Source organism: Chlorocebus sabaeus, chromosome 23 (assembly GCF_047675955.1).
Source record: "Chlorocebus sabaeus isolate Y175 chromosome 23, mChlSab1.0.hap1, whole genome shotgun sequence".
Taxonomy (NCBI): domain Eukaryota; kingdom Metazoa; phylum Chordata; class Mammalia; order Primates; family Cercopithecidae; genus Chlorocebus; species Chlorocebus sabaeus.
In genome coordinates, this window is record NC_132926.1 from 49,803,353 (window position 1) to 49,874,315 (window position 70,963).

General features: G+C 45.3%; 1 protein-coding gene across 5 annotated transcripts; it reads left to right on the plus strand.

The window, feature by feature from the left end:
- Positions 1-11,230: 11,230 nt before the first annotated feature.
- Positions 11,231-46,494, plus strand: P4HA2 (prolyl 4-hydroxylase subunit alpha 2). 5 transcript variants are annotated; one of them, XM_008014356.3, is made up of 16 exons: positions 11,257-11,341; positions 11,944-12,079; positions 20,470-20,569; positions 21,266-21,362; positions 21,767-21,918; positions 25,073-25,210; positions 28,594-28,833; positions 29,785-29,978; positions 31,119-31,295; positions 34,820-34,890; positions 35,125-35,224; positions 40,064-40,117; positions 40,620-40,679; positions 43,626-43,694; positions 44,084-44,180; positions 46,017-46,494. In XM_008014356.3, exons 3-16 carry the CDS (start codon positions 20,488-20,490, stop codon positions 46,085-46,087), a joined length of 1,602 nt encoding a protein of 533 aa, XP_008012547.1. In that variant the 5' UTR covers positions 11,257-11,341; positions 11,944-12,079; positions 20,470-20,487; the 3' UTR covers positions 46,088-46,494. The 5 variants fall into 5 exon arrangements, with proteins under 5 accessions (XP_008012544.2, XP_008012543.2, XP_008012547.1 ...); XM_008014354.3 differs by lacking the exon at positions 40,620-40,679 and adding an exon at positions 40,729-40,794; XM_038008208.2 differs by lacking the exon at positions 40,620-40,679 and adding an exon at positions 40,729-40,794 and having other exon boundaries at positions 11,301-11,341; positions 11,907-12,079.
- Positions 46,495-70,963: the final 24,469 nt, after the last annotated feature.

A 70,963-nucleotide genomic window follows, 5' to 3' on the forward strand; every position in this document is an offset into this window, starting at 1 on the left:
GGTGTACCCGTTGATGCTATCCATACAGGTCAGCAGCCAGGACACAGAGCAGGAGGAAGAGGAGACAGGAGAAGAGATCTGGAAGGGTAAGCAGATGACATCTGTCAAGTGTTAGGTAGCACTTGGTACAGGGAGAGTGCTCCATAAATTAGTTGTCCAATCCCAGAAGCATCCTAAAGCATCATAGAAACCCAGATGAGGACTGCCCCTCCTGCTTCTCTGGCTCTTCTCCTCCAGGGGCTCCTCTCCACAGAGCCAGGATATTCTGGGTATGTTCAGAGTTCAAGGTCTCCCCATCTCCTTTCCTAACTTCACTGCATTACTAGTCCTTGGTGTTTCCTTAGGGTTACTGGCTTCTACGGCTCGAGGCTTCTACAGCCTGAGGCTTCCTAAGGCTACAAGTCAACTTAGCTGACCACGAAGGGCCCTGATCACTATGGGCCGAGGAAAGGATTTGGTAGTTCCCCAATATCCTCCCTGCCTCTTTAGCCAGTGGAGGTCCCAGCATTGGAGTCACTCCCCAGGGCCTGGAAAACCTCTCTCTCTTCCCAGTTGCTCATGATTATGCAGCCCTAGACACAGGTCTCAGCTAAACCTTGGCAGGTTGGAGGGATGGGGCACCAAGTGGAACCCCAAGTGGAGGGGCTTTTTGAGCAAGGCTGGAGCTGCTCCTTTGAGTGTCCCTGGTGGGCTCCATGCACCCTCTGGTGGCCAACCTCATTTTTGCAACTACAGCTCTGGACAAGAAGGAAGCAGCTCCCCTAAAAGATTGTCCCACAAGGCCTCACACATTTGCCCTGGGACAAAAATAGCTGTTGGTGCCCCAGGAGAGAGTGCAGAGAAAATTCCAGATCTTGATGTGGGCAGGGTGTCAGCCTGGCCTATAGCTGTTGGGTGACCACTGGGGTGAGAGGGCAGTACTTGCCCCCAAAACTGCATCCACCAATGACAGCGTCTAACGGCCCAGCCAGTTTGAGAAAGCCATCTCTCCACCTTTACCACCTGGATCATTCACTCTTCAGCCAAGAAGATGTACTGTCCAAGCCATCCCTTCTCCCTTGGGCTCTGATTTCTACAGATGATAGAGGTAGACATCTTCCTGATTCCAAGCCTGCAACTAGCTGGTTCAGGGTGTGGAACAAGGCTAGAGTCTGGTTCAAAGTCAATATCAGGCTCTGGTTCAGAGTCAAGATTAAGGGCAGAGCCAGAGGACAAAGGACAGAACCTCCTCCTTCTCATGTGAAAGGCCAGATCCACACGCTTGCATATGCATGTGAATCCCTCTGTGCATAAGCATACAAATGTGTGTGTGTGTGTGTGTTGGTGGGTGAGAGCCCTCTTACTAGAGGCTATGGATAAGTCTTTCAGGCACTAGAGGGTCAGGGATTATCAAGCTTCTCACAGGTTTATGCAAATGTTTGAAACATGAAAAAATATAGAAAGCTATAAAAAATATAAATACTAAATATAGCAAATGTTAACAGTATGTCATAGTCATAGTCAACTGAAGTTCAGCCATGCTCTTGTGTGGTTAAGTTTAAAATGTATTTATGTGGGATGTGGGTGTGTGGAACAGGTTTCATGTGGAATGAGGTAGTCAGGACCTTTGGAGGAATTAGTGCCCTGGCCTCCTTGTGGTGGGTAAGAGTCCCAGGGCAGTGTCCTGCAGGGGCACAAGGCAGGGCTGACTAGCAAGTTCAAATGCTGGTGTCTACTGAAGGGAAGGGGAGATCAGAGCTGCAACTGAAGCTGATACTAGCGGGGAAGTTGAGAGCAGGAAAGAGGCCACAGGAGGGTTTAGGGTCCTTGAGGCAGGAGTGAGTAGGCCTTAGCCACACCAGTGATTCAGGGTTTTGTGATTACGTGGTGGCAGATTGGGATTAGGGCTAGCCACTGACAGCTCATGTGGTGATTTTTTTTTTTTTTTAATTAGCGAAACATACTCGCTTTTCGGTTCACTTTATTTCCATCTACTGAAAACTTGTTGTAATGACTTTGCACATCTATGATGTCTGCCATGTAAATGAAGCCCCAGGCTTCACTGTGCAGTGCACCAATTGAGCAATGTTTGATTGGGCTAGGATCACTCATAGATAAATTTACGGACACCAATCTTGCTCCATAAAGGATATAAGGTGCCTTACAAATATGTTTCATTATAGCAAAGTGAAGTACATTCATTTAAAAATAGAGACAGGCAGCCTGGGCAACATGGCGAGACCCCGTCTCTACAAAAATAAATTAGCCATGTGTGGTAGCACGCACCTGTGGTCCCACCAGGGAGGCTGAGGAAGATTGCTTAAGCCTGGGAGGCTGAGGCTGCAGTGAGCCTCTGAACTCCAGGCTGTGTTCACACTCTGCACTTCAGCCTGGAGAGAGTGACACCCTGTCTCAAAAAAAAAAAAAAAAAAAAAAAAGAAAAGAAAGAAAAAAAAGGAGAGGAAGGGTGGCACCAGGAGAGTTTGTGCTGAAACCATCATTAAATGGGTGGTTACCTTGCAATGAAAGGAGTCTCACATTTGAGGAAGCCAGACACTGTGATTAGGATTCCATGTCAGCCTGAAACCCAGAAGAGTGCTGGCATGTTCTCTGGAGGCAGCCAATTTTCATTCTGTTCTTGTACTGTCTGGGGGCTGCCACTAATTTCCTTTAGCAAAGGCTGCTCTAGGGTAACAGGGCTGAGGGGGCCTGGATGACAAATAGGACCTCATTCCTAAAAGGGAGCTCAGAAAGTTGGGGGCAGAGCATTCAACAAATATTTCTTGAATAAACGAATGAGCAAAGGAACATAGCCCTTCCTACTTTACTTCACCAATTCTTTATTCTATCTACTTTTCTCTCTATTCATTGGCAGTTCCCAGTTCAAGTCACTGTTAGCTGTCACCCTGCCTCAGCCAAGCTCTGCTCCTCCTTCTCCTCCTCTCACCCACAGTAGAAAGGGTATTTTTCCTAAATCCCAAATCTGATCCTTCCACTCCCCTGCCTTTGCTCTGGGGTGTTTGCTCCTTGTCTTCAGCCTCACATCTAAATCCTTTTTTGTGGCCCATGAGGCCTCAGGTGATCTGTCCCTGGGATCTCTGCAGCTTTACCTCTTATTATTTCCCTACTCTCTGTTCCACCGTTGTTCCCCAAATCAAAGAAGGCTTCCAGGGTTTGGGCTTTGAGGCTGTGACAATAAACTGGGGAGATGTATTAGCATGCTAAGGCTGCCATAACAAAATATCACAGCCTGAGTGGCTTAAACAATAGAAATTCATTTTCTCTTAGTTCTGGAGGCCAGAAGTCCAAGATGATTGAGGTGTCATCAGGGCAGGTTCCTGGTGAGGCCTCTCTTCCTGGCTTGTAGATGTCACCTTCTTGCTGTGTCCTCACATGGCCTCGTTTTTGTGCAAATGTGGAGATACAAATCTCTTGTCTCTCCTCTTCTTATAAGGACACCAGTTGTATTCAAGTAAGGCTTTAGCTCTATGACCTCACTTAACCTTTATTAGCTTTATTAACCTTTTTATAGGTCTTATCTCTACTGGCTTCCTGACATTTTAACAAGGCCTGAAAAAACCATTAAAAACACTGAACTTTCAGCCTTTTAGATAGTAGTACATCAGATGCCCAATAGCTATCCTCAACCCTCACCTCATCTTCACCTATCCCTAATCCCCACCCAGCCCCAATATAGGCTCAGGGCTGGGGAAGGAACGATGGGTGACTGCTGGACTGTAATAATAATTTCTAAAAGTGTCTTTACAGTATATACCTCAAAATATCAGATTTCAAGCACCGTGCCTAGCCAAGTGCTGCCCTCTGGACATTTGCACTAGTCCAGAGCCTCTTGCACAGGATGGAGGTGAAGTGAGGAGGAAAGCTGTAGTGTAAGCTCACTCTTTACACCATGGGGGGCCTGCCCTGGACTTGCTGGGTAACTGCAGTTCCTGAAGGTCTTGGCATGCCTGTAATGACAGCTCAGCGTGGGCTGACTCTGCTTGTCTTGGGCTGCAGGGGTCCATAGGGGAGGCAACTGGTAGGAAAGTTGTAGCCTGCTTTGGTTTTTGCACCCACCAGATGGGCTCGGGGATTAGGGGGGCACTCTCTAGGTACCCACTTGGTCCTGCCCAGCATGTTCCCATAGGCTTCTGGGGATTCTGCCAGATTATCTTTCCCTTTTCCAGGATCAACCACCAGGCTATAAGACCAGACTACTGGACAGGCCCTATTTCAGAAGCAATAGGGCCACCACTAGGTAGCCCCACTCAAGCCGCACCTCTTGCTGTCTGTGTTTGGTCTTGAGTCAAAACAATGGCCAATTGAGACACACCCGGTCCTTCCTCAGTCTCTAAGGGGAGAAACCTAGGGTGGGTTGAGGATTGTTTCCAGGCTCCAGTGGACAGCTGCATGCACAATGTGCTGAAGAATACAGATGTGTATCCACATATACAATGCCCTCTGTGTGGCATTGGTTGAACCTGAGGGCCTTGTTCTGGGAAATTCCATGGAAGGCCAGATAGTCATAAACCCTGACCAGACCTCCAGCTGCTGCAGTGGTTCCAGGGCCTGCAAGAGTCATCAGCATTCAGGAAGGCTTCAGTGCCAAGCAGTGGAGCTTGGCCCACTCCCCTTCCCCAAAACAGGGATCACAGATGAGTAGGAGGGGAGGAGGCTGTGGCAGGGCAGGCTGAGGAGGCCCCTGTTTAGAGTTAAGGGCTATGCCCCACCCACCCTCCTATTCATCCAATTTCCTGTCCGCCCAGCACAGATGTTTTTACTATCCCTTCTGGGGAAACACGAGGTTCTTCCTTCTGGGTGGGGATGGCAGGCAGACAAGTCCAGACTGCTTCAAGGAACCACTGGCCAGGGATATTGCCTAGGGACAGCATGGAGGTAGAGCCTCATTTGGCAATGCCCTGGCTATGCTGGGGTGAAAGGTCATAGGCCTTGCCTGATCTTGAGCCTGGGAAGGGTCTCTAAGACTGGGTCTAGGTAGGCAGTACCTCCTACTAGTAGCCTTTCCCTCCCTAGACAAAGTTGCTGGGTGGGCCTCTGCTTATCTACTAGTTTTTTATACTAGACAGAGCCCCTTTGACATGTGTGGTCCCTGAATCCCCTGCCTCGACCTCAACTGGTGATCAGCAAATGTTTGTTGAGTGAATGCATAAATGAACACCATAGAGCTGTTCCAGAAGTGAGGTATGGCTTTGTTCATACAATGTATTTGGGGAGAAGGGATGCGAATCTCTATAACACGCTGTCATGTGTGACTGTTAAAGATGGTTGTGGATTCATTAAGTGACACACACTGGGTGTACTCAATGAGGTCTGCTAGAGGCCACAATAGTGGGAATGTCCACTCATTCATTTATGTATTTTTGTTCACCACTTCCTGTGTAGGCTCTGGGTGCCAGACCCTGTGCTAGAGCTGGAGACGCAGTGATGAATAGGTTAGAGGCAGTCCCCAGGAGGGCCAAATGGTAAATGAAGTAGACATTGAATGAGGTCAGGTAGCATGTATGAAACTCATCCATGAGGAGCTTTGGGGCCTATGACTCCAAAGCCATAGGCCCCAAAAGGATCTGGCTCAGGCTAGGCCCAGAAAGGCTTTTGAAAGAAACAACCTTGGCAGGGCACTGTGGCTCACGCCTGTAATCCCAGCACTTTGGGAGGCTGAGGCAGGAGGATCACGAGGTCAGGAGATCAAGACCATCCTGGGTAACATGGTGAAACCCCATTTCTACTAAAAATACAAAAAATTAGCTGGGCATGGTGGCGGGCACCTGTAGTCCCAGCTACTCAAGAGGCTGAGGCAGGAGAATGGTGTGAACTGGGAGGCGGAGCTTGCAGTGAGCCGAGATCACGTCACTGCACTCCAGCCTGGGCAACAGAGCGAGACTACGTCTCATAAAAACAGAACAAAAAAAGACACAACCTTTTGGGAAGCGAGTGTTCTAGGCAGGAGGAATAACACATTCAAAGGCCAGGGAACTAAAAAGTGCCTGGAGTGGCTGCAGCATCAAGTTTAAGGCTGCACATAAGAAGAGAGACCATCAGGGCTGGATAAAGGGGATTGGCAGCATTGGCAGGATTTGTGTCTATCCTTCAGTCCATGGAATACCTTTGAGAGGTTCTGTATGGAAATAACATGATGGAAATCACATAGTTACAATGTCATTCTGCCTGTGGAATGGAGTAAGGATAGAAGGAGCTGAGTAGAAGAGTGGGCTAGGATGGTTTGTCCAAGTGAGAGATGGTGGTATCCTGAATTTGGTCTGCCACAGCAGGGTTGAGGAAAAGTAAGTGAACTGAGAGAGATCCACCGAGTAAGATCTCCAGGGGGGGCATGCAGTGGGAAAGAAAAGGGAAGTCACTGGGAGATGGTGATATTTGCTGAGATGTAGGAAATGTTGGAGCAGAACAGTTTAGGTGGTATGGGGTGTGGTATGGGGGGACGTGTTTCATCCTGGCTGAATCTGCAACTGGAGATGCCCTGAAAGCAGTGGCAGGGGAGTCCCCACACAGGACTACCCCAGACGATCCTGAAATGGTTGGGATTCTGAAGAAAGTAGCACTAAATGCCAGGGTGATCAGTAAAAAGCATTTATTAGGGACATTTCTCAGTCTCTGAGGGGGCTGCAGTACATCCTCCAGGCAGACAGCGAGACAGGGATGTTCTATCTAGGTATGCCTGCTGCAAGGGGAGTCTGGATATGGAATTTATATGAGATTTTAAGGAATTTGGCTCGGAGTCGGGGCTAGTTTCTTTCGGTGTTTTGGGCAACAATCTAAACACCTTTATTAGTGCCTGGGAATGTTTAAGGCCCCAGCTTGGGCTCAAGCCTACAGGAAAAATCCTTCGGCTGTCTGGGTTGTAGAGTGGTCAAGGCATTTGGTATTTGTCAGGAGAGAGAAAAATGTGGGGGAACCTGGGGGACCCCACATGAGATAATGAGTTCACTTATCAAGAGGCTACAAAAAAAAAGGCTGTGACGACGTGGGTCTGGAGGAGACCCGGGCTGGAGATTCAAAACTGAGTGACAGATTTACATGGGTCCAGAAGCCTTTAAGGGTGTGGGGGAATGTCAAATGTAGTGGATTAAATGGCGCCCCCCAACCCCACCAAATTGCATTCATGTCCTACTACCTGGATCCTGTGAATGTGACCTTATTTGGAAAAAGGGACCTTACAGATATTATTAAGTTACAGATTAGGGGAGCTATTGTGGTGGTTCCAGGGCCTGCAAGAGTCATCAGCATTCAGGGAGGCTTCAGTGCCAAGCCTCCTTGGATTACCTGGGTAGACCTCCCAATCTGCCCTGGATTACCTGGGTAGACCCTACAGCCAATGACAGTTGTTTTGATAAGAAACAGAAGGGCAGATACCAAGGAGAAGGGCAGGTGAAGATGCAGGCAGAGATTCGTGTGATACAGCCACAAGCCAAGGAACTTCTGAGCCACCAGAAGCTGGAAGAGGCAAGGAGGGGTTTGCCCCTAGAGGCTTCAGAGGGAGCACACCCTGGTAACATTTTGATTTTGGATTTCTGGCCTCCAGAACTGTGAGAGCATAAACTTCTATTGACTTAAGCCACCCAATTCGTGGTAATTTGTTGTGGCATCCCCAGGAAATGAATAGATCAGGAGCCCAGATGGAGTCTGAGGGCCTTATGTTAAGTGCTGGGTGAAGTGAGGCCACAAAGGCAGAGGTCAGAAATGGTTTCTTCTGGGTGGAGGCAGGTAGAGGAAAAGGAATGTAAAGACAAATGAATAGTCACTTCCTGCAAGGCAGGAAGACCAACGAGACATGATCCTCAGAAGTCCTGCCCCTTCTCAAGGCCTCAGATTTTTAGGAGGATGCTTGACCAATGCTGTGGTCCTGAACTGCCTGGACTCCGTGGAAGTCTTACTCATGCCCTTGGAGACTAAATCCTACAGTGTGGAGCAAGGTATTGAGGAGATATCCATCATTCAAGGAGTTAGCAAATACTTATTGAGCCCAGTTCTGTGGTGGGAAAATGGCAATGGACAAATGCGTGCATAGTTTATGTACTCCCAGAGCTCCCAGTCCGGGAGGGGGGAAGATGTTACCCAAGTGATGATTCAATTTTATCAACTGTGGCAAGTGTTATGAAGCACATAGAGACATGAGAAGCTGTTATGGGAGGTTTTTTGTTGTTTCTTTTTTGAGACAGAGTCTTGCTCTTGTCACCCAGGCTGGAGTGCAATGGCGCCATCTTGGCTCACTGTAACCTCTGCCTCCTGGGTTCAAGCGATTCTCCCATCTCAGCCTCCCCAGCAGCTGGGATTAAAGGTACCCACCATCATGCGCGGCTAATTTTTTTTTTTTTTTTTTTTTTTTTTTGAGACGGAGTCTCATTCTGTTGCCCAGGCTGGAGTACGGTGGCGCGATCTCGACTCACTGCAAGCTCCGCCTCCCAGGTTCATGCCATTCTCCTGCCTCAGCCTCTCGAGTAGCTGGGACTACAGGCGCCCACCACCACGCCCGGCTAATTTTTTGTATTTTTAGTAGAAATGGGGTTTCACCATGTTACCCAGGATGGTCTTGATCTCCTGACCTCGTGATGCGCCTGCCTCAGCCTCCCAAAGTGCTGGGATTACAGGCGTGAGACACTGTGCCCGGCCATGACCAGCTGATTTTTGTATTGTTATAGAGACAGGGTTTTGCCATGTCGGCCATGCTGGTCTCGAACTCCTGACCTCAGGTGATCCGTCCGCCTCAGGCTTCCAAAGTGCTGGGATTACAAGTGTGAGCCACTGTGCCTGGTCTGTTGCGGGAGGTTTTGACCTACTCAGGGAAGTAAGGAAAATCTCTCTGCCTCTGAGGGAATCTGAAGGATTTTGAAGGTTTTAATCAGGAGGGGAAAAATTTTTTCTAGACAGAAGGAACAGCATGTACAAAGGTCTGGGGTGGGGAGGGGGAATGGCCAATTAGGGGGACTGGAAGAAGTTCGATGTGGTTACAGAAGTGAGCAGAGGCCAAACCACGTGGAACCTTATAAACCACTTTTCGATGTTTCTCAAGATCAGTGCAATTTCCCATCTGCAAGTAATGGGCTCAGATCTGCATTTTGAGATCATCATGGTTGTAGTGAAGGAGAGATGAGAGGGAACAAAAATGGAGGAGCAGCCAGTTAGGAAAGTGTTGCCATCACTCACGTGAAAAAGATGGAGAGAAGTGGGTGGATTAGAGGGAGATTTAGGGGTAAAATTGAACAGACTTGGGATAAAGGTGAAGAGTCTGGAGACGAGGGAGAGGGAGCTGCCAAGTATGACTCCTAGGCTTCTGGTTAGGTAACTGATGGGAAGTACTTCCTTCAGTACAGCAGTGAAGACAGTATGTGTGGAGGTGGGAGATGTCAGGGAGAACAAGAACTCTGTGTTGGACATGTTGCCATTGAGGTGCTGTGGACACTCAAGTGGGGATGTACACTGAACAATGAGTTATATGAATCTGGGGTTCAGCAGTAAGGATAGGGTAAAGAGAGAAATTTGTGTCACCTGTGTGTAAAGAGAAGAGGGAAATGGAAAGCCTAGACTTGAGCCTTGAGGAACCCCCAAACTTTACTAATAGGGAGAGGACAATGAAGAAGCTTGAGCAGAGGTGGCCAGAGAGGATGAGGGGAAATCAAGGAAAATCAGTGTTCCAGGGGGGCAGTGGCCATCGCTGGGTGTCAAACACTGCTCGGGGCCCTGGCAGATGAGGTCTGAAGAACAGCCGTTGAATTTAGAGATTGGAGGCTATAGTTTATCGAGACCTGGTTTGGTGCTGTTAGGGAGCTAGAAGGCTGACGGCAGGGCCTGAAGAGTGGGAGGGACAGCTCTTTTAGGGCCTGAAGAGTGGGAGAGACGTGAGGATGAGAAGACAGCTCTTTCAAGGAATTTTGCTGTGGTTGAGAACAGAGATACTCAGTGGGGTCGAATGAAGGTTTTGTTCCCATAGCAGAGACTTGAACACATTTATAGGCCAATGGGAAAGATCTAGTTGAGAGCGGATGGTTGAGCCTTCAGGAGAGAAAAGGGATGATCCATGGGACAAGCTCCTGAGAAGGGGGAGGAGATGGAAGGAAGCTTCTGTGGATGTAGCAGATGCAGAAGGGTTTCTGTGTGGTTTTAGCTGGGCTCGGGCCGGTGGCTGAGGCAGGCAGGAACAGTGGCTCACCCATGTTTTATGTGTATTTCCGTGTGCGTGCTCTTGCTTTCCCCAGGTCTGGGCCGCCTGCCTGGCCCGTGTGCCATAGGGAATATCCACACTGGGGCCGGGCGGAGGCTGGGCATCTCCCGCTCTGGGCTTGCTCCCTGATGAGATTCTCAGACCGTGTTTCCCCTCATTCATGAGAGGAAGGTTCACAGAGCAGGCGTGGGAACTTGCCTGGCCGCCAGGGCCTCCTCCCGCTCAGGCTGAGGTTTACTGCATCTCTGTCCTTATTGCCTTCTAGACTGGATTGGCTCAACCAGGTGTCCACTCTTTTTGGCCCATGGCATAAAGAAGGGTTTGGGCAACCCAGTGTGCCCCAGGTTGTTACCGCCCCCCCCCCCGACCCCCCAGCCTCTGATGGGTCCCCTTCTCATGAATCCATCACCCCTGCACATGCCACCAGGACTGCCTAAACTAGAGCCTGGAACTCTCTGAACCCCTCTGGGAGCTTGGTCCTGGGAATGGGCCTCCCAATCTTGGTCTCCAGGGGGTGGGCCCCAGGTCTCTAGTCTTCCTCAGGGTCTTCTCCACTGGTCTGCCTCCTCTCCTGATACCCAGTTCCTAACCCGAGTGACCCCAGCCTCCTGTAACAGCCTCCCTGTGGTAGTGCTGGGAAGAAGGGGCCCGTGTACCCAGCAGGGTCCCCCAGGCAATGGGCATGAGCGCAGACAGGGAAATCCGTCAGACTCCAGGGACGCTCTCCCTACAGCCCCAGCGCGGGGATCGGGTCGTGGCGACCTCTCCAGGCGCCCAGGGGCTGGGGAGGAGGGCGGGCCAAGGCCCGCAGGTGGGGGGCGCCAAAGCCAGGCGGGCGCGGAGTACGTGCGGCGGGCTGCGGGCGGCATGAAGGGCGCGGGCCGCCAGCTCCGGCTCCAGCTTCACGCTCCAGCTCCCGCTCCGGCGAGGTCGGGTAGCCTGGGCGTTCCCAGGGGTCGCAGAGGTCTGCGAACCCCGCCGGAGCCCCGGGAGCTCGGAGCCTGGACGCAGGAAGGCGTGTGGAGCGTGAGGTGGGGACGTGGCGGCGGCTCAAGTGGGCGGAGCCCCAGCCGCTGCCGGAGGCGGAGTCGCCAAGGGAGGAGGCGCCAAGCGGACCGGGCGACGCCGCGGGAGGTTCTGGAAACGCCGGGAGCTGCGAGTGTCCAGGTGAGCGCCCCACCCGCTCAGCAGCCAGATCAACCCCAGGGCTGGGGCGCGGGCTGGAGTCGCCAGGCGGTGCGTTCTGCCCGCGCGGGGCTGAGAGGGGCCGGGGCCAGGGGTCGCGCCGCTAGCCGCCCGCAAAGCAGTCCGGGCCGCAACACTGCGCCCTCCGCCCTGTTTCTGCACCCGTCTGGGTTCTTTTTTTTTTTTTTTTTTTTTGAGACGGAGTCTCGCTCTGTCGCCCAGGCTGGATCTCGCCGCCTGCAAGCCTTCCCGAGCTCAGGGTGGTGAGGTCAGCGGCGCCCTTCGTGCAGTCCCCTCGGCGGTCGGGCGGGCCTGGGAACTTGGCCGCCCTTCCCTGTCAGGCTCCCGGGAAGTGGCGGCCTGACCCCGGGCTGCTGACTGTTGGGAGCAGGGGTGCGGCGTCCGCCTGGCCCTGAGGGCCGCTTCATATTTGCTAGGCCCGATTTGCACCCTCCCAAGGGCTGGGAGTCCGAGGTCTTGTCCTGGCAGGGTCCAGCTTGGAGCCCATTAGATGGGCCATTGGATCAGAAAGTCTTTTCTCCCCCAGACATCCTTGTGGAACCTGCGTTATTTTTCCTTGGCAGCTGCGGAGACCCGTGATAATTCGTTAACTAATTCAACAAACGGGACCCTTCTGTGTGCCAGAAACCGCAAGCAGTTGCTAACCCAGTGGGACAGGCGGATTGGAAGAGCGGGAAGGTCCTGGCCCAGAGCGGTGTGGTGAGCGCTGTGCTGGAAGGGAATGCGGGCTGTGGGTACTTGCTGAAGGACTGGCTGCCTCTGGCCAGGGGACTTTCCGGAGGAGGTGACCCATGAGCTGGAGTGGTCAGAGGAAGGCTGGCAAAAGGGCACTGTGGACAGAGGAACAGCCTATATGAGTGGGAGCAGAGACCTTGGCCAATGCCATTCCTTATGGCATTGTAGTGGAAGCAAGGTGATGGGGAAGGAACACTGTAGGGGATAGCTGTCCACGGACGCTGTCCACAAGACCCTGGAGTGAGACGACGTGCCTGGTACTGTGCCGTGCATGTGTAAGATGCCCAGTTGGCCCTCGCAGCATGAGCCTGGATCAGGGCACTTGCTGCCTCAGGTATTGCTGGGCAGCCCACGTGGGCCCCTGGCCTTTGTGTTCTATTTGACCCTTTAAGATGGTGCAGGAGGATACAAAAAATTGAGTGTGGTGGCGTGCGCCTGTAGTCCCAGCTACTCGGGAGGCTGAGGCAGGAGAATCACTTGAGCCTGGGAGGCAGAGGTTGCAGTGAGCCGAGATCGCGCCACTGCACTCCAGCCTGGGCGACAGAGCGAGACTCCATCTCAAAAAAAAAAAAAAGAAAAGAAAAAACAGATGATGCAGGAGAGCATTGGGATCCCTCCCAAGACTGAAACTGTTGTCTTTTGCTGTAGAGTGACACCCGAGATTTGTGCTTCTTGATCTAGACTACCTGGGGCCTCACAGCCTCAGCCCTCTTATAGGAGATCCTGTCCTAAGAGCAAGGGCTGGGGTTCATCACTTTGTGACTTGGGGCATTCTTAAGTATCCCAGACTTTGCAGAGATCCATTGTCCACCTAAGAATTTATAGGATGTTTTTGGGATCTGCTGCTTGTTCTCAGCCTATATCTCATCTGACATTAATCGGTTTCATAATTTAGTCTCTGTTAAATGAACTCGGATTTCCTTTGGCTTGTACTTAAACTGCCCCTGAAGTGTCCAAGGTGCAGCCTCTCACTGTGGTTCTGGGCCTCAGGGCCCAGTCTCTCTGTTTGCTTCTCCCCACTCACAGAATGTTTGATCTTTGAATTCTTTTCTTTTAGAGCTTCCTTGTTCTTATACAGCAGAGTGTCCACTGTGTGGCCCAGCCAATGAAGCCACGTAGCAAGGATGGAGTGAGTTGGCTGGGGGCCTCATCCCAAAGATGCTGTCATACTGGATCACCCTAGTTCTTTGAGAGCTTAGCAGGCTGACTTGGTGATAGCTTAGCTGAGACATTGTCTGTGGCGTGTGATAGGCCCTTGTATCCTGTCGAAAGCTCTGCATTGGGGTACTCTAGACAGTGCTTACTTAGTCACTGGTTTAGATTGGCCGCAGCTGATCTCAGTTCATCCCTTGAGTGCCTCCTGCCTGTTTGGCTTCTGACTAGAGCGTGCCTGGGGCTGGAATGAGGGAGGAGAGAGAAGAGGTGGCTGAGGCACTATTCTTGCCTGTGGGTAGCTCGTACTCTGAGATTGCTGCTTCATATTGGCAGCTGGCCATGTGCCAGGGGAGGAGCCCAGCTGTGAGTGCTCATCAAAGGAAGAGACTATGTGGGTGCAGCTCTGAGGAATGAGTCGGTTGAGGGAATCTAGGGTCTCCTCAATTCCTAAGAAGGCCTCCCTTTTTCACTCTGCCCTCCCACATCCTGGGGAGGGTCTGAGACTGTAAGCAAGGCCTTGGCTGATTTGTGGCCACGCTGGCTGATAGTGTGCAGAGTAGGGCTAGGAGGTGTGTCCCTGGCTCCTGGGGTCTGTCAAGAGTTTACTATTAGGCAGATGAAGTTGGCAGGAAAAGCTGTGATGCAAGTACGTGCAAGCCCAGCAGAGTGCTGGAGTGAGAGTTAAACTTTGGGAAAGTTGCTCACATCTAACAATTTGGAAGTTCCTTAGGGTAAGACATCAGCCTGTCCTGGAGCAAAGAGGGCTGGAAGGTCCTGTGGTCTGTGTGCTTTGTGCTAGGGACATGGAATGAAGGATAGAAAGACAGTTGTTTTTTTTTCCTCAGAGCAGAGGGGAATGAAAAGTCTGGATGATTTACTGGAGCCCTAGAAGAGAGTTCTTGTTCAGTTGGTGTCATTGCAGGGCAGAGGATTAAGTGTTTGGGTAGAATGCTCTCCAGCTCAGATGGAATCTGTCTGAACCTGGTAAGAGGCCAGCATCTGCTCTGGACCTCTTGGGAAGTGCTTGCTTAGAGTGTGGCCTGTTTTGTACCTGGCACTCTGAGGGCCAGGGTGTAGTGGAGATCCTCAGGCCTGGGTACTTGTAGGAGCCTGGAATGAGCAGGTCAGAGGCATGTAAGTGTGTGAGATCCTAGAGTATTGGTCCAGTCCTCCGCCTTTTGCTAGAGAACATTGCTTGATGAGCTTTAGAACCAGTGATTGACCAGTTCCAAGGTTATCCCCTGATGATCAATGTACTACATTATACCTGATTCCAGTCTCTCCTGAATTAAATGTTTCAGCTCTTGTGGCGCTCCTGGGACGTGGAGATTGCCCAATTTCTGCCTTGTTTGCATCTTCACTGTCCCCTAGTCTGGACCTTCTTTCTCACCTGGGAATCAGCTGACTTGGGCTGAGCAGCTGGCTGCCTCAGGTCCACTGATGTTTCTCTGCTGCCCTTGGTACTAATGATTGACATAAATTATGCCTAGTGTGGGGCTGCCTTCTAACATCTGTCATCACATTCAGTCCTCCAATAGCCCTACGAGATATAGGTCCTAGTATTGTCTCTATTATATACATGGGGAAACTGAGGAATCCTATAACTTGTCCAAAGTCACAAAGCTGGGAAGTGGTATAGAACTGGGGTTTAACTTTTAGTATGTCTGACCCTAGGGCAGGTGTGCCTATCCATTCGACTGTACTGCCTTGCCCTGAGCTGGACTGGCTGGTTATTTGTGAGTGCTGTCTTGTCTAAGGTAGGAGTGACTGCCCATCTGAACTTAAGACACCATGGTGCTGTTTTCTGGGTCCATGTTGCGTTCCTCCCTCTGGTGAGATTCAGCCAGGGATGTCATGGACCTGCTTTATGAACCTTTGGTGTAACCCATGATAAAGTCCTTAACCTGGGCAGGCATGCTCTTCCTGGGCAAAGTGTGGCTCCCCTGTTTGGGTAACAGATTACTGAGTAGGACTGGATGGCTGCAATATCCAGCAGAGTGTGTTTTGTGTTTGACTCTGGGTTCTGTCATTGATTTGTTGTCAGATGTCAGGTATGCAGGAAACCCTCTCTCAGCCTCAGCTGTTTGTCATTTGTATCTATCTTATATCTGAAATGGAGGTAGTTATCTAGCTTAGAAGGTTTGGGTGAGAATTAGATAATAGAAATGAAAGATTTTTGGAAACAAATAGTGGTTATCTCAGACTAGGTTCCCAGGAAATAGCCTGAGACAGAGCTTAAGTACTTAATGCTTTATTGCAAGGTGTAATTGCAGGGCAGCCAAGGTGAGGGAAAAGTGAGGTGCAGGCCCGTGTGATGGCTCAGGCCGTGCGATGGCTCGCGCCTGTAATCCCAGCACTTTGGGAGGCCGAGGCGGGTGGATTGCCTGAGGTCAGGAGTTTGAGACCAGCCTGGCCAATATGGTGAAACCCCATCTCTACTAAAAATACAAAAATTAGCTGGGCATGGTGGCACACGCCTGTAGTCCAAGCTACTGGGGAGACTGAGGCACGAGAATCCCTTGAACCTGGGAGGTGGAGGTTGCATTGAGCCAAGATTGCGCCACTGTACTCCAGCCTGGGCGACAGAGCGAGACTGTCTCAAAAAAATAAAAGAAAAAAAAGTGAGCTATAAAGGAGGATGGGAGGTGGTGTTTTAGCAAGCTGGCTACCCTGCACAGAGATGTACTCGGTTACCCTATGAGGGCCCTTTGGTAGCCACTGGGGAGACCAGTCTGGTACTTCAACAGTCTGGAGATAGTGATGAGGAGCCAGAGATTCTAGCTTGGGCCTGGATAGTCTACGCCACTGAGCTAAGGCAAAGTAAATACCCTGGGACCTGGGAGATGGGTGAGACCAAGAGTTTGCAAGGTGGGACATAAGAGGCATCCAATATAGTGGTATGTGGATTTTATCCTCGAGTGTAGTTCCCTTTTATGAGTTAGTCTCATCCAGACTGCCAAGTCTCTGCCGAGACTGTGACTGAAAACCCAACTTGGGTTTTGCGTGTCAGTTTTAACAGCCTTCTCTGCTACTTCATTGTCTAGTTACTGAAGCAAGACTTTGTGGTGGTGTTGATGGTACCCAGGTGGGAAAGTGGAAGTCAGTCGCTGTTCATGTACCAGATAGAGAATGTATGTGGATAGATACAGATAAACATCTTGGCTTTATTAGGTTCTTGGTGAAGGAGAATATTTTTCACATAAAGTAGTTGTTGAAGATATGAAACCTGGCGTGGTGAGATGAGGCTGGAGAGGGCAGCAGGGCCTGGTCACACAGTCAAAAGGACCCTTTGGGCTAAAGAGTTTGGACTTTATCCTGATGGCAGTAGAGAGCCAAAGGAGGGCTTTGATAAACCATGCTGGTTACTTTGTAGAGCAGAGGTGGGAGGAAGGCCGGATGAGATGTGGAGAGGCCAGTGTAGTGGGGGCCAGCATAGCTGTAGGGGAAGTTAGGGGTGGCTCAGATCAGGGTGATGACTGAGGCTCAGGAGAGTAGGGTGCCCCCCATACTTGCCTAGGGTGCCGTGACAGCAGCTTATGGGCCTGAATGGACATCCACATGCTTTAGTGGCAGGGTCTCCTGGAGCCTCTGGAGCCTCTTAGGCTGAACACACAGGTCCTTTCAGCTCTGTTATCCTAGAGTTGGGGGTGGTGGGGAGCCATGTCCAGTTAGGTTTTCCCCCTTCATAGAAGGCAGGCAGCTTCTTGTTCAGTGCCAAGCAAGACCAGTTTGTTCTCAGCAAGCTCATGTTCTGTCTCTAGGCTGTTAAATACATTGTTAAAACTCAAGCTGTTGCATTTGGGTTGCAGCTGGGAGCTTGGCAGAGGGTCTGCCTGATGAGGTAAGGAGAGAAGCTAAGGACACTGCTGGCTTGCAGCTGGAAACATCTTTTCATGGCCATTTGGCCAGATTGTCAATGTCTTTTCCAAAGATCAGGCTTGGTGGGACCTCTGGTGTATGTCTTGGAATTGCCCTGTGTTTAGAAACAGTGCCAATCGCCTGATGGGTGACTCACTGTTGCTGGGATGTTGGCAGGTTTTGCAGGACCTCCCTGTGGGGGTCCAAACACTGGGGCTGGCAGGGCCCCTTTGGAGTCTATTTGAGAAGGACCTGCTTTGTTTTCTTTACATTTTAAGCATATGATAAAATAATTTTAAAAATTGCTATAGAATTTCTTGTAGAAAGAGTAGAGAAATAAGCATAAAAATAAAAAGAAATTATTTCACCAAGATAGAGCCAGACGTATAACTCTTTTCTTGCATCTCTCTGTATACACACATACATTAATTTTTCCGTACCAAAATGGAATTATAGAGTGCATATTATTTGGGGCCCACTTTTCTCACTTAACAGTATGCTTTGATCTCTCCATGTTGGTATATAGTATTCAATCTTAATATACTCCATAAAAACTCATTGTATAGAAGAAATGTAAAATCTTCTATTGTTGTAGTTTCCTAATTTGAACAAGTCTGAGGTGAAGTATTTTTCATTGTGTTCCTGGTATGAGACAGGCATTGTTCTAAACTCTGGGCATGCAGCACAGATAAAACTCAGTATTGGTTTTCTGCTCAAGGCTGGTGTCACTTTGTTTTTCATAAAAGAGAGTTTGACATGGTTCACCTCCAGACATATTCCACTTGGATTTTGAGGGTTTCTGGCAGGGCTTTTGGCAGCACTGGACACTTTGTAGGGGCACTCAGCAGGTACATATACTTTCACCTACTCTGTCTTAAGCTGTGGGCATAGTTATAAGATGGGATGGGGATTGGCCTTTCCCACATTGTGGGGCACAGTCCCTCTTGGATGCTGCCTCTTCCCAATCTAACCCTAATTAGAGGACTTTTTGTACAGAGCCTTTTGAGTTAAGGGGCCCAGGCTTGGGAGAAATGGGGTAGGGCTCCAGAGTACCCCTGCCTGAGATGTCAGTGTTGATGTGGTAGTCTGGGAGCTGCTACTTGGAGGTGCCCAGCTCTCCAGGCTAGCAGAGTTAGTTATCCACTTTTCCCACCAGAGCAAGACTTTGCAGGCTCTTGGTAGGCAAGTCATCTGTGATTACCTGTGATTCTTTGAGGCTCTGCCCAAACCCCATCTGTAATTCTTTGAGGCTCTGCCTCCAGGCTGAGATTCAAGAATGGGCTCAGTCTAAGCCAGATCGCACATTCCAGAGAAATGACAGCTGGTATTCATGTAATGAAGAAACCTGGCTTTTCCCTGAGTGCTGTGAGGTATGAACCATAGATGATAGGAGCAGAATGGTTTGAAAGGAATGGACAGACTTCCTCCCTGGAATTTATCTGGCCTCTAAAAAGGTATGCAACTGTAGCTGGAGAGACACCTGGGGAAAGATGCTGGGTTCCCCACTTCCAACCATATCTGGTTTGGAATCCTGCCTGGGCTCTGTTCTCCCACCACCCCAGCTCTGAGGAGCAGTCAGCTGGTCCCTTTCTGTTCATAGATACATCCTCCCAGCTCTATGTTTACACTGCCCCCTCCCTACATACATACAGAAGGAGCTGAGCCTGAGCCAGTCAAGTGTTTTGAGGAACAAGGAACAGACACCCAATCCCTTAGGTGTAAGGGGCTTGTGCAAGCCAGAGAGAGGCCTTCTGAAATCCTGGGATAGAGAAGACAGTATAGTAAGGCCTTGAGGCAGACCTGTGGCTAGAACCAGGAGGGCCTGGACTCTGCCTCAGGGCCAGCCCAGGCCTACTCACTTTCTCTGGAGGACTAGCTGCTCTGACTCCCTAATGGACTGCTCAGCACAATACTCCCTACCCTGCAGCAGGTTCCAGGTTGAAAGATAATTGTCCTGTGTGTCTTGGGACCCCTACACCTAGACTATGACAGGAAGACTGTCAGCTCTGCAGACATTTGGCATAGGCATGAACACATGGGGCCATTCACTTATTCTTTCCTTGTGATAGAAGATCCCATTTGCAGATGGGAGTTGTGGTTGGCCTTCTCTGAGCCTAACCTGGAATCTCAATGGATTAGGATTTCTTCTGAAAGAGTAAGATGAGGAATGGTGGATGTGCTGTGTGTCTAATCAAGTATGGCAGGCAAAAAATGGATGAACTGGCTTAGCTTAGACTTAGAATTCTGTCAGATAAGGCTTATGTTTTTTGGGGAAGCATTTGTATTTCCTTTGTTTTGCTTGTTTTCTCTTAGTAAATTTCCACTTGAGCACTCCAGTAGGGTGCTCAAAAGCAGGGCAGGAAGAAGACTGGCAGAGCTGGGGTACAGATGGGTGCTAATCCTCCAGCACAGTTTAGGCTGCATGGCTGAGCTGGGAAGATGATATCTGAAGCTTCTGTTGTGGACTGAGGGTTACTGCTAGTGGGGCTTGTCTCAGGTTGTGCCTAACTATTTCTGGGCTGATGAGAAGACAGTAGCTGGCCCCTTTCCCCTGTCAGCAGCCCAGCCTGAGGTTTTGGCCATGTGTAGCATATTCATTTTTGTATCCTGAGTGCCTAGATCAGTGCCTGGCATCGGCAGGTCTTCAGTAAATATTTGTGAATGAATGGTGACGGGCCAATGAGGACAGTGTCTGCCAAGGAGCCTTACTACGGGAAGAACACTGTCTGCCCAGGAGACTGTCTCCCCTGACTGCTTTTTCTCTGGCAGGTGCAGACTGGGAGGGGTTAGTTTTATTCCTCTTCTGGCTGGCCGTCTGTTGTACACCTTAGTTTGGGTGTTGGTACCCTGGAGGATATTGTGTCAAATTATCTTTCTGTTATTGTCTCTCGTGTACTGTTACCTCCTTGTGGGCAGGGACTTGTTCCCTAGAACCTGACGCTGTCCTGGCATATGTCTTGGAAGATGAGACAGAAACAAACAGTCTGAGAAATAAGAAGGAGTGGGCCAGAATCTTGGACTGATAGAGCAATGGAACCAGAGCTGACTATACCCCCCTGTGATTCCACCTTCCCATGGTACAGGTGGTTGCTGGGAGTAGAGAGGATGGGCTCTCTCCCTAGAGCATATGGCTTCCCAGAGCAGCGACCAGAATTGAGCACACATCACTAGCTGCACACGCTTTGTTCTTTCTGCTGTTTATCCTTTTTAGCTTCTGTGTGCTAGGCCAGGATTTTGGTATGTTTGATTATCTGCATATGTGTTCACGTGCCTATGTGTCTCCTCACCTAAATTACTTTTTCATTTTGTTGATCCAGTGATTGTCATTGAATGCCTTTCAGACACTTCCCTTTGTGACCATGAAACTCTGGGTGTCTGCATTGCTGATGGCCTGGTTTGGTGTCCTGAGCTGTGTGCAGGCCGAATTCTTCACCTCTATTGGTACGTGCCAACAGGACTGTCGTCTCCCTGACACCGTGGCTCACATGCCACGGATATCTCTGGCTGCAGCCTGTTCTCATTTAGAGTGGGATAGCCTTAATAACTGGTTTTGACCAGTTCTGAGAAGAGTGAAACTAGCAGAGTTGCTATTTTCCCCTATACGATCCCAGTGATCTGATTGTTCAGGAAGCCAACTGTCTGAATTGGGTCTTTCTCCCTGGGAAGTGCAGGCTGCACTTGGGCTCTCTGGTCTTTTTGACCACCTTGCCCGTGGACCAGAGAGCGGTTCTGAGCAGCAAATCCTTTGTATCCTGAGGATCAAGCTTTTCCTATCCTTCTGACCTAAAGTTCAGAGCTTTTTATCCTGTGATGTGCCCTCAGGATATCCATGCCCGTGTGTCATGACCAGCTATGTAACAGTTTCAGAATGAGATTTAGGTCTACTTCTTGAGTGACATCCAGTGCATTTATCTCAAATGTCCCACTAGTGCCTCTGCCTCTTTCTCTCTGAAGTTGGGAGATAGGACCCCATGAGTGCCTAGGCCCCCTTTAACTCCAAGTCCCCATAATCCCCAGAGAGCTTGCATGTTCTTGTCCCAGGGGACTTGATTCTGTGCTGGTATTCTGTGCTCCAAGGAAGGAGGCTGGACATCCCTCTTCTGTTTCTCACTGGTGCCTTTCTTCTCTCTCTTGCAGGGCACATGACTGACCTGATTTATGCAGAAAAAGAGCTGGTGCAGTCTCTGAAGGAGTACATCCTTGTGGAGGAAGCCAAGCTTTCCAAGATTAAGAGGTGTCCTAAGTCCCCATACCATCCTTAGTTGGCCCTCCTTCCCTTCTGCCCCTCAAGGAACAAGGAAGCCACTCAGGGTACCTATTAGAGGAAGCCCTTGAGAGGGTGACGTGGGGCTGGCCTGGTTACTTCATGTCAGTCCTTGAGAGGAGCTAAGTGCATGGGCTACGGAGTCACTGTTTATTTTGTATTTAAGACCTTTTCCCTTAAATTGGGGGTCCCAGCTCTTATCTAGATTAAGGGGCTAGAAGTATCTGTGGGGAGTTACTGTATTCATTTTTCATTGCCTCTTGATGAGAAGGGCCCCAGCACCTGGCACCAGGGAATTCTCACCAGAGAAATTATCACAGGTCAAGACCTATGTGGGTGGACGCATTACTCTTCCTTTTCCTCTGGTTCCACAGCTGGGCCAACAAAATGGAAGCCTTGACTAGCAAGTCAGCTGCTGACGCTGAGGGCTACCTGGCCCACCCTGTGAATGCCTACAAACTGGTGAAGCGGCTAAACACAGACTGGCCTGCGCTGGAGGACCTTGTCCTGCAGGACTCAGCTGCAGGTGAGGGACGGTGAGCAGGTGCTTGAGTGAGCCCATATGTTCGTGTGCTCATGCCTGGGCTGTTGTGTCTGAGCCTGTCTTGGGTCTGGGTGTTGGTGGGCAAGTGCGTTATATAAACAGGATCCTGCTGGTCTCATGGCTCTCTCCCTTCTCTGTGGGGACCTGGAAGTTGGCTGTCCTTGGTTTTTAACGTCTAATGATGGTTAGTTCTTTTTTTAGTGTCCTTTTCTTAGTGTCTGTCTTTTTTTATTTTTTGCTAATGACATTTTTCCGATTATACAATTATACTTTAGTGATACATGTTTATAGAAAAGTTGGAAAACACAAAAACAAGAGAATTATAATTCTTAATCCAATTGCCCAGTGGTGAGCATTATTAAAATTATAGTTTTTCTACCTATGCATATACATTAAAAAAAGGGAACTATACATACATACCATGGCATGCAAACTCAGTTGCTTGGAGGGACAAATGAATTTACAAGTGTCAAGTGGGCTGGATGGTGGGACCAGGGCAAATTGGGGAGCATAGGTCTCATCTAAATTCATTTCTATTCATATCTTTTACAAACAAAGTGTATCTGTTGGTAGATTTGTGACAGAAGAAAAAATTCTTTCTGAATTTCACCATGTTGGCCAGGTGAGCTTCTTTATATGCTATTCAGTGTTCTTCTGCAACGTGGTTTTAATGTCTGGATGGTGATTACCTATCAGATGGTGATAATCTGTCATAGTACTGTCAAATGGGTCAAGTAATTGGATATGGGATTTTTTCTGAATTATCAGCACCTTTTTACATATTTCTTGGTGTATACTTCTGTTTTTTTAAAGGGTAAAGTCTTAGAAGTCATATTTATAGGTCAGAGTGTGAACTTTTTAAAAACTTTAAACTATACTTGATGCTTTTATTGTGATAATACTTTTTATGCCCTAATACTTTCCTGTCCATAAGAAGAGATGGTAGGGTGGGCCTGGAGGTGGGCTCTCCTAACTCCTAGCCCTGGATTTAGTCCTCCAGACTCACTGCCTTTTTTTTTTTTGAGACAGAGTCTCACTCTGTCACCAGGTTGGAGTGCAGTGGCGTGATCTCGGCTCACTGCAACCTCCGCCTCCGGGTTCAAGCAATTCTCCTGCCTCAGCCTCCTGAGTAGCTGGGACTACAGGCACGTGCCACCACGCCCAGCTAATTTTTTTTTGGTATTTTTAGTAGAGACAGGGTTTCACCATGAGTTGGCCAGGATGTTCTCGATCTCTTGACCTCGTGATCCACCCATCTCAGCCTCCCAAAGTGCTGGGATTACAGGCGTGAGCCACCACACCCAGCTGCCTTTTTTTTTTTTTTTAAAGGGACAGAGTCTCACTGTATTAGCTCAGACTGGAGTGCAGTGGCTATTCACAGGTGTGATTGTAGCACACTACAGCCTTGAACTCCTGGCCTCACATGATCCTCCTGCCTCAGCCTCTTGAGTAGCTGGGACTATAGGCACAGAGCCACTGTACCCAGCTCTTCACTGCCTCTTTGTCTCTTTTCCCTGAGTTGTGAGTGCTGATTAACTTCAGACTAGCTGTCTCTCTGGCTGAGACATTTTAGCCCATGTGGCCAGACTGGGTTGGGCTTGGGGGCAGGGTGGCCTCTGGAGAGGGATTGGTGAGCTCAGCCAGGCTGGAGCTGTGCCCAGTGAGCTCACTGCCTCCAGAAACCACGTCTGCCTTTCCCAGACTCCCGCCTCTCTGCCTGGGCCTGCAGCTTGGGACAGGCTGTTCTGCCTGCACGGCAGGAGACTAAGCCTACCCAGATGACCTCCCCTCTCCAATCTTGTTCTCCACACCCTACACTCACACCATCATCTGGTTCCTTTGGAAAACCTTATGATTACCTAGAAGGAGTTAGGTCAGGCCCAGAGAATAATTGGTTGTTTTCATCTCTGACTTTGAGTTTTTGCCCCTGAAATGAATGGGGCATGCTGACAGTGTGGCTTTTCCTGGCAGCATGTTCCCCTACCCCCATCCCACCAGATTCTAAACTCTTTAGAGTCCCTGACCATGTAGCTATGAAGACAAGGAAGGCAGGGTTACGGCTTCTTGGTCCCTGTCCCCAGTTATGGCTGGAAGTGGATGTTTAGGTCTGAAGTCATAGGTGGCAGTGGATATCGCTGCTCTTGGGGAGAGGTTGGGGAAGGAATGGCCTTGTTCCCCTCTCATTTCTCAGCTTAGAGGCAGAATTGAAGGCCCTAAGTCACCCTGGGAAGGCTTGGCTCCCACCTGGAGCCCTGGGATTGTGGGAGGTATACATCTTACTTTACAGCTAGGGCTTGGAGTCCCAGAAAAGCCTCCTTGGAGTACTTCTGTGGTCAAAAGCTTTCCCAGGCTTCAGGCTGTGGTCTTGAGCACCATAACTGGAGAGCCCATGCCCTGAACTCATTGCAGGTCTGAGTGGTGGGAGTACAGAGGAGAATAGGCCCACCATGGTCTCTCAGGGGACTGACCTTGCTGGGCTGGTGCAGCCCCACCTTGGTCCTTGGCCTGTCTAGGTGGCCCCTCAGCTGTCAACCTAGGGGGAGGGGGATGACCTCCAGGACTTTCATCATCACCATTCTGGATGATAAGTGCCAGTGGTCAGTAATGAGTGGCCAGCGCGGCTTCATTAGTTAACTGTCATTGTCCTTTGGACTCCTCAACTTGAAATGTGGGCTGGAAGTCTGTGTTTACCTGACTGGCCCAATTACTCTGGATCAAGGTTTTCGATGGGATTCATTTTCCACTGAGTGGTTGACAGTTCTTCCCTGAGTCCTCTCCCGTGCTCTTCTCAGTTACCCTCTCTATCCTCTGTTTCTTCTGTCTCCACCAGCTCTGACTGAATGCTTTGGAGCCAAGACTTCTAGGCTCCTAAATATTAACTAATATGGGGGGCTGTTTCTACTTAGTTCCAAAGAGCAGCACGGGCAGTAGGTACAGTGAGGACTAAGAAAGGAAAAGTCCCCATAGACTGGAGTAATCAGGGACAACTTCCTGGTGGAAGGGGCAACAGCCTTTGAGGGAAGGGGCGGGGAAATTTCACTAGCCAGAGACCCTCTTTGTGGCTGCCTCTCTGGTCCCAAGTGGAATTCTGCCCCTGGATCAAGGGTAATCTCTTGTTCTGACTCTCATTTGGAAGGTTTTATCGCCAACCTCTCTGTGCAGCGGCAGTTCTTCCCCACTGATGAGGATGAGATAGGAGCTGCCAAAGCCCTGATGAGACTTCAGGACACATACAGGCTGGACCCAGACACAATTTCCAGAGGGGAACTTCCAGGTAACTCACCACTCCAGGCATTGCCTGTCCTGCATGTGTCTGTTTAGTGGCGGGACAGGTTGGAGCCACCACCGACTTGTGGCCTCTACCCTCAGGTGCACCTCTGATGTACCTCTTGGCTCACCATTTTGTGTTGGACTCCCTCTCCCATGACAGGTTTCTCCCTCAGCCACTGCCCTGCCACCTCCTTCCATGTATTAGCCAAGGCCCTCTCCTCTTGTGTCTCAGAGAAAGCCAGAGTTGCTGTTCAGGAACCCCCTCTGCCTCTGTCTCCAGAGCACCGCACAGATCTGCATTCAGACCTGCTTCCTGTCTCCCACCCTCCAATGTCTTTTCATCTAAGACTGATCTGGGCTTAGTGTCCCCCTGTCCTGAGTCCTCTTAGTTACAGTCTCTGCTCCTATACATTCTGTCTCCACCTCTCCGGGTTCTACCCTTGAGCTCACATATAGGCTGTATTCTTGCTCATCTTACACTTGCCTCCCTCAGTATCTGAGACTCTTTTGAGTCTTTGCTGCTGATCCATCTCTTCTTCCCTCCTGGTTAGGCTACTGGATAGAGTAATCTACACTCTATCCACTTTCCTGGTTCCCGTATACTCCTGAACTCACAGTATCTGGCCTTTTTCCCCCCTGTTCACTGATCCTGTTCTTGCAAGGTCATCAGTGGCCACTTGGCTGATAAACGCAGATAACAAGGTTCACACATAATGTTCTTTAACTTCACAGCAGCATTTGACAGATGGATTGCCTCATTCTTCGTGATATTCTCTCCTCCTTTGAATTCTGGGATACTGATATCTGCTTCCCTTTTAGCCTCTCTGGTCATTTTCTCTCAAGTGGCCCATCTCCCACTGACTTCCCAGTGTTAGTGTTTATAAGAAGATGTTTTGAGGGCTACTGGAGACCAGTAAACCCAGCGATTCACTGTGTGAGGCCCATGTAGACCCAGCTTATTCCAGCTCCAGAGCCCCAGCTGCCCACTTTAGACTCCATTAGAGAGAGGGCAGTTCAGGGCACCTGCAAGGTCTGTTCACCCTGTAGCTTTGAGATTGGTTGCTTGGAGAAGGGAACCACACCCTGGCATTGACCTCTCACATTCACTCAGCAAACCTGTGAGTGTCCTGAATAGGGATATGGAGCAGAAGGGAATTACTCCCTAGGACTCCATCCTTACCTCATCTTCTCCCTGAACACCTTCCCCAGGTGAGCCCCGCCATTTCCATCATGTGAGGTGGATGACATCCAGATCTGTGTTTCCTGCCAAGGTTTGTCTCCTGAGCTTCTAACCAGCGTAGACAGATGCCTTTGGGACATCTCTACTTGAATGTTCCATGGACTTCTCGAACTTCATGTGTCCTGAACTGAAATCCTCATCTCCTTGTGAACACTTTACCTTCCCCCTCATCCTTCTATCTCAGCAAAAAGGACCTCCATCCTCTGGCTGCCTAAGCCAGAATCCTAAGGCCTATGGATTCTACCTCCTTCTCTCATGTCTTCTGTACTTATCCCCTGACTCCAGCCACTTTTTTCTCAATTTGATTATCAAAATACCATCCTGACTCGTCTCCTACTTCCAGCTCACTGCTTAAGACCATCTTCCATATGGTCTTAAGCACACATTTGTTCACATGAGTTCCTGATTACTATGCTTAATTTCCAAGGCTAAACCCAAACTCCTCCTGTGTGTGATCTTTGGGGTCCTGCATGACTCCATTTTCCTGGCTTCCTTGCCCATTGTACTCAGCTTTGCCTATCACTCAGCTCTTTTGTCTCACCCCTCTATAGGAATACCTTTACCCATGTCAGCTGGGCTACTCCATGTCTGATTGCCTGTCAGCACTTAGCTCAGCTGTCACTCTCCCAAGTGCTCTCCAGGGAGCAGACATTCGAATTGGCTTCTGGGGAGGATGCTGAGTGCCAGGGAGCCATTCTTAGCATTTTTGGCATCTGGGAGACATGTTGATAATAGCTACTGGTCATTAGCATCCTGGGGATCATAGGAGACATCTTCATATGTCATCTCATTGAATTCTTGGAAGAAGCTCTTTAAAATTGATGATATTATCTTTATTTAGAGATAAGGGGACTGAGACTTAGAGAGATATGGTACCTTGTCTATAGTCACACATTGGTGGGCACCCTAGTGAGGCCAACACAGACCTAGCTTAGTCCGGCTCCAGAGCCCCAGCTCAGTCAGCTATGTTACTCTGCCCCATCAATGCAGGTTCCTGGGCCTGCAGAGCCAGAGGAGACCTGTGGAGAGGGACAAGGGGCTCCAGGAGCCCCCTAATCCCTGGCCTACCTATGGACTTCATCTTGTGTTTACTCTCCCCAACTTCCTGTTCCTCATTATTGATTCCTGAGCCACCGGGGTGAGCAGACCCTGGTCTCTGAAGCATTTAGCCTACTGTGTAGGGGTTTCATTCCAGGCAGAAAGAGCCTTCTCTGAGTTCTTTTGTGTCAGCCATGCCCCAGTTGCTGTTAATGGGGCTGTGGGGAGTCTTCCTTGCTTTCCAGGGAGAGTCACAGCCCCTACTTCCCCTCCATGGTATCTGCTTTCTCATTATTCTCTGAGGAACCGCACACATAGTCTTTCCCATCTTGAGCCCACCCTAAATCCTGCATCTTCCTGTAGCTGCTTCTTCATATTGGCTTGAAACTATCTTCATGGTCACTTTCCAGCACTCCCCCTACAGCAGATGACCTTTGGTCATAAGACCCACTGAGCTGATACTCAGCAAGGTCCCTGCCACTTAACAGCCAAAGCTGGCACTGCAACCTTGGCTCTTGGCCTCCCTTGATGTCTCTCACACCACTCCCGCTCCCTCTGTTTCTCCTATCTTTAGTTCTTTCTCAAGGTTACTCATTGTCTGTTCTTTCTGGGTAGGTGTTCCCTGGAGCTCTGGGCTCAGCCATCTTCTCCATTCTTTCCTTAGAGTTCCTGCAAGCAATTTTCCTCACCCATGGCTTGGTTGCCACCTAAATTTATGTTTTTTATATTCAGCTAATTTTCCCATCCTCCAGACTCATATGGCAAGCTGCCCACCAGACATCTGCTTCTCTGTGGTCCACAGGACTTTCCCACTGTCCTCAACGATGCTTCCTGGTGGGTTTTTGGGGCTCCCCCTAAAAAGGCCCCTTCCCACTTGGGAGATAGGGAATCTGAGGCTAAGAGGTTGGCTGTGAACCCCAGTCCAGGGCAGGGCCATCTGTCTGTGCTCACTGTGTCAGCGGCCCTTTAGGATATGCGGTCTAAATGTCTGATGGGGTTCTGCTTGGTAGTGCCCCCCATCCAGTGGCCCAGGCTTTCCTTGAAGCAGGAATCTCTTTCCCTAACCCAGAGGCTCTTTGGAGCCTGACAATTTACTTCCCCTGCTGTAGGAACCAAGTACCAGGCAATGCTGAGTGTGGATGACTGCTTTGGGATGGGCCGCTCAGCCTATAATGAAGGGGATTATTATCATACGGTGTTGTGGATGGAGCAGGTGCTAAAGCAGCTTGATGCTGGGGAGGAGGCCACCACAACAAAGTCCCAGGTGCTGGACTACCTCAGCTATGCTGTCTTCCAGTTGGGTGATCTGCACCGTGCCCTGGAGCTCACCCGCCGCCTGCTCTCCCTTGGTAAGGAGATTCTAGGGGAAGGTAAGATGGGAATGGAGAGTGGCAGAGGAACTGCACTGTGCTGGCGTCTACCTGACCCCTCTCCTGGGACTGAGTCAGTTTACCCTGTCACTTGGCCAGTGACTAATGCATTACTGACTTTAGGTCCAATCCAGCTTCTTACTAGCTCCTTACCCACCTCAATCCTGGCCTTAGCTTTGCCCAGTCGCTGATAGATACACTCAGGCCTGTGGCACTTGTGGCCCTTTTTAATAAGGACTCTGTGTTACGGTGTATCTGTCACCATGCAGGACTACACAGGGTGGAACCTTTATTGCATCAGGAGCAACCCAGGAGTCAGAATGTACTTTAGGATTGCTACAGTGACAAACAGTGGCGGTGCTATTAGAGGCCTGAGGTCTAATAGTCGGACTTAATATGGCATTGATAGTGCCTTGTGCTGTTGAACTGAGGAAGGCCAAAAGCACTGTGCCTTTAAAACTCATCTACCTCTTTTTTTTTTTTTTTTTTTGAGGCAGAGTCTCACTCATCCAGCCTGGAGAGCAGTGGCGTGATCTCAGCTCACTGGAACCTCCGCCTCTGGGGTTCGTGAGATTCTCCTGCCTCAGCCTCCCAAGTGGCTGGGATTAGAGAGGCACACGCTCCCATGGTGTATTTTTTTTAGTAGAGATGGGGTTTCACCACATTGGTCAGGCTGGTCTCGAACTCCTGACCTCACGTGATCCACCCACCTCAGCCTCCCAAAGTGCTGGGATTACAGGTATGAGCCACGGCGCCTGGCCTCTGTTGGTTTTTCGGTTACGAACAGCATACTCTGTTTAGATGCTGTAGAAGGTAGAATGCAGCATGCAAGTGAGCTGCTGGGAGAGAAACCCTTACAGAATAATTTCTCTAAATGACCTAACAGATGTTTGTGGTTTCCTTTTCCTTCTCGTTCCTTGCTTTTTCTAGACCCAAGCCATGAACGAGCTGGAGGGAATCTGCGGTACTTTGAGCAGTTATTGGAGGAAGAGAGAGAAAAAATGTTATCAAATCAGACAGAAGCTGAGCTAGCAACCCCAGAAGGCATCTATGAGAGGCCTGTGGACTACCTGCCTGAGAGGGATGTTTACGAGAGCCTCTGTCGTGGGGAGGGTGTCAAACTGGTGAGATGTGTGAGGGGGGCCAGGGTGCCAAAACAGTAGACCTGGACTCTGGCTCTGGGTAGGCAGGTTTGGGGAAGGTGTTCTTCATTCTGTAGGTACTTTTTTCAGTATCTCCCCCAGTTTTTCATGGCATCTGTGAGGCTGACATGTGGATATTCTCTGAGGTAGGAAAGGAGACTGTCTCCCCTCATGCCCCAGGTAGAGTGTTGCTCCTCTAAGTTACCACTGAGCTCACCTCCTTACCCCAACATGTCCCACTTTTTGCTTCACTCACTGTTGTGAAGAAAACGATGGGTGGGCGTACCTCAGGCCCCAAGAGAAGTCATGGTATAAGTGGAGAGTAAGTCTTTGTGGTAAAGACACCAGCATGTACCAGAGCTTGGTATTGAGCCTTTGAGAGCCCTGGGATCCTAGTGCTTCCTGAGGAGGCCCAGGTGTGACAGTCTCTCGGCCTTTTCCATGCCCCTGTCTGCATGGCTTCCACTGGCTCCTCCACCAGGAAAGGTTTCTCCCCTGTCCCAGCTCTTCAGACCTACTCAAGTCTTCATGAAAAGGGTCAGAAATTACTCTCTGCCATGGGACTTGAGGATGTGAGGTGATCTTGGGAGAGAAGAAAGATTGCATGATTTGTGGGGTGTCACTTCATGCCAGTTAAGCTGAAGGGGCTTTTGTTTCCTTCCTTCCTTCCTTTCTTCCCTCCCTCTCTCCCTCTGTTTTTCCTCTCTTTTCTTTCTTTCATCTCACCCTGTCACCCAGGCTGGAGTGCAGTGGTGTAATCATAGCTCACTGCAGCTTTGACCTCCCAGGCTTGAGCAATCTTCCTGCCTCAGCCTCCTGAGTAGCTGGGACTACAGGTGTGCACCACTATACTTGGTTAATTTTTTATAGAGACAGAGTCTATGTCATCTAGGCTGGTCTCAAACTCCTGGTCTCAAGCTATCCTTTGGCCCCCCAGGGTTCTAGGATTATAGGCATGAGCCACTGTGCATGCCCACCTGCTGGGCCTTTTGTTTTCTTCTGTGGTGTGGTGGGAGGGAGCAGCTGCTGGCCATGAGGTGAGACCAGTGTCTGCAGACAGCCAGACTGGGACCGAGGATTAGGACTCACTCAGCTCAGGGCCTGTTACTCTGTACTCTCCAGACACCCCGGAGACAGAAGAGGCTTTTCTGTAGGTACCACCATGGCAACAGGGCCCCACAGCTGCTCATCGCCCCCTTCAAAGAGGAGGATGAGTGGGACAGCCCACACATCGTCAGGTACTACGATGTCATGTCTGATGAGGAAATCGAGAGGATCAAGGAGATCGCAAAACCTAAAGTAGGTGTCACTTCAGGTCCTTCTCGGGGCACTGAAGGGGGCAGGTCCTTTCTCTCATCCCTAGCACTGTGGGTGGTTGGTTTGCTCATCTAGCCACCCTTTATCGATACCTAGCATGGGCCTACTGTGGGGATACAGAGATGCTTCAGACTCAGCCTGACCTTGTGAGTTCGTGGTCCAGTGGGGAAGAACAGGGTAACCAATGTGGACAGCCAATGCTATGATAGAAAGTCATGCTGGGAACAGGGCAGGTCCACACTGGTGTGTCAGTTCACCTGGTTGGGAGACTGGTGTGTGGGAGTTTTTAGGAAATATTCCATAAGGTGCTATGAAGCTGGGTCCTGTGGAGCTCCTGATTAGGACTGTAAATGAGTGAATGACTTAGAGGAGAATGTATATCTTTATAATATTGGGTCTTCTCATCCAAGGGCGTGACAGGTCTCTCCATTTATTTATATCTTTTTAAGTTTTCTTCGTATAATCCTTGCACATTTCTTAAGTTTAGTCCTAGGTAGTTTCTTTGTTACTGTTAATTTACTTTATTTCTTCATTAGTATTTTAACTGGTTACATTATTATATTAGTTTACTATTCTATGCCAAACTGTTGATTTTAAAAATACATTTCATAGTAAGAGCTAATGTTTACTGAGTTCTTAACTGTGGCAGGAACTTCTAAATGCTTAACATATATATTAACTATGTCACAGTTATGAACAGCTGCTCATAACGGTGTCACTGTCTCTGTTTTGCCTATGAAAAAGCAAACTTATGCAGATTGCAGCTAGTGGTTGAATTTACTTATTCCTTTTTTGGTTTTTAGCTGATTCTCTTTGGTTGCCTGGATAGCATTAACACCTGGAAATAAGGAAAATTTTATTTTCTCATAATACTTGTAGTTCCTTTGTTTTTATAATCTTATTGAATCGCCCAGAACTTCTAGAGCATAATTACGAAGAATAGGAATCCTTGTCTCATTCCTGAATTTCCTGGGAATTCCTATGGTATTTTACTGCCAAGTATGCAGTTGGCTGTTGGTTTTGTATATATGCCATGTTTTACGATTATTCTTCTGTTTCTAGTTCATAAAAGATTTTCTCCCCATTTGACATCTTTCAAAGAGACCTACTTGCTGCCATACCCCATCACTGATGATTGGGAGGGAGGATTTAGCTGGATTCTCTATTGCTCTGCTCCTAATAGAATTGTAGTGGCCGAGGTGACTAGGAGGCCTGACGCTTATGGAGAGACCTGAAATAGGTTCCTATCCTGGCCCCTGGACCTCATCTTAGAACACCTTGGTTTGAGGTACTAGGACATCTACGGCTTTGAGTCAGTGGTTGGCATCATCAATGTGGCTGAGGGAGGGGGCTAGCCAGATGTATGGAGAATGGGGACTAGGACTCCCCTTTCTACTCAGCTCCAGAGTCCTCCAGGAAAGAAAACTACTTTGCTGGTTGTGCCAGGATTTCCTGGGAGATTTCTTACCTGTTCTTCAGTTCCAGACACTGAGAACATTTCTGTGTGCATGTGTGCATATATGTGTGGCTGGCCAAGGGGTAGTATTGGGAAAACATATATTTGAATAAAAGCCATGTGAAGAGCCAAACAAGGATGGCAAAGATGTTTGGCTCTTCACACGGCTTCTATTCAAAGATAAGCTGACCCCTCCTTTCCGGAGACTGTGAGAGACAGATGCTAGTCTGGCTTTGAAGTAGAGCCAGTGAGCTTAATTTGGCCTGTGGGGAATGCCTGGCAGCTGTCTATGGGGTCTCTGGCCTGCTTTCAAAATAGCCCTGTGTTTCCCCTGGGGCAGAGCACAGCTGCTCAGAGCCTCTTTGTGGGTGTCAGGCCAATGCTAAGGCACAGATGTTTGGATGGGGTCTGGTTGTGGCTGCAGTTTTCAGGGAAGGACGGACATACGCTGGAGCTCAGGAAGGGCCGTGAGTAGGAGTTTGGGAGCCGTCTGTCCTGCTTGCAGTGGCCATCTTACCAGATCATGCTATAGCAGCATAGTGTCTAGGTTGGTCCATCTCACCCGCTTACTAGCCTTCTGGTCCATTTACTCCTCTCCATTCCGTCTGCCACCACCTGGCCTGGGCCACCATCATCTCTTGCGCTGACCTCTGCTGTGGCCTCACTAGCCTCCCAGTCCCCACTCTGGCCCCTTATTAGTCAACTCTCCATAAGTTATTCACAGTGATCCATTTTACATTCAAATTTTGAGTGTCCCTCCCCTGCATGAAGCCTTCCCCATTTCTCGTTGGCCACAAGGTTGCATCTAGTCCCTAGCTCCTGCGTGTCTCTTCAGCCTATTTTACTACTTCCCTTAACCTTTAATCCACACCTACTGCCACACCCGTTTTCATTCCCAGGCCTCTGGATTGCTGCTCCTTCCCTGTTCCTGTAATGTTTCCCTACTTGGATAACTCATGTTAACCCTTCAGGCCTCAGCTAGGTGGTCTCCTCCCCTAGGAAGCTATTCTTGAGACTATTCCCTGAGCTTCCACAGGACATTAAGTTCACCCATGCTGTGCTGCAGTTACCTGGCTGATTTTCTGCTTTCCCCACTCGACTGAGTTGTAAGAGTGCAGGGGCCATGTCTCAGTTACCTAGCATAGTGCCAGGCACAAAGTAGGCACTCATCAATATTTATTAAAATCAAGGGGAAGTGTGTTGGGGTGGGAGTACCTGGGCCTGTGGCTGCACCCATGTGAGGTCATTAGGACAGTCCACAACTGAAGCACATGGACCTTTGCCATGTTGGCTGACTCTGGGCAGCGAGTCCCTCCTGGGGTTTCACTAAGCCTGTCTGTGGAGGCTGGGGGAATGAAGTAGATGAGGGGAGTGCGTGTGTAGTGTGTACATATGTGAGTGGGTGACTTCCAGGCAGTGGTTCACTTATTTTAACTTACAGAATCTTTTCCTGGTTTTATCATCTGACTTGTAAGGATCCCAAGGGAGTGAAAACTGTGCCATCTGTCTTTGCCTCTTGAGGCTGTGGGAACCCAGTGTGAGGTGGTACAGCAGGAGAGTGTTTGGATGGGTTTCTTGGCAGAGGAGCCCACTGAGGTTCAGAAGGATAGTGGAACTTGACCAAGTTGAGAGACGTACATAAGGCGGAGGCTCAGGGATGGTGGCACAGTCTGAATATGGTGGGAGTAGCTAAGCTCAGGCTGTGCTCAGGCAGGAGTGGTATGTGTGCCTGGCAAGGAAAGGGGCTAGCCAGGCAGATGCATGGATGGATAAAGCAGGCATAATTCTGCAGGCAATGCAGACCTGGGGAGGAGAAGGGATGAGCAGTGACCGAGCAGGGCAATAGCCAGGAACTGATTGCAGATTGGGAATGTGGAGGCCTCAGACTTTTGCCCTCACCTGGCCTGCAGGATCTTGGGGCCTTGGCTAGAGCCATTGGCTGCAAAGCTTCCTCCACTAGCATGACAGCAAATGTGGTCCCAGTGCTTTCTGGGAAAATACTCAAGGCAGAACAAACAAATCAAGTATTCCTTCTCCTCCTTCCTTCTAGCTTGCACGAGCCACTGTTCGTGATCCCAAGACAGGAGTCCTCACTGTCGCCAGCTATCGGGTTTCCAAAAGGTAAACAGAGCAGGGGTTGGTAGCTGCTCAAGTCTCAACTTCAGGACTTCTCAGTGCCTACCCTAGGAATGGGTGGCTTGCCTTTTCCTGCCTGCTGGCGACTCCTCACCCCTTGTTGCAGCAGGTACCCTGTACTGCCTGTTCGTGCTGGCCCTGACTCTGGGGACAGAGTGCAGGACCTCATGGAAGCCTGCCCTTCCATCTTCTTTTCTCTGCTCTTTTCTTTTTACCCAGCTCCTGGCTAGAGGAAGATGATGACCCTGTTGTGGCCCGAGTAAATCGTCGGATGCAGCACATCACAGGGTTAACAGTAAAGACTGCAGAATTGTTACAGGTACAGATAGTCCCTGGGACTGTAGGAGTTGGGAAGTGGGTATTTGTGGCTAGATGGTCTCACAAGGTGTCCAGAACTGGGCCAAAAGCGGCCCAACTGTATGACTACTGCCTGATGCAATGATATGGAGTGATCTCATTTTAGGAAACCAGAATTAATCATGCCTGTTGGCTTTCAACAATTAGTGTTCAACAAATATCTATTGAGCATCTTCTGGGTGCCCAAGTGTGCTGGAAGCTAGGGATCAGCGGTGGCTATGGCAGGTTCATTCATGTCTTCTTGACAACAGAAGCTCAAATCCTGAATGGTCTCAGGGACATCGCTAAGAGAGCTAAAAATGGTTTCAGAGGCCATGGTTCTGTGTCATAATCAAATACATTTGAAGGTCAAAGTGTTCTGTGCGTTTTCTCCTGCTGAACCACAGCTGAAGTCCCTCCAAAAGCAGCAGCAGGGGAGTTCCCCTGAGGGACTGCCAAGATGGGGTCGGTTGAGAATCCAAAGAAAGCGGCACTAAACCCCTGGATCTTTAGTCCACAACATTTATTAGGGAACTTGCAGAGTGGGCTGCAGCAATCCTCAAAATGGACAGCAAGAGACAAGGGTTGTTTTACCTAAGTATTTCCACAGTGATGGGGTCAGAGTGTGGAGTTTATTTGAGGGTTTAGGGAATTTGATTCAGGGCTGGGGCTAGTTTCTTTCAGTGTGTTAGGCAACAACCTAAACACCTTCATCAGTGCCTGGGAATGTTCAAGACCAGCTTGTGTTCCAGCCTGAAGGGAAAAACCTGCCGCTGGCTGGGTCACAGAGCTCTCAAGGGAGTCTGATTTTCAGTCAGAACAAAGAAAGGCAGGGGTGGGTCTGGGGGACCTTACACTGTGATATGTAGGTGGAAGTGAGAGGCCTGGACTGGTTAAGCTGGTGCAGGTGGAGTGTTCTTGTCCAAGTACTCCCACTGGGACCCTGGCTTCCTGCCTTTATTCAGAGGTGATTATGAAGAAACGTGGCAGCACCCTGCTGAAAGGTTTTGGGTAAAGCTCCTTATTAAAGTATCCTCTTGGGTAAAGCTCCTTAATAAAGTATCCTCTTGGGTATTGAGTTCAAATCAGTACTGGCTGTGTTCCCTTATGAATATTGGAACTTCCGTGTTCTGTTGTAAAATTGATGGCCTAAGACACTGTCAGAGAAGTTTCACTGGCATCTTTCTAGAGGCCCCTGGGTCTCTCTGTTTGGCCAAAGTTTGTGTATACTTAAAGATAGCAGCCTTTACCTTTATGATTGGCATTTGGGTCTGATCTACTATAGATCTCATTAGAATATTGACTGAAGATCATTTGGGAAAGATTTTTTGAACTTTTGCCTGCACATGCCCAAACAAATCAGCCTTCTTTTTGCTGTTGTTTTTTCAACAAAAAGAAGTGTAGCTGCATCAGCAATTGGAAAATCAATTTTGAAGTTCATCTTTATGGATTTGTGTGAAGTCTACCAGAGTTTTAAAAAACATACTGATTACCTTGCAAATAGTATTGTGAAATTTTAATTTTTTTTTTTCAGTTTAGTTCAACTTTGTGTTTTGTAATTTTTAAATAAGTTCTGCAGATAAGCACATCCATGGAGGACTTCTGTCTCATCTCCCACTTGCTGCGTATGTGTAAGAGCACCACCATTTGAAGAGAGATGGGCACTCTTGATGTGCTAGATGAGTCCCTATTGGCATTGTCTTGACTCATATCTTCTTGGAGCAGGTTTTTTTTTTGTTTGTTTTTCTTTTTTGTTGAGACATCTGCCACTGCTTCCTCTGTGTCAGAGCCAGTCTTCAGGACTTTCATGGTTCTGATCAAAGACCACAGTCTGCTTGGCTGATTTCATACCCTGGACCAGGAGGCTAAGTAGACAGGACCTCTGGCGCGGTTGCTTTCCTGGCTAGCTGTGCAGCTACACTCACTGTATGCCTGTCTTACACTCACCCATGGAAGATAGCAGCTTCTTGCTTATGAACTGACTTCTCTGCTACAATTTGGACTTTATCTTGTCTGGCCTCAGTGTTATAGCTCAGTTGACTGGGGTCTGAATGCCAGACCTCTTGGTAGAGGGGCTCTTATAGTTAAGGATCTTCTGGAAGATTCAGACCACAGCTGCCAAGTGGCTGAGATGCCATTTTTGTTTGCATTCTTCTCCTAGGAACTGTCTTGGCATTTCCTTTGCCAGTCAGTGGTGTTGAAGGCTTTGATCCTTCATGGTCTAGGGAACAGGAAACTGGATTTCAGCATCTATCCCTAAGTACTTACTCCATATGAAATGCTTGTGGTATGATACATGCCTAGGCACCAGCAACAGCCCTCACATCAGGTCCTTTAGGAAATGCTGCAGGCCTCTGGAAAGGAGCTGGTTCTTCTATCTGTTGACATTCTTTCAGCTGTAGCTGACATGTTTGCTGTAGACCATTTGAAGGAAAAAGGTAATTGAGGCTTTCTGGTGAATTGGATGAGGGCTTATCTGATAGAGAGGAAGAGATGCTACACCTCTAGGATTCTCTCAGATTGAAGACTTTGGCCGCATGATGCTCAGCCTCACCAGAAAAGTGATTTCTGACCTTTTTAATTTTGCCTTTACTCTGTCCTTAGCATCGTAAATACCCATGTCTTTCAAATAACTGACTCCACTCTTACAATAGTAAGTCTAAAGATTTAAATGAATACCTCCTCACATGAATCAGTCTTGATGTACAGTTGCTTGTTATTAAAGGCGTGAGCCTGGGGACTTACATATGCCTGGATAGGCAATCTTACTGCTGCAAATCAAGATGGTCCCATGCATTTTGTACTTATTTGGGAACTGTATTAAAGAGTGTAGGTACAGTGGCTTCAGAACCATGATCAAATATAATTCTCCAAACCTAAAAGATGAGCCAGCTCTGGCAACGCCACTTCTTTCACTGCGTGGGATCTGTAAGTTTAAGCAATCCATTTAACAAGTGGAAGTGTTGAAAAATGCAGTCATACTCTGCAGCTCCAGCAACAAGCACTAATTGAATTTTCCTGAGTGCACTGGCACAGAGTCACAGTCGTGTTTAAAACTTTCTTCCAGGCCAGGTGTGGTGGCTTACATCTGTAACTTAGTTCTTGGGGTGGCCAAGGCAGGAGGATTGCTCGAAGCCAAGAGTTTGAGACCAGTCTGGGCAACATAGTGAGACTCTGTCTCTACTCCCCACTCCCCCCAAAAAAAGGAGAGAGAAAAAAATTTTCTTCAAGCTCTTGACTACAAAAAAAGATATGCTTTCTCAGCTGCTCTGGCACTTCTCTCCTTAGATGCATCTCCAGCCTTAGGGCCACCTGCTGAACCAGGCTTCCTTGTGCTGTTGACAGGATTTCCAGGTATTTTTGGTGCAGGAATCTTAAAGGCTGAAGCAGTGGATGACAGCATGTTTTCATCCATGCTTTGTATCAAAAGTATTATCTTTGTAGATATTGAAAATGATACTGCCAACATTTTGTGCTCCAATAAGAGAATTTCCTCTCTTATAAAGTCCACTGTCCCTTTCTTTCTTGCATTTCTTTTTTTGTGTGTATGTGAAACAGGGTCTTACTCTGTTGCTCAGGCTGGAGTGCAGTGACGCAGTCATAGCTCAATGCAACCTTGAACTCTTGGGCTCAAGCCATCCTCCTGCCTCAGCTTCCTGAGTAGCTGGGACTGCAGGTGCACGCCACTGTGCCCAGCTAATTTTTTCATTAGTAGAGACGGATGGAGTCTTGCTGTGTTGCCCAGGCTAGTCTCAAACTTCTGGGCTCAAGCAGTCCTCTCACTTCAGTCTCCCAAAGTGCTGGGATTACAGGCATGAGCCACCATGCCTGGCTTCTGTCCCGCATTTCTATAGGTCTCTGTTATTGCTAGTTTTGTAGCATCTCTCACCTGACCGTTGGGATAGCAGAAAAGGATATACAAAAAATACCAACTTTCTGAGAACTTATGGCCTAGCCCCAGAGGTTTTTATGTTTTCAGTGAGACACACTAACCGGCTGTTCCCAGACGGACATTGGTGGTGCTGCTTGATCCACTAGCTTCCATATCAGTTTCTGTGCTTCATCTTTAACCTTGTCTGTCATTCTGTCTACTGAAGCTGAGACAATAATTGTGATTTAGGACTTTCCATTGTGCTGACAAGCTGTCCACAAAGGCATTTACAATTTCTAATCCAATTTATGACACCTGGTAGTTGCTCAGATGTTACTTCAGGTCCAGGGTCACACTGGAGGTGCCGATGTAGTGCGGTAATTCTTGGCCGCCCGGCAGCTGGCCACCCATGTTGTGCTGTTTCATTCCATGCAGTAGACCACTGTGGGAATCTGCCCCACACAGTCTCACCAGGAATAGCAGTGGTGGTAGGAACAGTACAAGGTGCTGAGTACCTCCAAAACTAGTTTAAAAAAGAAAATCCTCTTCTTAAATTTGTTACTGACTTTCCTCTGGATTACTATCTTAATATGTCCCAAACAAACTGGGTCCAGGGCCAGGGCCGGCCTCAAGCAGTGTTCCCTTTACTGCTGTCTGAGTGTCCATGAAGGGGCTGGAGCTTTTCCTCAGTGATCATGTGCAGTTCACCCATCTTGTTTTGTTTGGGAAACCACATTTGTGCTGCAGCCTTACTCTTGGACAGAAATGTAGACTTGTTTGTGATGTTTGCTCTGCCTGTGCTGGCAGGGCATGGTTGTCTTCCACCTTAGAGAGGCTGCTCTTGGGAGTTCTGGTTGTTTTCAGGCCTGGGAAGATTGTATCCCTAGAGTGATGGGCTGCTACAGAGCTGTTCATGCTGCTTACAAGGTCTAATGCTGTTATTTCCCACAGGTTGCAAATTATGGAGTGGGAGGACAATATGAACCACACTTCGACTTCTCTAGGGTAAGGCCTTAATCACAGGTGCTTTCAAAGGTCCCTACTCTAGCTGATTTGAGAAGGGTGGAGCTTCTAGGAGCATTTCAGCCTCCATATCAGTACCCCTACCCCTTGCCCTCCCTCCACCTCTGCATCATTGGGAGAAACTCTTTGTTACTGGTGAATCCCAAATCTGGAACCAGGGATCCTGCAGAACACAGTGGAGCCTGGCTGTCTCCCATGTAGATGTATGTGGGGAGTTCATCCCCTGCCCTAACTGTATCACCCTTTGCCCTGATTCTAAAGCAAAGAGCCTCACTAGGTCTTTGTGAAAACTGTTCTTGTCCCTTTTCCTTTTCCCTGCAAACCCCATGCCCTAGCCATAATTTACTTTACAGCCTTGGCACATGTTCCAGGCTGATTTATGGAACACACACTTATTACTTTCCCATGACCCTTTTGGTCCTAGTCTTGTGGGTGGTAGATGAAGCCTGTTGTAAACTTCGGTGAAAGTTGTTGTCTGTTACAGCGACCTTTTGACAGCGGCCTCAAAACAGAGGGGAATAGGTTAGCGACGTTTCTTAACTACGTAAGTACTGGGTCCAGGCCCACCTGTTCATTCTCACTTAATTTTGTAGAATGATGAGCGACATACTTTCAAGCATTTAGGGACGGGGAATCGTGTGGCCACTTTCTTAAACTACGTGAGTATGATGTGTGCTGATGGACCCTAAGGGGACCCTGGGTCCAGAGGGCTGCCTTATATCCCACCCCCATCAGGGCTGATACCATCTACTATAGAGTAATGGTCAGGTCCTTCTGGCTTTCAGCACCCTTCTTGACTGCAGTAGGGAGAGTTGGCCTCTGTTTCTTTTCATTTTCCCCACTGCCACCACCAGGACTTTAACATTCCTGGCTATTTTTTTTCCCCAGTGTTTAAAATTGTGATAAAATAGACATAACATAAAACTTACCATCTTAACCATTTTTAAATGTGCGGTTCAGTGGTATTAAATACCTTCATAGTGCGCAAGCATCACCACCATTCATTTCCATCTATTTTCATCTTCTAAAACTGAAACTATACCCATTAAGAAATAATTCCAGATTCCCCTCCTGCAGCTCCTGGCAGCCACCATTCTGCTTTCTGTCTCTGTGATTTTGGTTACTTAAATAAGTGGAATCAAAGTATTAATACTTGTCTTTCTGTGTGGCTGGTGTATAATGTCCTCAAGGTTTATCCATGTTGTAGCATATTCTGGCTGCTGCTTTTTTTGTTGTTTTTTTGAGATGGAGTATTGCTCTGTCACCCAGGCTGGAGTGCAGTGGTGTGATCTCGGCTTACTGCAACCTCGGCCTCCCAGGTTGGAGCGATTCTTGTACCTCACCCTCCCAAGCAGCTGGGATTATAGGCGCTGGCCACCACGCCTGGCTAATTTTTGTATTTTTAGTAGAGAGAGGGTTTCACCATGTTGGCCAGGCTGGTCTTGAACTCCTGACCTCAGGTGATCTGCACGCCTCGGCCTCCCAAAGTGCTGGAATTACAAGCATGAGCCACTGTGCCTGGCCATTCTGGCTCCTTTTTGATGGGCACAGTGCTAGTCTGGATTTTTGGGATGGGTGCCCTGGAGGGTTCCCTCCTTGGCACCTGAGTGAGGAGACAGCGTTAGCTCTCTCTAGATGAGAACCACCTTTGTTTTCTCCAAGGCTTAGTGGCCTGATTCCCACCTCTTGTCTCTGTTTCATCCATAGGTTATAGGGTTTACCTTTCACATGAGGAACAATTTCCTCTCCCTTCTGCTGAGAGCCAGCTCTAAAGAGACATAGAGGCAGTAAAGTAACTTAGAGACAGAAGCCTGTGTCCATTTTTTCCTTTTACGTTTTTATTGTGTGGTTATTACATGCTGGGGATTGTGCTATGTACATGTTGGTGAGCAGAACGTATGTGGTCTCTCTTGTGGTGCTTGAGGTCCAATATGAGAGACTTATTTTAAACATCAGAGAGATGATTATTCTTCTTCTTCTTCTTCTTCTTCTTCTTCTTCTTCTTCTTCTTCTTCTTCTTCTTCTTCTTCTTCTTCCTTCTTCTTCCTTCTTCCTTCTTCCTTCTTCCTTCTTTCTTCTTTCTTCTTCTTCTTCTTCTTTTTTGGGCGGGGGGACAGAGTCTCCCTCTGGTGCCCAGGCTGTAGTACAGTGGCGCGATCTCAGCTTACTGCAACCTCTGCCTCCCGGGTTCAAGTGATTCTCCTGCCTCAGCCTCCCAAGTAGCTGGGATTATAGGCATGCACCACCATGCCCAGCTAATATTTGTATTTTTAGTAGAGACAAAGTTTCACCATCTTGGCCAGACTGGTCTCGAGCTCCTGACCTCAAGTGATCCACCCACCTTGGCCTCCCAAAGTGCTGACATTACAGGTGTGAGCCACCTCTCCCAGCCTAAACATCAGAGAGAGTATTATATAGTTATGGAGACAGGTGCTGTGAACCCCAGACTTGGGGTTCAATGGAGGCCTCTCTTTGGAAGTAACATATCAGTTGAGACTCAAAAGTTGAGTGGAAATTAGCTGGTAGAACATGGTTTCTAGCATGAGAGAGAGTGTATGTAGTCCTGTAAGAGAAAAGGAGCTTGGGATGTTGGAAAAATAGAAAAAGGCTGGTGTGTCTGGAGAGAGGCTAGTGAGACTGACAGGGCCTTGGGGTTCTAGAAAAGAATTTGAGTTTGATCCCAGGGCTGTGAGAAGCCATCAGAGCTTTTTGTCTTATTCATTTACCATATGTCTGTCAAGTACCCTTCACTGAGTCTGGTATGTGTCCTGTGGAAATATTTTTTAGCTCCAATTTTTATTACATTATGGACAAAAAAAGTAAGAGAGCCATATGGGAAAGAAGTAGTGCTTTGGCCATGAGTCAAGGCATGCTCTGTGGGCATGAGTGCAGCCTTGCTAGTGTGGAACTTGTGTTCAATGTAGTTTAAGGCCTTACCATGGGAGAAAGCAGGGCCTCTAGAAACACAGTGCCCCACCTTCCCACTCAGGTGGCCCCAGGAAGGGTGGCTACTCTGGGAAGGTGAAGGTCTGACTAGAGCAGCAAACTGCTAGAGCCAGAGAAACAGAGCTGCAGTGGGGACTGCACATAGTGTTGGAAACGGTAGGGAGCTCCTAGTCAGGGCACTTTGCTGAGTACAGTGGCTTAGGCAAGGCCAAGGCTAGATGGGAATTCAAGGGGTGGGGGTCAGAACAGGCATTTTCTAAGTACAGACTCAGATTATTTTCATCCAAGGACAGCCCGGATGTGGGTCTCCTGTGGGCCTCAACTCTTGAACACTCATGACATGGAGACTGTTCTAATGAATCACACTGATTAAGTAGGCATGAGATAACCTTTCTTGGCTAAAGGGCTAGCCATGGAGCAGACTCCAAGCAGTGTTACTGATGCTCAGAGGGGGGTGATCTGTACACTTTGTCATGTCCTTTGTGGCTCAGTTGCTCTGAGAGCCTTGCTTAGGAGGACCAAGCTCTATGTCTTATATTTCCAGATGAGTGATGTAGAAGCTGGTGGTGCCACCGTCTTCCCTGATCTGGGGGCTGCAATTTGGCCTAAGAAGGTAAGTTCTGATTCTTGTGGGTCAGAGGTTGAAGCAAGGCTCAGACTTTACTTTGTCCATGTCCCCCAGTACCATTACCTGGCCTGCCTGATTGTCACTGTGATGTGCCTTAGCCTACCTGGAGTCTGACCTTGTAGCCCCAGCTTCTCCCTGGGAAGAAGGGACAGGGAGGGAAGCCCCTTCAGGGCGGGTGAGTTCCCAGACTTCTACTTCAGAAAGGTAGGTGCTTTCTGGGAAAAGTCTCTATTGCTGGAGTCCCAGAGCCCTGTCCCCCATCCATGGGAAAATGAGGGTGTTTCTGCTCAGGGCAGAGCTTCTGTGATGCTTGCGGTCAGGTCCCTGAGCAGAGTCTCTAAGAATGTGTTCTGAAAAGACAATCTCTTTCCCAGGGTACAGCTGTATTCTGGTACAACCTCTTGCGGAGTGGGGAAGGTGACTACCGAACAAGACACGCTGCCTGCCCTGTGCTTGTGGGCTGCAAGTGGGGTGAGTGTCTTAAGGGGTGGTGTTGGTGTTGGTGGCCTCCGCTTGGGCTTTGCTTACTGGCCTTAGATTCTGAGCTGGGAGATAACTGCTGCCAAATTGCAGAGATTGTCTCCCTTCTTAGGTTTTTTTCTGCTGTTACTACCATCCAGCCATGTCATGTCCATGCACCTGGTAAATGCCAAGGCAGCTGGTTGGAAACACTCAGAGATACACAGGGAGCTAAAGAAGGCCTGAGGACGAACAGCTGCATACGCACCATAGGTCCAGGACCCTCTGGCAAGGCTTCTAGGGGAGCAGAGTGGAGAGCTGGAAGCAGTGAGGGGAAAGAGTGCCTCAGGCGAACAAGGCCCATATGGATGGAGGCACAAGCTAAAACCAGCATATGGGTGTGGGGACAGGCTCCCTTGTCACTTGAAGAAAGGGAGACCGGTGGCACAGGGGCCAGGAGATGAGGCTGGAGACTGAGACCAAACTGCAGAAGCTCAAGCTTGAGCTTTATCCTGGGAGCAGTTGTGTGAGCCTCGGAGAGGCTTAAACCAGGATGTGACAGGAAGTGTTTGTTAAGGAGATGAGTGTGTAGCCCCCTTGGAGAGTTTTGAAGATAAATAGTGATGGGTTCGCAGATAATTAAGCAAATGAAAAAGAAAACAAGGCAGTTGCTGAATTCAGGGAAAAAAAAGTTGTACAAGAGATAAGTATAAACTACTAGATGGCTCAGGCATCACACTTACATGATATAATTATGTACACACTGAGTATTACTTTAACTAAAACTTGTGATTTACCTGTACTGGAAAGATGGGAGGGGATAAGTATATGTTTTAGGGGTAGAATAAAAGAATTTCAAAGTTGAAAGTTACGGGATAGAACTAAAAGCATGTTACCTAGAGAAATGAAGTGAAATATCAGAAGAAACAGCTAGAGGAGTTTAATGTTCCCTGGGAGTGGGGATTAGGGATGGGAAGGAAAAGCTTCGGAGATTGCTGTTTATCATTATAAGCGTTGTGACAATTTTAGTTTTTTCAATGAAGTACATGTATTACTTTATATTTTAAAAGCTCTGTGACTTCAGTAGTGCATTGAAATAAAATTTTGATTCATTATGAGAGAGTCTGTGAGGAACAGAATCATGGTTCCTGTGTTTTTGAAGATATGGCATGGGGTGACAGAGCTGGCGGCAGCTCTGCTGCTCTTGTGCCCATGGCATACAGACTGGATCTGCTGGTCCACAGCTCCTGAGGCTAACATCAAAGCCCTCTGCAATGCTGACAGGCTTCCTCATCCTCATATCCTACCTCTCAGTTTCCACCTGCCACCTCCCAGTAATACTAGGCTTCTTGAGTCCTCAACACGCGTCAGGGTGGCTCCTGCCTTGATTACTTTCTCATCCTGTTGTCACTCCTGGGACCCTCTTGGTGAAAGAACCATCTGGGTATGTCATTCTTCTTCCCAGGATAACTTCTATTTAACTTTATATTCTAGCCCTAGGATTTCCTCTTCTCTCTAAGAGCAAGAAATGTGTGCGCGTTGCTATGGGAATAGAGCTAAAGCGCATCGAACGTCATGGGCATCAAAGGGCGTGATTAGATGCTCTTTGGTGCTATTCCCATGGCAACCTGCACACATGTATCTTGTCCCACTGGCAGAATTTCATACACTTACCTGTTTACATGTGTCTTCCTCACCAATTCATTAGCAAATTGAGGCCTGAGATCATGTCTTGTCTTATTTGTGTCTGATTCCAGGGCACAGCGCAGGGGTCATCATGAAGGAGTCATTCATTCAGGCTACTAAACTGACCAATAGGATTGTAACATGCTTGCTTTCTTTTCACAGTCTCCAATAAGTGGTTCCATGAACGAGGACAGGAGTTCTTGAGACCTTGTGGATCAACAGAAGTTGACTGACATCCTTTTCTGTCCTTCCCCTTCCTGGTCCTGCAGCCCATGTCATCTTCAAGTTCAATGTGACAGACACCTTTGTATGTTCCAGTTTCTATCAGGCTGGTTTTTGGAGAAATGAATGTTTGTCTGGAGCAGAGGGAGGCCATACTAGGGCGAGTCCTGTGTGACTGAAGTCCCAGCCCTTCCGTTCAGCCTGTGCCATCCCTGGCCCCAAGACCAGGATCAAAGTGGCTGCAGCAGAGTTAGCTGTCTAGCGCCTAGCAAGGTGCCTTTGTACCTCAGGTGTTTTAGGTGTGAGATGTTTCAATGAACCAAAGTTCTGATACCTTGTTTACATGTTTGTTTTTATGGCATTTCTATCTATTGTGGCTTTAACCAAAAAATAAAATGTCCCTGCGAGAAGCCTTAAAGAGCCTTACTTGGAGTATTTTTAAGACTGGAAGCTTTTACCAGGTTCATCACTTCCTGTGCATCGCCTCCATGCAGGCAGAGTCTGGATCATGAATGCTTTAGTAACAAAGCATCTTGGGTCTTGGATTTGAGACCTGGTTTCAACACTTGTGTCTCCTCTAAGTGTCAGTGTCCTTTTCTGGAAAGTAGGGTAAATAATTTCTCTTTGTCTCCCAGAGAACATAGCACACATGTTCATGATTGTAATGCTGTTATAATGTGTAATTTATTTTTAAATTTTGAGATAAGAATTGTTCATGATACATAGGTGTATACTTAAAAAAAAATGAAGGTGAGCAGGAACACCCGTGTCAACACCAAGTTAGAGAAGAGAACGTTTTCAAGTCAGTACCTCAGGAGCCCCTTGGGAACCCCTCCTAGATCACATCTCCTTCACTGCCCCCAGCACTTTGGAGATAACCATTGTCTAGTGATGTGTGGTTCTCGTTCCTTTGCTTGTCCTTATAGTTTTACCGTCCATGATTAGATCCCTAAATAAGTAGTTATTCTGTTTTCCCTGATTTTGAACTTCTACTAATAGAATCAGAGTAAATTTTTTTGGGTATGTGACTTTTGTTCAACATTGTTTTAAGATTCATCCATGTTGTGTAGCTGTAGTTTGTTTTAATCTTTATAGTACAGTTTTGTTAATGTTTATTGTAGGACTATACCATAATACAGCCAGTATGCTGCTGATAAACATTGGAATTGGTTTCAGTCTTTGTATATTGTGAATAATGCTGTGATAAACATTTTTATACATGATTCCTGCTATACATATAAACACATATTTCTGTAGGATATATATGTAGGAGTGGAAATGTGGAGTCTTAATGGTGTTCCAACTTTGCTAAATAATGTATTCCAAGGTCGTTATACACATTCTCACCAGGAGTGAATGAGAGTTCTTATTACTCCAACCTTTTCCAATATCTAGTATTTTCATACTTTTGCATTTTAGCTAGCTTGGTATGTTACGGACTAAATGTTTGTGTCCCCTCCGCCCAAATTCATATGTTGAAATCTTAACCCCCAATGTGATGATATTAGGATGTGGAGCCTTTGGGAGGTAATTAGGTCATAAGCCTGGAGCCCACACGAGTGGGATTAGTGACCTTATGAAGAGATCCCAGAGAACTCTAGCCCTCTTTCTGCCATGTGAACACACAGCAAGAAGATGCCTGTGAACCAGGGGGCTCTCACTAGAAATAAACCTACTAGCATCTTGATCTTGGACTTTTCAGTTTCCATAACCATGAGAAATCAATGTTTTTAATTCAATGTATGGTATTTTATTATAGCAGCTCTACCTAAGACAGTACATGTATAGTGTCTATTTTAACATTGTTGATAATGTTGAGCAACTTTTCATGTTATTAGTTATTAGGTTTCTTCAAGTCTTCTTTTTGATTCATAGAAATTTTAAAATATGTACACAAGCTCTTTGTTATATATTTTGCAAATGTCTTCTGTGATTTGTTTTTTTACTATTTTCTGTCTTTTGATAAACAGCTTTTAATTTTTATGTCAAATCTATCAAGCTTTTTCTTTTTATGTTTTTTATGTCTTGTTTGAGAAACCCCAAGATCATGAGGACGTTTCCTGTGTTCTTTTCTGAAAGCTATATAGTCTTTGTCATTAATTTTATCTTTATATATGGTATGAAGTGTAAAGGTCTACTTTTAATTTTTTGCATATTTTATTAGGATAGGATGGGCTTTTGCTATAGTAATAAATCCCCAAATCTCAAGGGCTTAATATATAAAATTGTCTCATGCAAAAAACCACCGGGTCTAAGGCAATTGCTATCTACTGTCATCTAATCTCCCTCTAGTGGCTTCCATGGGTAGACCCTAACAGGAAGCCAGCTGATAAGGGAGGGAATCTGGGATATGTAGTTTACGGAGTGGTAGCTACAGTAGAACAGTAGAGACTACAAGGATGAGTTTGCAGCTGAGAACGGAAACATGACTGGCACACTAGGTTTTTCTTTTCCTGTTTGAGACTTTTTTGCCTTGAATTTGTACAATGGTATCTTTAATCAATTTTGGAAAATTAAATGATTTTCTCTTTCAGCATTGTCTGTTTCTTCTGTAACTCTGATTAATTGTAAGTTGGATCATATCATGATATTATCTCTTAATCTTTCATAATTTTATATCTATGCTATATTTGGGGAGAATTTTATACTTGTTATGTACAAAGTTCACTAATTCTGTCTTCTATCGAGTGCATCCAGGAGTCTTTGTTTAAGGACTTTAAAGATCTCTTTGTTTTCTGGCTTATACCATTTCTGTTGAAAAGTCGCTATCTGGTCCTTTGTTGTTCTTTTGAAGGTAACTTTGCCCCCACCTGGCTACTTTAAAGATTTTTTTTCTTTTTGGTTTTCAGTAGTTTTACTATGGTGTACTTAGTGTGGGTTTCTTTTTCTTTTCCTGCTTGGCATTTAGCTTCTTGAATTTCTGGGTTGACGTCTGATCAATTTTGGAAATTTCTCAGACATTATATCTTCAAATATTGTTTCTGTCCCATTTTTTCTCTATCTGCTCTGAGACTTCAGTAATCTGAATGTTAGAACTTTTCATAGTGCTCTATATATCTCCTATTCTGTGTCTGTCATGCTTTTTTCATTGTGTTTCAGACTAGATATTTTCTATTGATCTGTCTTGGAATTCATGTATTACTTTTGCTGCTAAACCCATCTACTGAGTTCTTAATTTCATTTTTTTAAAAATATTTCTCAGTTCTAAAATATCTATTCATGTCTTTTTTTTTTTTTTTTTTCCTTGAGATGGAGTCTTCCTCTGTCACCCAGGCTGGAGTGCAGTGGCGAGATCTCAGCTCACTGCAACCTCTGCCTCCCAGGTTCAAGCAATTTTCCCACCTCAGCCTCCCAAGTAGTTGGGATTACAGGCATGCGCCACCACGCCCAGCTAATTTTTGTATTTTTAGTAGAGATGGGGTTTTGTCATGTTGACCAGGCTGGTCTCGAATTCCTGACCTCAAGTGATCCACCCGCCTCGGCCTCCCAAAGTGTTGGGATTATAGGCATGAGCCACTGCGGCTGGCCCATTCATGTCCTTTTAATGGATTTTAATTCTCTGGAGAATGTCTTGTTTTCTCTGTGTTTTTCTCGGACTGATAAATCAGTTGTGTGAAATTTTTTGTCTGATAACGCCATGATTTTGATTTTCTATGGCGCTCTTTCTGTTGTCTTTTTCCCTCCTTAGTTTCTGGTCATTTGGTCCACTCTGTTGATATGCCTGGTAATTTTTGATTGAATGTATATGACAAATTGTAGAGCGTCTGGATGGATAACCTCCTGCACAAAGGACTCACCCTTTCCTCTGCTATGCAGAGTGGGGATCAATCACCTTAATCCAGTAAGGATCTGAGCTGACTTAATTAAGACTGGCTGGTAGTTTTCTTAAGACTCTACCTCTGGTTTACCCTTATTTCCCCCGGTATAGGATGTAGTCCCCCAAGATTTTCTAATTGAGAGCCTAGTGTGTTCACTGGATCTGTTCCCACTGGCAGTTCCTCAACTCCAGTTCTTGTCTTCTCAGTACCAGACTCGGCCCAAAAAATTTATCCTCCTTTTCAAAGAATTTGAATTTTTTAATCTAAGCAGATATTTTTTGCTTACCTTCTTAGCCTTCCATTCTGCACAGCATCAGAATTCAGAAAATGCTTCACTGGGTAAACAGGCTGAGTGTCTGGCCAAGTTCTCCACTCCTCCCTCTTATTCAATATTCTGAGAAACTACTGGCTAATTTTGGTTTTTCAATGCCCCTTGACACTGTCAAAAATTTTTTTTGGTTTCTCTGCTTCTTAGTAGTTGCCCATTGCTCTGGATCCTCATTCTTAGCCCATGGCTACAATCAGTAAATTATTATTATTATTATTATTATTATTATTATTATTATGTTTTTTGAGATGGTGTCTGGCCCTGTCGCCCAGGCTGGAGTGCAGTGGCGTGATCTGGGCTCACTGCAAGCTTGGCCTCCCAGGTTCACGCCATTCTCCTGCCTCAATCTCCCAAGTAGCTGCGACTACGGGCGCCTGCCACCACGCCCAGCTAATTTTTTGTATTTTTTAGTAGAGACAGGGTTTCACTGTGTTAGCCATTCTGGTCTCGATCTCCTGACCTCGTGATCCGCCCACCTTGGCCTCCCAAAGTGCTGGGATTACAGGCGTGAGCCACCGTGCCTGGCCAGTAAATTATTTTAAGGATAAAAGAGACTACGAGCTTTTGGCTCACCCACAAGATTTATCGTCCTTCAGGATCTCGATGCTCAAACTTTTTTTGCTTCAGCAATTCATTGATGTCTTCTAACAATTTTAAGAGATTTTATTCAGCTTTATTCATTTAGGAATGAAAATTGGTCTACCATAAGCTATTCTATCTTGGAAGTAGAAGTCGCCTATTCATCTTTTTAAAAATTATTTTTATTATAAAATACTGATACAGAAAACCTTATCTTTGTTATCCTCCTTTGTTATCTAGTATAATAAGATGCTCCACACTCATCTTGAGCATTTCTCACATTAAGCATGGAATCAGCCATTAAAGAATCTTACTATATGTTGATGTCTGCCTGTCAATCCCAGCATGGTCCTGGGAACAAACATGGGATAACTTCTACCTTAGAGACAGGGCATTGCTTTCAGCAATCCTTATTAATTTAGCTTGGCATTAATATGTTCACTAGGGCAGCAAAGAGTTATTGAGCGTTTCATTATGCATTTGGTACTGTGCTAGGCATGTTACAGTCTGTTATTGCATTCAGCAACTTTTCAGAATGAATAAATAAGCAGAACGTCAGAAAGGTTAGGTAATATACCTGAGGTCACATGAAGTCTCATTGCTGGTAAGTGGAGGACCTGGCAATGAAACTCTGGCAGCTTCCAAAAGCCTTTGCTTTAAAACAAAATTTGTATTTTTATGCATTTAACAGTTATTAAAGATTTGATGGGGAAACATAAGGACTGTCTTTACCTTTAAAGAATTCTGAGCAATGGAAGGGACTCATAAATAGATGTGTGAAATGTGAGAAGTCTGATAACAGAGAATGTGCTTGAGGAGCACAGTAGAGTGAAGATCTACTTTAACAAGAAGTTGGCACTACAGTAGGCACCATTAGAGCTGGGTCTTGAAGTATGAGCAGGAATTTGTTTACTGTGCTATCCTAATTTAAAATACATGCACATGGCTTAAAAATAAGGGACAAAGGAAATTACCCTAAATAGTTCCTGTCCCACCTTACTGCCCACTCCTAGTCCCCCTTCCTAGAGGAACCTTTTAAAATTATTTTAATTTTTTCTGGCTATAAAATGCTTATAAAATGCTGTTCCTTGATTTTTCCACTTCAGAAATTTGATCATTTAGTTTATATTCACTATCTCTCATGGTACCTCCCCCTGCTTTTGCCATTTTTTGATAGTTATATTTTGTATAGTCCTCTCTTGTTTGCCTGGCAACATAATTTTTTTGTTTGGTTAAAACTAAGATGGGGAGATGAAGATCTAAACTAGAATTTCGCCAAACAAATGATCACTATTGTCTAGCCAAGTTGACACATAGAATTAAGTATCGTACACCCTTTCGCCTCCCAACTACTGATCAGTTATACTTTGGACATTATTTTAGTAGCCATGGTAAGTTGCTTCTAAAAGTTAAAAACACAAATGTTATGTTACTTAATTTAGTTGAATTAGTCACTATAATGTTGATGTAGCTAATCATTAAAAGGAATTTGTGTCTTATTTGTCTAATAGAATTCAAAATGAATTTGTAATGTATATAATTTGCTAGGGCTGCCATAACAAACTACCACAGAATGAGTGGATCAAACAAAAGAAATTTGTTTTATTACAGTTCTAAAGGCTAGATGTCTAGAATCAAGGTGTCAACAGGTTGTGTTTCTTCTGAGGCCTCCCTACCTGGCTTGCAGATGTTCACCCCTTGGTCTGTGTGTTGACTATGTCATATCGGATTAAAGTCTGCACATATTAACTCATTTTACTTTAATTATGTCTTTAATGCCTTGTCTCCAAATACAAGTCACATATTGGGTTAGGACTTTAACATATGAATTTTGGGAGAAGATATAAAACTACTAGGAAATCATGTTAAATCTGATACACTATTGAGACTAAAGCAAAATACTTTTCCTTACTCTTTGTACATCAGATATAGCCCATCTTGAACAAATGTATCTGATTATTATGTTTGTCTAAGAATAATGTCATAACACTAGAAGTTTTTATTTTGAGAAAAAGGGATATAGGCTCTTTTATGAAATTATTCATAAATTGAAAAAAGATATTGACATAAAATATCTTTGAGGCCATGGATATAATTAGACAAATATAGCAGGTATGTATTTGTTTCCTAAAATTATTTTCCCCTAAAATGGTTATGCCAAATAAGTTCATAATCTGTGCAAAAATGCTGCTTCTGTGAATTCAAATACAATCTTTTTAGTATGTACAAATGATACATAATCTTTTATGAATTCATTGAGCAGTGGAATGTTATGCTTGTTCTAAAAACTACATTAAAAACAAATCCTGAGAGGCATGAAAGTCAAATATGATCAAGGTACTTCACAAAAATATGTTTGTCAAATATTAAAAGAACATAAAATGACACAATATCCTAAAATAGGAACCATCTTGGTATGAACAGATTACAATTTTTCATGTAACTTGTCTATGTGGGATGATATTTTAAACTTAGTAGAAAAAGGTTTATGAAAAAAAGACTGTATACGAAGCTGCATGCTTAATAAAAGGCCTATTCCTTTGCTTATAACAAATGAGAGAAAGTAACTTAAAATTATGTTTGGTTAAAGTAAAACTTTAAAAGAGATATGAATATACTTAAAGAAAAATCAGAAATGTACAAATTACTGAATGAGCATATCAATTATTGTGGGAAAAGTGTTTGTTGAATAGAAATTAAAGAGATTACAGATGTCCTAGAGATGGAGATATGAAAAATCAAATGAAGTATTTTTGTATTTTTACTTGGAGAAATTTTCTACGAATACATCTGATTAACAAAAAGCAGCCATTGGCTTGACTTACCTCTTAAATAGTCCAGTGATTTAAATCCTGTGGCAATGTCATCTGAAATAGGGGTAAATAGCATGCAACATCAATAGTTTGCATGAACAAATGTGACCCTGAAAGAGCCAGTCCTTCAAGATGGATCTCAAGTGGCTCACTGGGCCTAAATATAAAGCACAGCCAAGAAGCCATTTGGTGACTAGAGGTAACACACCTATTTTGAGTTCCCTGAAAACCCATACCTCGAACTTTGGAACTTTCAGAGCTCACCTGAACCAACCAATCAGAGCCCACCTCCCTTGCTGCTCAGCTGTATCAACCAATCAGAACTGTGTTTCCATCTCATTTGTATGAATGACCCTGATTGGGAACCAGGGCAGGAACTTTTGCTATAAAGTTAGAACCCTTCCTTTCTTCTTTGGACCACACCTTCCTTTTACACTGAATGATGTGTTGGACTCCCTAGTTTGCAAACTATTCACTGGAATAAAGTCCCTTTCTTCCAGATAACTTTTGTTCACATTTGTAATATAAAATTGTGATGTTTGTATCCTCTAAAACTGATTTGCAAATTTTTCTTCATGCAGTCTTACCCAAATTTCAAAATGGTCCTGAGAATTTTTAAGTAATACCAGTCACAGTGTGATATAGTTTGGATCTGTGGTCCCACCAAATCTCATGTCAAATTGTAATCTTCAATGTTGGCCATGGGGCCTGGTAGTCGGTGATTAGATCATATCATGGAGGTGGTCCTTCATGAATGGTTTAGCACCATCCCCTTGGTGCTGTTCTCTTGATAGTTATCATGAGATCCGGTTATTTGAAAGTGTGTATACATTTTGGGAGACTGAGGCGGACAGATCGCTTTGAGCTCAGGAGTTCAAGACCAGCCTAGGCAATATGGTGAAACCTCATCTCTACAAAAACTACAAAAATTAACTGGGCATAGTGGCTCACTCCTGTAGTCCCAGCTACTCAGGAGGCTGAGTTTGGAGAATTGCCTGAGCCCAGGAAGTGGAAGCTGCAGTAAGCCGAGACTGTGCCACTGCACACCAGCCTGTGTGACAGAGACCTGTCTCAAAAAGAAAATGTAGCACCTCCTCTCTCTCTCTCTCTCTTGCTGTCTTGTTCTCTTGCTCTTGCTCCTTCTCCAGCCATGTAAGATGTGTTTGCTTCCCCTTTGCCTTCAGCCATGATTCATAGTTTCCTGAGGCCTCTCCAGAAGTGGAAGCTGCTACACTTCCTGTATAGCCTGCAGAACCACGAGCCAATAAGCCTCTTTTCTTTATAAATTACCCATTTGCAGGTATTTATGGCAATGCAAGAACAGACCAATACACCATGGTATCCTGCAAAATCCTGAAGTTAATTAAAAATTATTTAAGATCATCACTTAGTCAAGAGGAGTAGATTTTGACAATTTTATTGATCAGTTTGCTTCCATTAAAGTCATTGGTATAAGATATTTAAATTTAATGTGAGTTGTAAGATACCACCTTTCAATATTATCAACGAATTTAATGTGTAAAAATTAACAAAAACACGAAAACGTACATAAGGAGCATACATTTTTCATTTTGCCTCAGGTTTCAATATGGTTTGGCACAGCACTGCTCTTAAGTTTCCAAACTTGGCATTTTGACTCCAATATTAGCTTTGCCAGATTCAGCAAATGAAAATACAGTTAACACCCAGTTTAACTTTAGATGAATAACAAATATTTTTTGCATAGAATATATGCATACTAAAAAGTTTGTTGCTTATCTGAAATTTAACTGGGCATTTTGTATAATATCTGGTAATTCTAAAAATAATTATCTTACATGGTTGGAAAAGCTCCCTGCTTCTTGGTATAATGTAACTGTTGTAGCAACACCGTCTTGCCCCTTTCATTGCTGGTTATGCGGATGACTGAAGTGCACACACGGGAAGTCACATGGCTTCTGTGTCACACTGTCCAGCCTGTAGGTGTGTCCAGTCCTTACCAGGTCTAGGAGAACACAGCAGCCTCACTCCATCTGAGGGCAGAGGAACAAGCATATTCCCCACTGCCATGACCCTCTCCCCAGCTCCCTCTGCTTCAGTCACACCGCCCCAGTACATTCATGCTTGTTGGTCCCTCTGCCTGGAAGGTACCTATCCCAAGTAGTTTCTACCCTCATTCCTTTCCAGACTGATCAAAGATTACCTTACCCAAAAGGGTTCTTCTTGTTTCACTGCTGTGCTGCTCAGGCTGGTCTGGAATTCCTGGCCTCAAGTGATCTTCCTAAGAGGTTCCTCCCTTCCTACCTTCCTTTGTTCCCTCCCTCCCCTCCCCTCCCCTCCCCTCCCCTCCCCTTCCCCCTCCCCTCCCCTCCCCTTCCCTTCTCCCTCCCTCCCTCCCTCCCTCCCTCCCTCCCTCCCTCCCTCCCTCCCTCCCTCCCTTCCTTCCTTCCTTCCTTCCTTCCTTCCTTCCTTCCTTCCTTCCTTCCTTCCTTCCCTTTCTTTCGACAGAGTCTCACTCTGTAGCCCAGGCTAGAGTGCAGTGGTGCAATCTCTGCTCACTGCAACCTCCATCCCTTGGGTTCAGGTGATTCTCTTGCCTTAGCCTCCCGAGTAGCTTGGATTACAGGTATGCACCACCACACCCAGCTACTTTTTGTATTTTTAGTAGAGACAGGGTTCCACCATGTTGGCCAGGCTGGTTTCCAACCCTTGACCTCAAGTTATCCGCCTGCCTCTGCCTCCCAAAGTGCTGGGATTACAGGCGTGAACCACCGTGCCCAGCCCTGTTTTAGTTTTTCTTTAGAGCACTTATCACTGAGGTAAAAGGCAGCACTTGACTCTAGAGGCAGGCGTCGGACACCGGACCAGATTAAGGACTGGCTAAAACAGGGCCAGGGCCAAAGTAGCTTTCAATCAGAGAGCCCACTGGGGTGCCACATCAATTTGCAGTTGCTATGACAACACCCTGTCGTTAGAGCCCCTTTCCACGGTAATGACCCAATGACCCCAAAGTTACTACTCCTTCTCTAGAAATGTCTGCATAAACCTCCCCTTAATCTACATGTAATTAAAAGTAGTTATAAACATGACTGCAAAACTGCCCTGAGCTGCTACCCACTGTCCATGGGGTAGCCCTGTTCTGCCTCTTTAAGAAAGTTGTTTCCGTCTACCTCTGGCTTGCCCTTGAATTCTTTCCCGGGCAAAGCCAAGAACTCTCGTGGGCTAAGCTCCACTTTGGGGCTCACCTCCCCCACATCACTGCCACCCGTTAAGTGATTTAATCTGTGTATTAGTTCGTGGTCTGTCTCCCCCATGGTATAGAAGCTCCTTGAAGGAAGGAACTTCGTTTTTCCACTTCTTTATCCCCAGTGCCCAGAATGGGCATTTGGAAAGCATCAAGCAGACTCTCTTGCCCAGTGGGCACTGAAATGGCACTCGGAGCTCAGTACCCAGATAAAGGACACCCCCCAGATAAAGGACACCAACTCTTCCCCCGCGCAGGCCCCGGGAAGGGGCGAGGCCGTGCGAGGCCACGGGAAGGGGCGGGGCCTGTGAGGACCTGGGGCAGGGTCTGGTTTTCTGGAAAGGCCTTTGACCTGTGTGCGTGTGCCTAGAGGCTAGGTGGTGAGAATGGCAGGGAGAGAGGACAGCAGTGGGGCCACAGGGTGTGAGTGTCTGTGGCTGCACTGGCTTAGGGCTGTGGCTGGCCCCTCCCTTCGGACCTGGCCTGGCAGATCAGCCCCGCAAGACCAGCTTGCAAGGCTCCTGGGGCCGGTGGGGCCCTGTCCTGTGAGGCGGTCACTCCCCAAGGACGGAGCAGACAGAGGCTGGTGAGTCAAGGATGTGCCCTGGGGAAGGGGTCTGGGTGCGTGAAATGATGTCTTGGACATAATATCTAAGGCTGACGCTACTTTGAAGAGGTTTGACTTTTGTGAAGTTTCTTTATTCTAAACTCGGGGGAAACTTTTTTTTTTTTTTTTTTGTAAAGTATTTGGGGATTGTGAGAAGGTAAGTGGTAGGAAAGACTGTGGGTATTTGGCAAGCTCAAAGTTTTTTGTTTTTAAGGCACTTTTCAGTGTCTTTCTGAAAGTGCGTTTATAACAGGGAGGATCAGCCCCCTCCCCACACCCCGCTTGGTCCTCCCAGCTCTTAGTCTCCTCAGAAAAGTCCGTCTCTTTGTCTTGAAATTTGCAGCCACCAAAGTAATGACCCAAACTGCTTTTGTACTCAGTGGGCTCACAGCTGTCATCTTGCCTGCTTCTTTGATTTCAGGAAGCTTAAGGCAAGCTGCTTATGCTAGATTTACTGTCCTCACCTTACATTCTTAATTTTTTGACGCAGTGAGTCTACCCAAGCTAATTCCCTGGAATTGTCTGGTAAAGTGTTCTGGGTCCTCCTAGTGGCCAAACCCAGTAGACGCTGCGGACTTTTTTTTTTTTTTTTTTTCCCCCTCCAGCGAAGCACTTCGTGATTCGAATTCTCCTTTATCTCCGGCCTCCCTGGCTCCTTTTCATCAGCCTACGCTTCTCATATATATGTTCCCTAGCCTAGTTTCTGTTTCCTTTTCACGGTAGTACTGTATACTATAGGAGGAAGGATCTTTACTTCCACTACTTTAACATGTATATGTTTATGATTTATTGAATTGTCTTTTTGCACTCAAATCTTTCTCTTGAGTTCTATTTTAGACCTGTATATCCAGCTTTCTAGTGGACATACCCACCTGGACCAACATCTAGAATAGGTGTCACAAATTATTCAACAAATGACCACAAATAGGGCCTGATGTAGGAAAAATACAATTACAATGACTGTTAACGTTTTGGGGTGACAGACCCTCTTGAGACACATACGAAATTTCAGGGTCTTTCTCCCTTTTCTCCCTTTCAGGGTACAAATCCCTAAAATTTGTACACACAAATTTTAGCCTGTTTCAAAGCTCCCTAGACCTTCTGTAGTTCAAGAATTTTGAGTCTTTGGTTAGAGCTTCCTGAAATGATAATGATAAAATTAAAAAGTATGTTTTCATATATAAACATCAGATTTAGAAACTTACAGTGGGAATGCACTGTATTGCAGCCTTCATCAAACATTAACCCTAATTAATCACATCAGGGTGATTTATGGAAACATTGTCTTTAGAAGTAACAACATAGAATGAAAAATCTGGAGCCCTAGAATTAAAATATACCCCAGCAGACTCCCTGTGGCTAAAATGAGACATACCAAAACCAGAATCTAACGGCCACAGCAAGGTGAGGGCTTTGTCCTGTATCCCTGTGTTACTAACTACCATAAGGTTTTCTTTCCTGTAATTAAGCAGAAACCAGGTCCTGAAAAACATCACAGAAACAACTACAGCTGGAAATTTCCCGTTGACCCTGATAGACTACTACCTGACACCAGCTGACCGACCCCACTGGCTGCCCACCATGGTCCTGCCACAATTCTGATGGGACAGAGGATTGGCCTTACATTCTTTCCTGATAAATAACTATAGACCTCAAGCCAGCCAGTTTTGGCCAGCTTATAGAGACTGCGCAAAACTGTCTGTGTGCCCCATAGTTCACCTTTTTGATGCAAAGAGCCAAATTCACCTTACTTTAATGCTAAAACCCCACCCCAAAGTGAACATGGAATGTGTTTACTCACTGCAACATGCTTGACTTCCCTCATGAATATTGACAGATTCCTTCAATGTACTAAATATAATATGTAAGGCTATCCCTGTAAAGCATAAATACCAGCTTCCTATTCCCTTTTGGAGTATGTCCTTTTGCTTTTCTTGGGAGGTTGCATTTCCCAGTTTTCAGATTGTTTCTTCCTCTGAAAATACAGTTTTTTTTTTTCCTTTTCTTCCTCTGTGCATCTCATGGTCTTTTGTTAACGTTTCAAAGAGAGTTTCTGATTAACTGTGGATTGCATGTTTCACAGTCCAGATAGCCTTATAGCCTGGTCAGAGACCAGGGCCTGCTTCAGACCATTTAGGAAGTTCTTGCTATTCAGAGTGTAACCTGGCTGGGCGTGGTAGCTCATACCTGTAATCCTAGTACTTTGGGAGGCTGAGGTGGGTGGATCACTTGAGGCCAGGAGTTTGAGACCAACCTGACCAACGTGGTGAAATCCTGTCTCTACTAAAGATACAAAAAAATTAGTTGGGCGTGGTGGCACACTTCTTGATCCCAGTGACTTGGGAGGCTGAGGCAGGAGAGTCGCTTGAACCTAGGAGTTGGAGGTTGCAGTGAGCCAAGATTGCACTACTGCACTCCAGCCTGGGCAACAGAGTGAGACTCTTTTGGGAAAAAAAAAAAATGTAATCTGCTCCCCTCCAGCTGGACGGGAATACAGATAAGGTTCTGGGGCCGGGTGCCTTCGTAGGAGCCCTGAGTGATCAGGTGGTCGTAGAAGTGCATGAAGTGCCAGGAGTTCCTTTCCAGCAGAACTTTCCTTCTTTGTTTATTTGTTGGGCCAGTGACTTCTCAGTTCCAGAGTTATTGCCTTGATCGTCTATGAGTGCTGTTTTGAGATTGACCCCCACTCTCTCTTGAATGAAGTCTATTTCATCTCTTTTCTTCTTGTATTGATATGTTAATATTTATGTTTTAATAAAGGTGAGATCTAAGGAGACATTATCCACTTTCGTTAAACCCTTCTCTTGGCTGCCATGATCCAACTGTATTCTGGTTTTTCTTCTATCTCTGCCTACAACTTCTCAATACTGTAGTCTCCCGTGACCCTCCTTTCCCATTCCTCAGTTATGGCTCAGAGTTTCTTTATAGCCATTTTTTTTTCTCTGAAGGCTCATGACTTCCAAATACTTGATATTCCAAATATTTGATATGAATATATTGATATTGTTAACTCTTGAGTCTTCAATTCTAGCTTTTATCACTTTCCAACTTCCAGCTCCAGCTCTACTTAGATGGCCCACAAGTTCTTCCATTTTAATATATCCCGAACCAAGTTCATTATACTTCCTTTAAATGGTTCCTATTTCTGTTTTACTTATCTTTGCGAATGGCAAAAATGACGGATCATTCTCCTAGTCTCAGTTTTCTTCACTCTCTTCTTTCTTCACTGTTCTTGATAACTATTCATGTGAACTTCCTTTTTCGCTTTGGTTGGTATTTTTCCCCCACTGTTCCAGGAAGTTGGTAACTTGTTTCTATTTTGCTCTTAATCTTTAGATTTAGAGCACCCTTAGAGTTTAGGTGTATAGTTCCCATTTTACTCATAAGAAAACAGGCTTACTTTTAAAATTATTAATTACACAAAGAAAATGTATGTGCATGTTACCTCTAAGCAAATTTAGGCAAAACAGAAATAGAATAAAATGTTACAGTGCCCCCTCCCTCCCATCACTCTCCTATCTCTTTAGCAGTGGTTCTCAGCTGGAGAGATTTTGTGCCCTAGAGCAGTGGTCCCCAAACTTTTTGGCACCAGAGACCAGTTTCATGGAAGACAGTTTTTCCACGGATGGGGGGTGGTGGAAGATGGTTTCAGAATGAAACTGTTCCACCTTAGATCATAGGCATTACATTCTCATAAGAAGCATGCAACCTACATCCCTTGCATGTGCACGCATGGTTCGCAATGGAGTTCCCTCTGCTATGAGAAGTTAATGTCGCTGCTGATCTGACAGGAGGCAGAGCTCTGGCAGTAATGCTTACTCGCCTGTTGCTCACCTCCTGCCGTGCAGCCTGATTGCTAACAGGCCACTCACCAGTACTGATTTGTGGCCCAGGCGTTGGGGACCTCTGCCCTAGGAGATATTTGACAAGGTCTGGAGCCAATTTTGATTGCCTTGACTTAGGGGATACTACTGGAATCTAGAGAGTAGAAACCAGAGATGCTGCTAGACATCTGCAGTGCACACAAGATAGCTCCAGCACAACAAAGAATTCTCCTATCCCTAGATATACCTAATGTAAATGACAAGTTAACGGGTGCAGCACACCAACGTGGCACACATATATATATATATAATATATATATATTAACACCATCACCCATGGTTCCCATTACCTTTACATAGTCTTGTTTCCTTCCTTTGTTCTTAATACCTTCTTTTTTTTTTTTTTTTTTTTTGAGGCGGAGTTTCGCTCTGTCGCCCAGGCTGGAGTGCAGTGGCCGGATCTCAGCTCACTGCAAGCTCCGCCTCCCGGGTTCACGCCATTCTCCTGCCTCAGCCTCCCGAGTAGCTGGGACTACAGGCGCCCGCCACCTCGCCCGGCTAGATTTTTGTATTTTTTAGTAGAGACGGGGTTTCACCGGGTTAGCCAGGATGGTCTTGATCTCCTGACCTCGTGATCCGCCCGTCTCGGCCTCCCAAAGTGCTGGGATTACAGGCTTGAGCCACCGCGCCCGGCCCCTTTGTTCTTAATACCTTCTAAGATGTTATATCATTACCTTATTATGTTTATTGTTATGGTTCGGAGATATTTTCAAATTTTACTTTGTATGGTATGTATTTGGAGCAGTATTCAACAAACAAATGTATTTGGAATCCAACTGTTTATTATGGCTGTTTTTAAAAAATTAATACATAGATTAAAAATAAATACATAAAGCTAGCCACATAAATATGCCTACATTTTGTGTTTTGCACTGGTAATCCAAAGGAAAATAATAATAATAATAATAATTCTCCTGTCCCAAATGTCAGTAGTGACCAGGTTGAAAGACTGCTCTGGAGGTAATCTGTTATACATCTTTTTCCATAACTACACTGTCCAATGCTGTAACCACTAGCCACATGGGCTATTTACATTGAAATTAATTAAAATTAAATAAAAACTTCAGTTTCTCAGTGCTATTAACTACATTTTTAAGTGTTCAATAGCCGCACATGGCTACAGAGTTAAACAGCATAGATTATAAAACATTTCAATTATCGCAGTAAGATTTGTTGGACAGTGCTTTAGGTATATATCACGCAAGTAGATGTTCTCTTCTACATAAATAGAATCATACATACTGTTCTATAGTTCTATTAATATGTCTTGAAGATTTTTCCATCTAACTATATATAACTAAAATATGTACTAAGTACATATAACTAAATATTTAAGTTGTGATACTGTTCAATTTTATTAAAATCATAAATTTAACTTATAACAGCAGTGTAGTTTAATTTTGCCTTTTTTTGAAGTGTATGTGCACAGACTCAAATAATACATATTTTTTAATCTAGTTCATTTTACTCAATGCTATGTTTTTAAGATATATCCATATTATTTCTGTATATCTATAGTTATTCCTTTTAAGTGCTTTATGGTATTCCATTGGATGACCATACCATAAGTTGTTTATCCATTTGACTTTTGTGGGCATTTTAGTTTCTTCCAGTTTGGGGATATAATGAATAATTCTGTAATAAATATTCTGTACTTATTTCCTGAATATATATTTTTATGCAGGTTGTACATGGGAATGGAATTATTGGTCCATTGGAATTTACTAGATTATGCCACTTTCTCAAAATAGTTGCATTCTTCTTCTTATTATTATTTTTGAGATGAAGCCTTGCTCTATCACCTAGGCCAGAGAGCAATGGTGTGATCTCGGCTCACTGCAACTTTCACCTCCTGGGTTCAAGCGATTCTCCTGCCTCAGCCTCCTGAGTACATGGGATTACAGGCATGTGCTATCATGCCCAGCTAACTTTTGTACCTTTGGTAGAGATGGGGTTTCACTATGTTCCAGGCTGGCCTTGAACTCCTGACCTCAAGTGATCTGCCCGCCTCGGCCTCCCAAAGTGTTGAGATTAGAGATGTGAGCCATGTTGCCTGGCCACATTTTTTTCTTAATAACAATGTGTGAGAGTTCCCTTCTAAACTGCATCCTAAGCAATATCTTTGTATTTGTCAGACTTTTAAAGTCCAGACTTCCTGGTGGCATGTGGTTGTATCCCATAGTTTTATTTCACACTTCTTTGATTATGAATGATATAGAACACTTTCATATATTTATCAACCTTTTGAATATTTTGTGAGTTCTTTTTGAGTCTCTAGACCGTTTTTCTATTGAGTTGTTTTATTAATTTGTAGAAAGACTTTATATATTCTGGATATGAGCCTTTTATTGGTTGTATATGTTGCAAAGATATTCTCCAACTTTAGTGGTTGCTTGCCTTTTCTCTCTCTCTTAATGGTGATTTTTGATTTGTTTTGAGAAATATCAACCTTTCTTCCTAAGATTTTTCAGTAACAGCAAAGTAACAGTGAGAAACTACTGTCAGTTTAATGGATGTAGCTCCTCAGTCCCAAGGTATATAATCACTTAAATATAATCTGGAAAAAAAACCCAAAAATATTTCTCTAAATCATGGTCTTTGTGAAAAAATGAATTAAACCTTCTCTGTTCTCTCACATTGTATTACAATTTTGGATGTCGCCACCAGTGAGATAACAAATGTCTAAATTTGGACACATCACTTAAATATTTAGAACATTGGTTTCTTCAAACAGTGGGAAAATTCTTGCCATGTCTACCTTATAGACTTTGTATAATGCTATATCAATGCTAGCTGATACTAACTTACAAGATGATTATACATTTAAAAAAAACTCTTCCTATCCTGGTTCCACAATTAGATACTGAATCCACCACATACTGGATGACCTAGAGCAAGTTAACTTAATGACACTGTGCATTAATTTACTTTGCTATAACAATGGGATAATATATCAATTCCATGTTATTGTTACAGCTATTGTTCAGATAGAACAATTGAGAGAATTTGTAAACAAAAGGACTAAGCAGATGATTTAGTTTTCCTAATTGGCCAGCTCAAGGGAGAGAGTTATAAGGGCTATAGAGTTCTGGATGAAATTATAACATCACCTCAAAGAGGGAGCAACTTGCCTCTGGTCAGGCTTTCTTCCTGAAGTGTTTCTTGGGAAAGGGTGAGCAGAGTGGTCAAGAGCCTGTCTATTTATTTCCGTGGGCTAAGCATAGATGTCCTTGAGAGAAAACTTCCTTGGTCCTTTAGGTAATGTAAGTCCTTCAACTTCATTCTTTTTCAAAATTGTTCTGACTATTCTGGGTCCCTTTTATTTCCATGTGAATTTAAGATCAGCTTGTCAATTTCTGCAACAAGCCCAGCTAAAATTTTGCTAGGATTTACCTTGTTCTTGCTCTTAGGATTAGGAGCAAAGCAACCCGTCTTTCACCATTAAGTATGATGTAGGCTGTGAGATTTTCATATCTGTCTTTATCACATTAAGGATGTTCTCTTCTATTCCTAGTCTGTTGAAAGGGTTTTTTGTTTTGTTTTGTTTTGTTTTTTGTTTGTTTGTTTGTTTTTGGAGACAGAGTCGCACTGTCACCCAGGCTGGAGTGCAGTGGCACAATCTCTGCTCTCTGCGACCTCCTCCTCCCAGGCTCACGTGATTCTCCTGCCTCAGTCTCCTGAGTAGCTGGGATTACAGGTGTGTGCCACCACACCCAGCTAATTTTTGTATTTTTAGTAGAGGTGGGGTTTTACTATGTTGGCCAGGCTGGTCTCAAATTCCTGAACTCAGGTGATCCACCCGCCTTGGCCTCCCAAAGTGCTGAGATTACAGGTCTGAACCATCATGCCCATCCTAGATTTTAAAAAAAAAAAATCATAAATAGGTGTTGAATTTTGTCAAATGCCTTTCCTGCATCTGTGGAAATAATCATGTATCCTTTATTCTGTATAGTCTCATATTAAATGAATGTTAAACCAACTTCGTATTCTTGCAGAAATCCCACTTGGTCATGGTATATACATTCTTTTTACATATTCCTTGATTTAGTTTGCTAATAATTAAGGATTCTTATGATTATGTTCATGAGGGTTTTGTTGTTTTCTTTTTGTATGATGTCTTTAGCTTTGGGATTAGGGTAATAAGCATCTTACAGATTTAGTTGGGATCTATTCTCTCCTCCTCTATTTTCTGAAGACTTTGTGAAGGATTAGCATTAATTTTTGGTTAAATATTTGATAAAATTCACCAGTGAAGTTATCTGGGGCTAGAATTCTCTTTATGGGAAGATTTTACATTTCTAATTCAATTTCTTTACTTTTTAATAGGTCTACTTAGATTGTTCTATGTACTTTTTAGTTCATTTTGGTAATTTGTACCTTTCTAGGAACTTTTCCACTTCATATTAGTTGACTACTTTGTTGGCATAAAGATGTTTACAGCATTTCCTTATGATTTCTATAGGATCAGTAGTCTGTTCTCTCTTTCATCCCTTTATTAGGTAATTTTTATCTTCTCTATTTTTTTCTTGGTCAATCTAAAGGTTTGTCAATTTTGTTGATCTTCTCAAATCAGCCTTTAGGTTTCTTCAGTTTTCTCTATTGTTTTTCCATTGTCTATTTTGTTGATTTCTGCTCTTATCCTTATTATTTCATTTATTTTGTTCGCTTTGATCTTTTAACTTGCCCCTCCTTTTTCAGTTTCTTGAGGTGAAAGCCTGGGTTATTGATTGGAGAATTTTAAAAATATAGGCATTTAAAGCTATACATTTCCTTCTAAGTACCACTTTAAACTGCATCCCATACATTCTAATATATTATAGTTTTGTTTTTATTTAGCTCAAAATATATTTTAGTTTTCATTGTGAATTCTTCTTTGACCTATGAGTTATTTAGAAAAATGTTGTTCAATTTCCAAATACTTGAAGATATTCAAGAGTTCTTGCCATTTTTGATGTTTCATTTAATTCCATGTGGTTGGATAGCATATTTTGTATGAATTAAGTCTTTTAAAATTTATCAAGACTTGGTGTGTGACCTAGCATATGGTCTTTCCTGGAGAATGTTCTGTGTGAACTTGAAAGGAATGTGTATTCTGCTGTTTTTTGGTGGAGAATTCTATAGGTGTCAGTGAAATTGGTTGATAGCATTGTTCAGATTTTCTATATCCTTCCCGATTTTCTGTGTGGTTGTTTTACCAATTAATAAGAGTGATGTATTCAAATATCCAGCTATTATTGAGTTATCTATTTCTTCTTTTAGCACTGTCAATTGTTGTTTTCTGTCTTTGGGGGCTTTCATTAAGTGAATATACATATATAATTATTACATCTTTTTGATATATTGACTCTTGTTACATTATAAAATGCCTCCTTTTGTCTCTAGGAGTATTTTTTATCTTCAAGTATATTTTGTCAGGTATTAGTATAGCCACCCCATCTCTCTTGTAGTTGTTGCTTGCATGGTACATCTTTTACCTCTTTTTTTGTTTTGTTTTTTTAGACAGGGTCTCGCTCTGTTGCAGTGGCTTGATCTCAGCTTCCTGCAACCTCCGCCTCCTGGGTTCAAGTGGTTCTCCTGCCTCAGCCTCCTCAGTAGCTGAGATTACAGGCATGCACCACCATACCTAGATAATTTTTGTATTTTTAGTAGATACGGAGTCTCACCATGTTGGCCGGGCTGGTCTCAAACTCCTGGCCTCAAGTGATCTGCCCACCGTAGCCTCCCAAAGTGCTAGGATTACAGGTGTGAACCACTGCACCTTGGCTTACCTTTTTTTTTTTTTTTTAACCTTAAAAACCTTTTTAGATTATTTGAATCTAAAGTGTGTCTTTGTATGTAGCATGTATTTGGATCTTGTTTTATTTATTCAATCCGAAAAGCTCTGAGTTTGCTAAGAAAAATCAAGGTGGTTTAGTGATGGAGAATCTCAGAGCAGAAGGGTTTCAGATAGAATGTTCAGGGATGACCTATTTGTAGAGGTGACATAAAACTGATACTAAAGATTAGAAGGAATCCAAATGTGAAGAAGGGAAGGGAAAGGAAAGAGCATTATAAGTCAAGAGAACAGACCCTGAGTGATAAGACAGCTTGACATTTTTGAAGAACTGAAAGAGAAAGCTGGTTCATAGTGAGCGAAGGGAATGTGGTGGCAGATGAAGGATAAGATGCTAAACAAGGGTGACAATGCAGAATCTTGAAGTCTATGGTGAAGAGTTTGTATTTTATTCAAAAAAGTAGTGTGAAGTCATTGAAATTTTTGAAGAGTAGAAGAAACTTGATCCAATTTGTGTGCACTAAATCTGAATCTAAACCTTGGTAAACAAGAAATAGCATATTGTAGGCTGGGCACAGTGGCTCATGCCTGTAATTCCAGCACTTTGGGAAGCTGAGGTGGCTGGATCGCCTGAGGTTGGGATTTCGAGACCAGCCTGGCCAGCATAGTGAAACCCTGTCTCTACGAAAAATACAAAAATTAGCTGGGCATGGTGGTGGATGCCTGTAATCCCAGCTACTCCGGAAGCTGAAGCAGGAGAATCACTTGAATCCGGGAGGTGGAGGCTGCAGTGAGCTGAGATTATGCCACTGCACTCCAGCCTGGGCAACAGAGCGAGACTCCATCTCAAAACAAACGAACAAACAAAAAAGAAATAGCATATTGTAAATTTTTTCCTAATTCAAATTAAATTTAACTTAGAGACTCTTCCCTGCTGAGCTGGTGAGAAATATATTGCCAGTCACTATTAGGGCTCTGCCACCTCAGAAGTTCCCACCAAACAAGCTAACAAGGTTGCTAGAAAATAGAAGGAAAACTTCTAACTTTGAGTTTGTCATGGTCATTGGGATAGTATGTGGATGTTTGTTCATATCCACGAAGTTTCCTTAAAGGATGGTAGTTTTCTGCCTCTGTGCCACTTTGGGGTTCATGAAACTGTGGAGATGACAAGTCCTGGTACTCTTTTTGGTGTACCATAGAACCTGCGGGTGTGGTAGTCAGTTCTCTTTATTATACTTTTTCTTTTTTTCTCCCTCTTCTGACCTTTTCTTTTGTTTTCAGAAATTACTCTGGAATATATGCTCTTCTCTTGTTACCATTAAAAACTTAACAGGATTTTACTTTGATTTTTACAAAAGACAGGAAGTACAATTATCGGATTAGCTTCTTCTATGAAGAAAAATAAAGTAGCCTAACAGTGTAGAGATTGATAGAATCTACTATCTTAAATAGAGAGACCAGGAAACTCTTAGTAGAGTCATTTGAGTAGAATCCTGAATACGGTAAAAGACAATAATATTTCACACAAAGGGAATAACAATTACAACAATCTGGGAATGGAGAGTAGCTGGTGTTTTTGAGGAAAAGTAAAGGTCAGGCTACTGTGGCTGGAGTGAATGAACAAGGTTAAGGAGCTTTAGTAGATGAAGCAGCCAGATGTCAGAGCATGCAGAACCTTGAAAGTCAGGGGAAGGACTTTGAGGTTTTACTATAAGTGAGATCATAGAAGATTATTTTGCAAAGAGTAGACTATAGAGGGGACAAGGGCATGCAAGAAAAAATCAGACTAGATACCTAGATACTGAACTTACTAAGTAAAGACATTAAGCCAACTGTTATAAATATTTTCAAAGAACTAAAGACAACTATGTCTAAAGAATTAAAGTTTGAGAGTGATGTCTTACTAAATAGAGAATATCAATTAAAAGATATAAATTATTTTACAAACCAGATGGATATTCTTGTTGACAAATACAATAACTGAAATGTAAAATTCACTAAAGATACTCTTCATCCTTTTTGAATTTGCAAAATAAAGAATCAGTGAACTTAAGATCATCCAGTCTGAGGAACAGAAAGAAAAAAGAATGCAGAAAAATGAACAGAGCCATACAGATTTGTGAGAACCCATCAAGTGTATCAATACATGCATAAGGAGAATCCCAAAAGAAGAGAAGAAAAAGAAAAGAGCAGAAAGAATATTTGAAGATATGGTGACAAGAAACTACGAATTTGATGAAAAACACTAATCTGCACACTAAGAAACTAATGAACTCCAAGTGGGATAAGCCTAAAAAGACACATCATCGTCAAACTGTTGAAAGCCAGAGATCAAGAGAGAATCTTGGCCAGGCACAGTGGCTCATGCCTGTCATACCAGCACTTTGGGAGGTTGAGGTAGGCAGATTACTTGAACTCACAAGTTTGAGAGCAGCCTGGGCAACATGGAGAAACCCTGTCTCTACCAAAGGTACGAAAATTAGCCAGGCGTGGTGGTGCATGCCTCTAGTCCCAGCTACTCAGGAGGCTGAGAGGGGAGGATGGCTTGAGCAGAGGAAATAGAGGTTGTGGTGAGCAAGATTGTGCCACTGCACTTCAGACTGGGCAATAGAACAAGACGTTTTCTCAGAGACAGAGAGAGAGAGAGAGAGAGAGAGAGAGAGAATATTGAAAATAGAGAAGGCAGCAAGGCATGTTCAATAAAATTAACAGCTTTATTTTCATTAGAAACTGTGGATACCACAGAAAGCAGAGGGATGATGTATTCAAAGTGCTGAAAGAAAAGGACTGTCAACTATGAGTTGTATATTCAGCAAACCTAGTCTTCAAAAATTAAGGTGAATATAAAACATTCCCATGAAAACAAAAACAAAGAATTCTTCACTAGCGGGCATACCCTATGAGAAATATGAAAGGGAGTTCTTTAGGTTGAAATGACAGGACACTAAATAGTAACTTGAATCCACACAGAGAAATAAAGAGTACTGGTACAGATAACTCTATAGGTAAATGTAAAAGTCAGTATAAATGTTATTTTTTTGTAACCTTTTTCTTCTATCTCATTCAAAAGACAACTACATGAAGCAATAATTGTAATTATATGTTTTATAATGTATAAGGATATACTTTTAATGCCAATAATAATAAAAGGAGAGGAGAAGGAATGGAGCTGTGCTGGAACAGGGTTTTTATATATTATTGAAATTAAGTCAATATTACCCTGAGCTAGATTGCTTTAAGTTAAGATGTTAATTGCAGTCCCCAGGGCAAATACTAATAAAAGAACTAAAAAATTGTGGTAAAATAACTAACAAGTGGATTAAAATGGTATACTAGAAAACTAACACAAAAGAAGGCAGTAATAAAGGGATAGAGGAACATAAAGGCATGTGCAGAAAACAGCAAAATGGCAAATGTAAATATCATCAGTAATTCCAAGAAATGAAATGGGCACTACAGTCAAAAGACATAGATTAACAGAATGAATAAAATACCATAATCCAACTATATGCTATCTATGAGACAAATATATATTCAGACAAACAAATAGGTTGAAAGTGAAAAGGTGGAAGAAGATAGAGAATACAACAGTTCTCCAAAAAAGAACTGGAGAGGCTGTGCTAGTATTAGACAAAATAGACTTTGAGACAAAAATTGTTACTAGAGACCGAGAAGAACATTGTATATTAAAAGGATCAGTCCATCGAAAAGACATAACAATTATGAACATATACACCTAAGAGCAGAGCCTCAAAATAAATGAGGCAAAACCCAGCAAAATTAAAGGGAAACAGACAATTCAACAGTAATAGTTGGAGATGTCAATACCCCACTTTGAAAAATGGATACAACATGTAGGTAG

What these genes read in the sequence shown, in the direction of transcription:
- P4HA2 (XM_008014352.3), top strand. Translation starts at nt 20,488, where the DNA reads ATGAAACTCTGGGTGTCTGCATTGCTGATGGCCTGGTTTGGTGTCCTG. An exon ending in CGAATTCTTCACCTCTATTG is followed by an intron (nt 20,570 to 21,265) that starts GTACGTGCCAAC and finishes TCTCTCTTGCAG; the next exon opens with GGCACATGACTGACCTGATT. An exon ending in CCGCCGCCTGCTCTCCCTTG is followed by an intron (nt 28,834 to 29,784) that starts GTAAGGAGATTC and finishes TGCTTTTTCTAG; the next exon opens with ACCCAAGCCATGAACGAGCT.